Source organism: Magnolia sinica, chromosome 18 (assembly GCF_029962835.1).
Source record: "Magnolia sinica isolate HGM2019 chromosome 18, MsV1, whole genome shotgun sequence".
In the NCBI taxonomy this organism is placed as follows: Eukaryota; Viridiplantae; Streptophyta; class Magnoliopsida; order Magnoliales; family Magnoliaceae; genus Magnolia; species Magnolia sinica.
The window spans coordinates 48,160,886-48,232,974 of record NC_080590.1 but is presented as its reverse complement, the minus strand read 5'-3'; the positions used below and the strand labels follow the sequence as shown (position 1 = coordinate 48,232,974).

At 40.8% G+C, this 72,089-nt stretch overlaps 1 protein-coding gene and 2 non-coding genes across 10 annotated transcripts; 1 reads left to right on the top strand and 2 right to left on the bottom strand.

The window, feature by feature from the left end:
• Positions 1-18,890: 18,890 nt before the first annotated feature.
• Positions 18,891-34,758, bottom strand: LOC131233523 (uncharacterized). 8 transcript variants are annotated; one of them, XR_009165268.1, is made up of 4 exons: positions 34,114-34,758; positions 27,600-27,647; positions 27,025-27,098; positions 26,743-26,945 (listed from the first exon to the last, which is right to left on the bottom strand). XR_009165268.1 is itself a non-coding variant. In XM_058230269.1 (4 exons), exons 1-4 carry the CDS (start codon positions 34,319-34,321, stop codon positions 27,095-27,097), a joined length of 288 nt encoding a protein of 95 aa, XP_058086252.1. In that variant the 5' UTR covers positions 34,322-34,758; the 3' UTR covers positions 26,743-27,094. The 8 variants fall into 8 exon arrangements, 3 of the variants coding, with proteins under 3 accessions (XP_058086250.1, XP_058086252.1, XP_058086251.1); XR_009165270.1 differs by adding an exon at positions 27,292-27,319 and having other exon boundaries at positions 26,743-27,098; positions 34,254-34,276; XM_058230269.1 differs by adding an exon at positions 27,292-27,319 and having other exon boundaries at positions 26,743-27,098.
• An 11,770-nt stretch (positions 34,759-46,528) lies between these two features.
• On the bottom strand, positions 46,529-46,635 carry LOC131234088 (small nucleolar RNA R71). The gene has a single exon (XR_009165501.1). It is a non-coding gene; the product is annotated as a small nucleolar RNA R71 (small nucleolar RNA).
• Positions 46,636-58,744: 12,109 nt separating this feature from the next.
• On the top strand, positions 58,745-58,850 carry LOC131234109 (small nucleolar RNA R71). The gene has a single exon (XR_009165520.1). It is a non-coding gene; the product is annotated as a small nucleolar RNA R71 (small nucleolar RNA).
• Positions 58,851-72,089: the final 13,239 nt, after the last annotated feature.

Genomic DNA, 72,089 nt, shown 5'->3' with positions numbered 1-72,089 from the left:
ACACCATCTAAATGTGCGGGACTTTGCTGGACTGCTTGGACAGGTGCTGCCATGCCCTGCCCTGACATGTGTTTCGTCAAATACCGTCCATCCATCAAGCTCTGTGGGTCCCACTATATGACATCAGCATGTTACGAGGGGCTTACATATGAGGTATGTGTTGTATCCTCAACGTCCAACTGTTTGGGGACGTAAACCCCACTTTGATGCATTTATTCTATATCCACTCTATGCATCTGTCCAGGGTAGTGTGGGGCCTACGTCGATGTATGTATTGTATGTCCACACCACCCATTTGCCAAGCCACAATATGATGTATGTGTTTTATCTATACTGTCTGTAGGACAGTGGGCCCTACCGTGGTGTATGTATTTTATCAGCACCGCCCAGTTGGGACGGGACCCACTTGAAGTATGTTTTGTATGCACGCTGCCTATGGGTTGCGTTTCGCTATGGTATATATGTTTTGTTCTTGTCATCCATTAGTTTTTGGGCCCACAGGACATGACCCATTGCGATGTTTTGAGGCGCATGTGATGGGGCCCACCTTATGTGTATTTGGCCCATGTGTATGAGGCCCATTAGTGCGGCCCATTCATGCAGCCCACTTGATGTGTATGAGGCCCATTAGTGCGGCCCATTGATGCAACCCACCTATTGTGTATCCGAGGCCCATGGGTTGTGGCCCATTGTGATGTATTTGAGGCTCATGGGCGAGGCCTGATGTGATGTATGTGCGGCCGTTACGTTGTGTATGAATCCCTTATGTGGGTCACTCTTTGGGAGTAATTTTGGTTAGATGTCCATGTTGATAGGCAATGATGATTAGATGTCCTCATTGTGACCTTCACTTATGCCTTGTTAAGCTTATTCTTACCGATTCCGATTGTCGTAACCGATTACCAATTCCGATTGACATGGCCAATTAACCGATTCTGATTATTGATTGATTTCAATTTTCATAACCAATTGACGTGACCGATTTACCGATTCTGATTTTCGATCGATTTCGATTCTCATGATCGATTACCGATTCCGATTGACGTGACCGATTAACCGGTTCTGATTATCGATCGATTCCAATTGTCATGACCGATTGCTGATTCTAATTGACGTGACCGATTTGTCGATTTTGATTATCGATCGATTCTGATTGTCATGACCGATTGTCGATTCTGATTGACGTGACCGTTTTGTCGATTCTGAATATCGATTGATTCATATTGTTGTGACCGATTGCCGATTCCGATTGACATGACCGATTTGCTGATTCTAAATATCGATTGATTCCTATTGTTGTGACCGATTTGCTGATTCTGATTATCGATTGATTCCGATTGTTCTAACTGATTGTCGATTTCGATTGACGTGACCGATTTACCGATTCTGATTATTAATTAATTTCGATCGTCGTGACCGATTGCCGATTCTGATTGACGTAACCGATTTGTCAATTCCGATTATCGATCGATTCTAATTGTCATAACCAATTGTCGATTCTGGTTGACTTGACCGATTTGCCTATTCTGATTATCGATCATGGCCAATTCTGATTGTCAAGACCAATTTCGATTGTCGATACAGATTCCGATTATCAAGGCTGAGTATCGGGGCCAATTCCGATTGTCGAGACTAAGTATCGAGGCCTATTCTAATTTGTCGATACCAAGTGTCGAGGTTGATTCCTAGTGTCGATTCCGATTGTTGAGACCGATTTCCTTTGTCGATGCCGATTTTGATTGTCGAGGCCTATGTAATGAAGCCCATTGTGATGCATTTGAGAGCCAGGAGATGGAGCCCATTGAGATGTATGTTAGGCCCATTGTGATGTGTATTAAGCTCTTGAGTGAGGCCCATGGTGTTGCATATTAGGCCCTTTTGTGAGGCCATGGGTCCACTATATGTTAAGCTCTATGTGAGCCACCCCTTGGGGGCAATGTTGGTTAAAGATCCACATTGTCGAGGCCGAATGTCGATGTCGATTATTGAGGCCAGTTATTGATACCGATTATGAGTATGTGACGGCATAACATCATAATATATGCCCATACGCATCATCTACATGTTTGTTATGAGATGTGATTGACCATTACATATATCATGGGGCAGGTTGTTTATGTGCCTCCCTGATAGGCAGAGTTACCCCACATGAGCGCACGGTATGCGCAGGATTGATGCATGATTGGACTGTGTGACTCATGCATCTCGTATTTGTATGACATGACTACCGTACGCCCTAGTGACATAAGGGTCGTAGCCTCCATATGTATTTCATGGATGGGCAGATGGGACACCGAAAATCTGTTTTACATGGGATGCTATAGATATCCCTGGGTGAAAGTCCATAAACCCTCTTAGTTCCAGAGGTTGCCCCAACATCTAAACCGAGTGAATGCATGAGCATATGAGGGTCGTATACCGTTAGGCCGCATCTCTCACTGTATCGTGGTCGGTTGGAATGGGGTACGGCCTTACCTGCCCGAGATGAGGGGGCAATGCTAGGCTGAGTCTGACCAGCTCGAGGAATGGGTCGAGTATCGATGAGCCGGTCCCGATATTGGCAGGTGGATAGTGAGGTCTCTTCTACTCACCTTGTTGCGCATGATGGGGCGGCAATTTGGTTTGGAGTATAATAGACCCCGGTGATTTTCCAGAGAGGAACACTGATATGTAGACTTATTGAGCAAGAGTTGCACTCATTCATTCATTCATTCACTATCCACTCGGGCTGATAATGTACAACTATTTGTTACGTGTACCTTCATAGGGCCAGGATTTCAATTGGGCGCGCGACTAACCTGAGATCAGGAGTCTACTACATTGAGTCTGACTATCCAAATTTAGGTATGGGACTGGTTTGAATAGAAATCCCTTGTGATGGACCCCATAGCCTACGATACTATGTACTATCATCCCGACTTCACTCCAGCTTGGTCATTTAATTCGCACCGCATATTACATTGCATCCACAGTACCTAGCATTTTGGGTTGTCATATTTCTTTATTGATATGGCCATTAGCATTCATGCCTTGCATCGCATAGCCTTGGTACGTTGATGGCACTCATAGACTTATCAGTATATTTCCGCTTATTTCGATATTGTATGATTCATGACATTGTATCTTCGGTATCTAATATTTAGCTCTCTTTGACTCCTCATTTTCATAGCCGATTTGCATTACATACCCTGATATTATATGACTCATGAACTTGTCAATACTTCTACTTACTCTAATTACTCTGATATTGCTTACTTGGTACTTAGCCTGTGCACACACTTTCACCACCCACTAAGCTTTCTATAAGCTTATGCACGATAGATGCATGTAGGTGGCATTAGGTTGCAGCAACATTGAGCTTGGAGGGTGCAGCGGACTTATGGAGCTTTGATTTTTGACATATATATTTCCCTTTCAGCACTGTATTCAATTGTTTATAATAGTGGATATGTGATGATGATGTTGCCTTTATGATTTGGGTATACTTGTGGTTATGCTTATTACGAGATAAATGTATAAAAAAAAATCTTCCTTGTAGGATCCCAAGATTGGAATCGGGCGTATAGGTGTTGGGAGTCGAGAATGGGGTACTACGGAGGCTGTCGGCATCGGATTCGGTGATTGGAAATTTTTTGAGCCCGATTTCTGAGTTTGGGGCGTGACAGAAGTTGGTATCAGAGCATAACTTGGGAATACCTACGGATAACATCACATATCTGCCGATAGCTTCCCTGCACTCTATGATTGTTGAGAACTTAGAATGGCTAGATCCCCAATTTCGAATAACTTATAGATTTTTTGACATAGCTCCCTACCGTTGAGATTATGAGGCTGCATAGTGTTTCAGTTTCGATCATTTCCGAATCCAGGACCCAAGGTTCAATGGGATTATTATAGTATTGATGAGGCGTCTCGAGAGTAAGAAGCTGAGATTCGTGGTTGTTATCCCCATCCCTTGAGTGTTTCATTATGTTGGTATAGAGTGTTCTGATAGGATTTTCCTCCCTTGATGAGCTCTATATTGGTTGTATTGTGATTTAAATTTTGAGGACGAAATTTTTATTAGGTGGAGAGAGCTGTAAGACCCGTATCCTAGCTCGTACCGTTGCGTGGACTTCCGCCGTCCTCCCGATCGAATTCTGACAACTTGCAATATATAATCGACAGTTGCGCGCAACCCTGAGTCATATCCTGTATTCCAGAGTCGGCTCGACCCGAGAGTTATACCCTAGTGACTGCGCCATCGCTGCGTTTCGAACGCCGCATATTACGTGCTGAGGCAATACCCAGGCCAGGAGATGTGGGCCCACGTTCAGTTCGAGAAAACGCCGCGCATTTGCAATCCCAAGAGAATCTCTAAAATATATCCCATCAATCAAGTACACATCAATCACTTTATATGTCAAGTACATATCCTATCACTTCCTTACCAAAACAACCAAAGTCAAAGCAACCACATCTCTTACATGTCAAGTACCCTCACCCATCACTCACACCCATCCCTCTCTCTCTCTCTCTCTCTCTCTCTCTCTCTCTCTCTTTACATCCCATCCTCTCTCTCTCTTTCTCTCATTTCTCCATTTTCAAGCAAGCTCCCAAGAGCAACCGTCCATGGTTTTGTAAGGTGAGGAAGAAGTTATGTGTGGCCCACCTCTCTACCACCCAATCCAACCATCCGATCTCCATCATTCTCCATCAAAGTCGAAGCCAAGGAGCTTAGCTTGCCATTGATCTAAGAAGAAGCGGAAAAGGTGGGTGATTTTTATTGTTTGATTTTATGATTAAAGGGCCCACATATGTGGGACCCATCTTGATGTATGATTTGTACGAGGGGCCCATAGTGGAGGGGTCCCTCCTCTACTCTGATCTTTGTCTCTCTATCGCTCTCTCTCTCTCTCTATATTTTTATTTTATTTTCCTTGCGTGATGGTCCACCTTGATGGACGGTGCTGTGGACCCCACCATGATGTATTTATTATATTTTCATCGTCCAGCAGATCTAGATGGTAGCCACACTAAGATGCATTTGTTTTATATACTTTGTCCATCTGTTGGACAAGCAGCACCTAGCTGCTGTTGTGCAGGCGTAAGTAAGTTGGGTGGGTCCACCAGCATGATGTATATGCTTCACCAGGACCGTCCATCACGTGGGACCCACCTGAAGTGGCAGCAGATCGTCCAAATTAGGCCCCCACAATGATGTATATTTTTTTATTTCCACAACGTCCAGATGCTGGACGTGTAGGGACCACTGGATTTTTATAAAGAAAAAGTAAATAAATTATTATTATAATAATATTATATATATATATATATATATATAAGTATATGTATTACATACGTGGTGGCCCCATGTGGGACCCACGTTGATGTTGATGTATATGTATAGTGTATATATGTGGTGGGCCCCACGTGGGAACCCACCTTGCTGTATGCAACCCATATCCTCACCGTCCATCTATTCTGGATGGTGGGACCTGGAAGTGTGAAATCCAAACCCTCCGTCTATTTGGGACCCACATGCCACACGAGTGGCAACCACACCGTCCATCAGTTGCTGCCCATCAGCAATAGCTGTTGTTTTGATGCAGCTGCTGTACTGACGCAGCAGGTCCTATACGACCACCTCGATGTATGTGTTATCCTTGTCCATTATAGCACGTGGTACCCAGCCCACACATGCTGCACATGTGGGTTGGACCCACCTTGATTGTGTTTCATCCTAGCCGTCCGGTCTATGTGGGACCCACCTTGATGTATGCGTCCCTTATCCACATCGTCTGTGCATGTACGGTGCTGGTGCTGGACGCTGACGGTGATAATAATAATAATATATTATAATAATATATTACTTATGATGGTGGGCCCCACGTGGGACCCACTTAAATTGGACGTGGGTTGGCTGGTCCACCGCACACCAGCTATATAGCTGGTGAGGTTAACGTCAGCCAGTTATGTGGGGTCATCTCAATGTATGTATTTCATGCATACCATCCATCCATTTTAATCTTGGGCGTGGGACCCACCCACACGTGCCGTACATGTGGGGTGGGGCCCTAGCTCGATGTATGTACTTTATGCCATGTGGGCCACACTGTGATATATTTGTTCCATCCACACCATCCAGATGTGCGGGACTTTGCTGGACTGCTTGGACAGGTGCTACCATGCCCCGCCCTGACTTGTGTTTTATCAAACATCGTCCATCCATCAAGCTCTGTGGGTCCCACTGTATGACGTCAGCATGCCTACAAGGGGCTCACATATAAGGTATGTGTTGTATCCTCAGCATCCATCCATTTGGGGACGTGGACCCGACTTTGATGTATTTATTCTATATCTACCCTATCCATCTGTCTAGGGTAGTGTGGGGCCCACGTAGATGTATGTATTGTATGTCCATGCCACCAATTTGCCAAGCCACAATATGATGTCTGTGTTTTATCTATACCGTCTGTAGGATGGTGGGCCCTACCGTGGTGTATGTATTTTATCAGCACCGCCCAATTGGGACGGGACCCACTTGAAGTATGTTTTGTATACATGCTATCCATGGGCTGCGATTCGCTATGGTATATATGTTTTATCCTTGCCATATATTAGTTTTCAAGCCCATGGGACATGACCCATTGTGATGTTTTGAGGCCCATGTGATGGGGCCCACCTGATGTGTATTTGGCCCATGTGTATGAGGCCCATTAGTGCCGCCCATTCATGCAGCCCACTTGATGTGTATGAGGCCCATTAGTGCGGCCCATTGATGCAACCCACCTATTGTGTATTCGAGGCCCGTGGGTTGTAGCCCATTGTGATGTATTTGAGGCTCATGGGCAAGGCCCGATGTGATGTATGTGTGGCCGTTACGGTGCGTATGAATCCCTTATGTGGGCCACTCTTTGGGAGCAATGTTGGTTAAATGTCCACATTGATAGGCGATGATGGTTAGATGTCCTCATTGTGACCTTCTCTTAGGCCTTGTTAAGCCTATTCTTACCGATTCTGATTGTCATAACCGATTATCGATTCCAATTGACGTAACCGATTAACCGATTCTAATTATCGATCGATTCCGATTGTCATGACCGACTACCGATTCTGATTGAAGTGACCGATTTCCCGATTCTGATTATCGATCGATTCTGATTCTCTTAATCGATTGTCGATTCCGATTGATGTGATCGATTTACCGATTCTCATTATCGATCGATTCCGATTGTCATGACCGATTGCCGATTCTGATTGACGTGACCGATTTGTCGATTCTGATTATCGATCGATTCCATTTGTCATGACCGATTGTCGATTCCAATTGAAGTGATCAATTTACTGATTCTGAATATCGATTGATTCCTATTGTTGTGACCGATTGCCGATTCTGATTGATGTGACCGATTTGCCAATTATGATTATCGATCAATTCCAATTGTCCTACCGATTGACGTGACCGATTTACTGATTCTGATTATCGATTGATTTTGATTATCGTGACCGATTGCCGATTCCGATTATAAATTGATTCCGATTGTCATGACCGATTGCCGATTCCGGTTAACTTGACCGATTTGCCTATTCTAATTATCGATCGATTCCAATAATCGAGGCCAATTCTGATTGTCGAGATCGATTTTGATTGTTAATACAGATTCCGATTGTTAAGGCTAAGTATTGGGGCCGATTCCGATTGTCGGGGCTGATTATACAGGCCGATTCCGATTATCGAGGCTGAGTATCGAGGCCGATTCTAATTTGTCGAAGTCGATTGTCAAGACCGAGTGTCAAGGCTGATTCTGAGTATCAATTTCGATTGTCGAGGCTGATTTTGTTTGTCAAGGCCAATTTTGATTATCGAGGCCAATTGTCGAGGCCTATGTAATGAGGCCCATTGTGATGCATTTGAGATCCAGGCGATTGAGCTCATTGTGAGGTATGTTAGGCCCATTGTGATGTGTATTAAGCTCTTGAGTGAGGCCTATGGTGTTGCATATCAGGCCCTTTTGTGAGGCCATAGGTCCAGTATATGTAAGGCTATATGTGGGCCACCCCTTGGGAGCAATGTTGGTTAAAGGTCCACATTGTCGAGGCCGAATGTTGATGCCGATTATTGAGGCCAGTTATTGATACCGATTATGAGTATGTGACAACATAGCATCATAATATATGCCCATATGCATCATCTGCATGTTTGTTATGAGATGTGATTGACCCTTGCATATGTCATAGGGCAGGTTGTTCATGTGGCTCCTTGATAGGCGGAGTTACCCCACATGAGCGCACGGTATGCGCAGGACTGATGCATGATTGGACTGTGTGACTCATGCATCTCTCATTTGTTTGGCATGACCACCGTAAGCCCTAGCGACATCAGGGCCGTAGCCTCCACATATATTTCGTGGATGGCCAGATGGGACACCGAAAATCTGTTCTACAGGGGGTGCTATAGATATCACTGAGTGAAAGTCCCTAAACCCTCTTGGTTCCAAAGGTTGCTCCAACGTCTAGACCGAGTGGATACATAAGCACATGAGGGCTGTATACTGTTAGGCCGCGTCTCCCACTGTGCCGTGGTCGGTTGGAAGGGGGTACGGCCTTACCTGCCCGAGAGGAGGGGGCAATGCTAGGCTGAGTCTGACCAGCTCGAGGAATGTATCCGCTATCGACGAGTCGGACCCGATATTGGCAGGCAAATAGTGAGGTCTCTTCTACTCACCTTGTTGCGCGCGATGGGGCGGCAATCTAGTTTGGAGTATAATAGACCCCAGTGATTTCCCAGAGAGGAACTGTACTATTATGTGGACTTATTGAGTAGGAATTGCATTCTCATTCATTCATTCATTCACTATCCACTCGGGCTGGTGGTGCATAACTATTTGTTACGTGTACCTTCACAGGGCCAGGATTTCAGTTGGCGCGCGACTAACCTGAAATTCGGAGTCTACTACATTGAGTCTGACTATCCAAATTTATGTATGGGACTGGTTTGGATAGAAGTCCCTTGTGATGGACCCCATAACTTGTGATACTACGTACAATCATCCCGACTTCACTCCAGCTTAGTCATTTCATTCGCACTACATATTACATTACATCCGCAGTACTTAGCATTTTGGGTTGCCATGTTTCTATATTGATATGGCCGTTAACATTCATACCTTACATCGCATAGCCTTGGTATGGCTGATGACACTTATAGACTTATCAGTATATTTCTGCTTATTTCGATATTGTATGATTCATAGCATTGTATCCTCGACATCTAACATTTGGCTCCTTTTGACTCCTCATTTGCATAGCTGATTTGCATTACATACCCTGATATTGTATGACTCATGGACTTGTCAGTACTTCTGTTTACTCTGATTACTCAGATATTGCTTACTTGGCACTGACCTTTTGCACACACTTTCACCACCCACTAAGATTTCTATAAGCTTATGCACGATAGATGCGGCAGGTGGCGTTAGGTTGCAACAGCATTGAGCTTAGAGGGTGCAGCGGACTTATAGAGTTTTAATTTTTGACATATGTATTTCCCTTTCAGCATTGTATTCAACTGTTTATAATAGTGGATATGTGATGATGATGTTGCCTTTATGATTTGGGTATACTTGTGGTTATGCTTATTACGAGATGAATGTACAAAAAAAATCCTCCTTGTAGGATCCCAGGATCGGAATCTGCCGTATAGGCGCTGGGAGCCGAGAATGGGGTACTACGGAGGCTGTCGGGACCGGATTCAGCGATCAAAAATTTTGTGAGCCCAGTTTTCAAGTTTGGGGCATGACATCCTGCACGCATCAATCGTATATAAGCTTATTGAAGCTTAGGGGATGGTGAAAGTGTGTGTCAATGGTGCACAAAAGAATAGCAGGAGGTACAATGAGAGAAACGTACTCAATGACAATATCACAAGCCTTACAAAGGCTTATCATGAATATGATACAATGAGTACTGGGCATCATACCAAAGCAATGCACGAAGGGGCTTATGCAGCCAATCCTAATGCGATACAAGTAAGGCTAGTGCTCATATCCAAACCACATGTCAAGTATATTTCCAATCATAAGGAAATCACCGGGGTCCATTACACTGCTGAATGACTACCGCTCTACAGACCCCGCACAGTCAAACGAGTGTAAGAGACCTCACTACTTGCCTGTGGATAGCCAATCACTAATAGAGCTCGATGGCAGCGGACCTATTTCACGAGCTGGTTGGACTTAGCCTAATAATGCCCTCCCTCACAGGTGGATAAGGCCACATCCCCACCCAACCGACTATACGACAGTGAGAGTCACAACCTACCGGTATAAGGCCCTCGTGCGCTCATAGCTTCCACTCGGTCACAGCGTTAGGGCAGTCCTTTGGTACCATGGAAGTTTTGAGAATTTCACCTATAGGCATCCTATGCACTCGATATGCTTAAGTACCATTTCCGGTGTTTACACATACGACCATCCACGAATATCCCTGTGGAGGCAAGGCCCTGATAAAGCAAGGGCGATATCATTAAGAAATGAAATGCTAATGCATGAGTCACACATACAGATCATGCACCAGCTTTAAACACTCAATGTGCATGAGGGGAGAAACTTCATCCCTCAATGACCACCACACAATGCAATCAATTCATACAAATGATGCATATGGGTCATAATGATGTAAGTGCGCTACCTGTAGGATATATTCCTCCTTCCCAAGGAGGGACAAGGTTTAGGTACATAGACAGGTACTCTAAGGAGAAGCGAAGTCCTCTAGCGGGGGTCCAATACTTTGGGGTGACCACAAGCTAAGAGAGTCATAATCCCAAGGAGGGAACGGTCCTAGCCAGGCCCAAGGTGGACTTCAACTACCTATAAGAGCCTTATAGGCCTACCTTAGGGCCACCAAGGAGGACATCCAACCTCAATCGAGTGCCAAAAAGGTAGCCCGCTATGCATATAAAGTAGGGTCTAAGGCCCAAGCAATGCATGACATAATGGGTTATATATAAGCCTAACTCATAAGTAATATGGTGGGACCTCAAGCAAGGTTTGGTCCCAACCACAAGGGTCATAAATCCATATATTGTGGTGGACTTCATGGGCAGCCCAGTAGTTTATCCATATGGGCAAATTTCACATTTAACACAAGTGAGTTGGGCCTTACTTTTTTGCCCACGTACAGTGTCAATTTAGTGGGCAGTCAAGGGCCCAACTACTTGCATATTATAGCCCCTAACCCATCACAATAGGTAGGAGAGTATAGGCCTAAAGGTCATTGGTCATACTTAGAAGGTTCTGGTCCAAAAAGGACTAAGGAACTAGTCAATTAACCATATACATCATTCCAATAAAAACCCAACTTGAGTGGGCCTCAGATGGGCCTTAATTAAACCCAAAAATACTGAAGGGAAAATAACAAAATAACAGATTAATCCATCCTCAAATCTGGTGGGCCATGCTGCTCCAGAATAACTCTTATGGATAGCAGTATTGGGCCCATTGCCAAATTCTAGCCCACCCATTTTCTAAGTTGGTTGGAACCGAACAATAAAATTATTTTATAGTATATTTAATACTTGATGGCCCACACACATCATTGTGGGTCCCACCAGATGAGAAGGGGATATACAACACTCACTTCAACTGGGTCATGTCGTTGAAATGCAGGCTCAGTAGCAACCCAAGACAGGGATATCCCATATGTAGCCAGCTCTACGGGCCCGGGTATTTGGCCCAAAAACTCATCCCATGGGACCCAATTAGAGGCTACCAAAGGGGAGGATGGTCAAGTCCCCTGAGGACCCCACATGGATGAATGGTGGGATATACAAAACATTTAGGTGGGCCCACAAAGTTGGCTGGAGGGCTATCTAAGGCTGGACGCCCCAGCCTGGGCGTCCCTGCCTCATAGGCTACTCCAGGCCGCACCACGGGCAGTACAAGGGCCCAATAGCTCCAAAATTTTACAAGGTGATACTTCCATGGGTGGGCCACACCTCCACAAAATTTCAGAATTTTTGGACAACTGAAAATATTTTAATTTATTTTAAGAAAACAATCTATCCTGAGATACTGCCTAATCTGAACATCCCATTGTGAAGGGCCGGTCCAGCCCTTGCCACGGTGTGTATATGTATTCATTAGCACCAAAATTTTGTAGGTGGGTCCTACCATGGGTGGGCCACCTCTCTACAAAACTTTAGAATTTTTGGAGTGGCAAAAATATTTTATTTAATTCATACAATTTGTGGACAACAAGGTTTCAGAAAATACAGGTTGCTGTCCCCATTTTGGATCACCCATGGAGTGGGCCCATGCCATAGAAATCAAGGGAAGTGGTTGGGAGAGGTGCCTCTGCTGCTTTACATCAAGGTGGGGTCCATATCAGTGGCCCACCATCCCGAAACATGGCCCACAAAGGGGCTTTCCAAGCCCATATACATGGCTGGACGGTCCCACATGTTGGACCGTCCAGGCCCTTGGGCCCAGCCCATGGGCGTCCTAAAGAGGGGTTGCTAGGGGTGTTTTTTAGCATACATTAGGGTGGGGTCTACATGCCAACGACCCACGCTTAAATCCTTCAAAAACAATTCAAACATAAAGGACCAAACACTTCCCAAAATTAGCAACATAGGCCTGTAAAAAAAAAAAAAAAAAATTTAGACAGCAGGGTATATTGCTGCCTAGTGCAGTCCGCAAATAAAAGTCCACCAAGAAAATCCTCACACACATTAAGGTGGGGCCACCTAGATGGGCCATACACATCCAGAACGTACTTCCAATCGACTCAGACCTTACACGTGAGAATGGACAGTAAGGTGGATCTCCACATGTCCAACAAATGGGACATGGGGACGTCCCATCAAGGGTGGACGGTTGGATGTGTCTTGCACATCAGGTGGCCCACCTTGATCAACAATATTTGGGAGAAAGAAATAGATAAATAGATGAAACAAGAGAGAGAGATCAGTCATATAAGAGGGATTTCGCCACTATAAATCCCTTATGCATAAGAAAGAACCAACATACATTACTCATCTTATGGATCTAATAAGGATCTGAGGTGAGGATGTCATCCCCACCATAAAAAAAAAGGTTTAGATGATCTTGGAAGGGCTAAAATTATGAAATACATCATGATGGGGTCCATGGAGGATGGCCCCATCATGGAATGACACATGCATGAAGGATGGCCAATGGCCACATCCAAGGGGTTAGATGGGATCCCCACCATGGATTGGTGGGTCCCACTTGTCCTATACATGAAGAAACAAAAGAAATAAGAGAGAAGAGAAATCGGCACTAGTAGAAGCACCCACCTCGGATTTTCAAGCTTCCACCATCACTAGATATCTCAAGCTCCAAGGTTTAAGATTCAATGGTCAAGATGGGACTATGGTGGCTAGATGATGGAGGAAAAGAGGGAGAAAAATGCTAAAAAAAAATGGGAGAAGGAGGGGTGGACGTTGGAGAGGAAGAAGGAAAGAAGAGAAATGAGAAGGAAGAGAGAGAGTGAAGTAGTAGGGAGGTGGTAATGATGGATTTATAAGAAGGGTAATCATAGCTATGGGAGGAGATTACTATGCTCATAGGGTTTAGGTTAGGCTTGGGTAGTGTCTAAGGTGAGTAGTGTTTATTCTATAGAATTGTAGTGTTTGTGGGTGGTGTGCATGGAAAATTGTGTCATAGAAGTGGCCCACTTGCATTGCACAAAAAGTGTGCCTCATCATGAAATGCTCATAACTTTTGATCCATAAATCGGATGGACACACAAGATGCGTCGTTGGAACTGTAACGATGATACGAACAAGATGGCATAGGTCTAGGGTTGATCCAAGTCGGGTCTACGTGACCAGACTCAAGGATGACCGTAAACATAATCCGAGGGTCGCGGGTCGTCGGACTTTAACCGGTAGGACCGCGAGACCAAAATGAATGAGATGTATACTCACACACACTCATGCACACATGCGAATTCGGGTTGGGTCTTACACATTCCGAATGGATTCATTTTTTTCTTATGATAATAGACGTGAGTCTACAAACTTAAGGACTTTTTCTTTCAATAGTACTTTCAACTCAATATTTCTCAAACGAATAAGAATGTACAAATAAATAAAAGAAGGATATACAATATCAATTTTATTAATATTTGAATGTATGGCCCATTATAATCGACGAAGTATTAAATAACCAAATAAATAAATGAAAAGGAAAGATAAATACTTGATTCATCTATCAGAATAGACGATTGCGACGAGTAGTCAGAAAGATGTGACTGGATGGGTATGATCATCTAAATCAGAACTTAATTGATCATGATCTTACAACTTAAGGTTATAGATATTTTATCTACTCTTAAAGTATTGTAGCAAAAGCCGCTAAACAGTAGCAATCTATGATAGAACTACGCTAGGTCATGCTAAGATAAATGGGAATGATAAATGTAAACTAGATAAATGTATTTGGCATAGGGCACCGAGCTCTTCTTTGTGTGCTCCTTTTATAGCTTATTTAGGCGGAAAAACCCATCATTGCGTTTCCTTGTTAATCCTGAATCTTCGATGCTTTGTAGATAGGTGAATCTCCTAAACAAATTTGGACCTCTTAGTTCCTCAAATCTTCTTCTCGTAGTTGATCCTGCTATGGAGATCTTTGTGGCCCATTAAAGATTAGGCATGGAAACGTCAAGATCCCTATAATGAAGACAACCAGACCAAGTTCAAGAAACCTAAAGGGCTGATCCCGGACCTAAACTCGATCATGGCTACTCATTTGATGGCCCACCTCCTACTCTTTTGCTTTGAGGTATTAGATGGTCCTGATGGTTTCGGATGCCTAAGAGATTTGATACCTGATATTGATCCGATTGGACTACAACCACAGGATTAGTTCCTCAAACTCTCTCATTCTTTTTATTCTGATCAATGTATGACTAAGGAACTGATTTATCTGATGTTTTTGTCTCTCCTGAATTAAATCTGTATCAAAGCTGAATTTGCTTGGATATCAATTTGATCTCCCGATATTCAAAACCGTCTCAAATGGTACAGAGTCACCAAATGTCTATAAGAAGATCTCCCATTTTGAAAGGACTCTCAAAGATAACTTCACCAAGGATATCATAAACGGATATGCGATAAGATCTATTCTCTCAGCGGGTTTCTTATAGATGTGTTAGGCACGCTGCTTCATTAATTGATACAATAAATATGGATATGTGGCATCTATCAATTCGTTCTCATACTAACGAGTGTAAGAGTCTGTGCCTCTACGATTTATAACAAAATGTGTAACACCAAAAGACGATCAAACAAAAATACTCTCAAAAATGGATTTCAACCCATACTAGTCACATGGTGTCAACACGTGGCAGCCTTTCATTAGTCCACATCAGTACTAAAAATGGTGTAAACAATTTGGACCTGCCTAATTTTGGCTTATGCCTTAAAATGAGCCGGAAAAATGGATAGACGGCATGGATAAAACACATATAGACGGGGCTCGGAGAGCATTTCCAGCACCAACTTCGGTACGTAGGAGTGTCTACAGGCTCGGGCCAATTTTGAATAAAGCCGGCCTGACAGCCCAGCCCAAAACAGTTCAAAATCCTGGCCGAGACCTACCCATGCTCAGCCCGTTGACAACCCTACCGGTACCAGAGAGGTCACTACTGAATCCGAGTCCCCGTAGATGCATTCGCAGCCAACGGCCTCCATTTCGAAAGGTTAAAGAAGGCAGATTGCAGAAATTTTAGATACACTTTCTTCTTGGGAAGTTCCAGGCAGTATCATACAGCACAACTGCCAACATGGCACATGTTTGTGAGATCTTGGCCATTGGTGTAGACCGCCATCAACTTGCGTGGGCCCAAGAATCAGGTTACCCCACTTGTCCCACGAACTACACGTGTAAATCAAACATTTGATGCTGACCTTCTTTTCCTGAACATCTACTTTTCTCAAGCATGTAAGGCCCACCAGAGCCCTAATTTTTGGATCAAGACAGGTTCATGGTGGCCTTAACGTGATGAATGGCCAGAATCTTTTACTAGCTGCCAAGTTCAATGAATGAGAGAGATGTGCTGATGATACCATGAACTTTGGTTTAGCTTGACCTGATGGTCCCCACAAATTCGCCGATCCAACGATCCTACACCACCACGGCATCGGGATGGATGATTGTGCAAGAAAAGCCAACGGTCCAAATTCATCATCGATAAAGGACAGATTGGATAGCTAAAATCTCTGGTGGACGCTCATTGGCCCAAAGACTGCCGAGTCCACTAGTCTTGGTCTTATGCGTGCATGAAAAGAAAGGATAAACCAACCGACCGTGACGTATTCAACGAACATTCATGAACATCTCAAGACAAATTGACTCGAGTATCTACCTGATGAATGTCCCAAATCTTGCACCAAGTTCTGTGGGCCCCACCATGATTTATGTGTTATATTCAGCCGTTCATACATTTCCGGCCTATTTGTTTGAAATGTTGTATTTCATATGAATTGTGATGTGTTTAACAATTTATTTTTTTTACATTAATTACTTATCACTAAGTTCTGTGGCCCCACCATGATTTAACTTTTTTTTTTTTTTTTTTTTTACATTAATTGCATTCAACGGATGAAAGGTACTTGACGGTAACAACACCTTTTTTTAGTATCTCATGACTGAAAAATCACGATAGACTTTGTGGGCCCCAAAATAGCATATATATTTTATCCAACCATTTAGGCTTTTTATATATATATATATATATATATATATATATATATATATATATATATATATATATATATATATATATATTCTAAGCACAAACCTAAAAATCAGGTAGATCCAAAGCACAGGTGTACCACAATACAACATAAAATTTTCAATAATTATCTTTTAATCTCTACTCTTTTTTTCTTTTCTTTTTTTAATGTGGTCCACTTGAGTTTTAGATTCGCTTCAGTTTTGGGTATGCCCTAAAATGATCCAAAATAATGAATGGATGGCATGGATGTAATACATGGATCGTGGTGGAACCAAAGTTTTGGGCTTGAAATGGTTGTAATCGAGGTGAAATTATTTCCATTTAATCACAGGTAAAAACAGTATAATTACCCTTTTACCCCAAATATTAAAGAAGCCACATGAGCTCAAAAACTAGGCATTATCCAAATCTCAAGTTGTGGACAGAAAGCAGTGGGACAATCACGCCACCCTTGAAACATTCTTAGGGCCGAACATGATGTTTATTTGCCATCCAGGCTGGTCATTGAGTCATACAAACCAGGATCAAGGGAAAACGTAACTACCAGTCACATTCGAAACTTCCGTGGCCTGGACAATGGCTGGAATTCAATCCCTACTGCCTTTTGTTGTGTGGTCGACTTGACCATTGGATCTGGATTATGTTTGGGCTCATGAACTAAAATAATATCACAAAATGAATAGCCGATGTGGTTATAACGCGTACATTATAGTGGGTCCACAGAACTTGTTGATGTCAACACATTACCGAAGTCCGCAGTATCCAATGACTGTCACACCCCGCAACTTAGATACTGAGTGTGCACCCTTAGAACCAAATTACGGTCCATGCACTACAAGAAAAAGGACTTTTACCCGTTGTCAAAAGCGCCGGTAAAAGCTCCAAAAAACGCCAGCTTTTCTTTTCCAAGCGCTAGGCAAGTGCTAGTAAATATTGGTGTCGACAAAAGTTTTGTCGGCGCTAGTACACTTTTATCGGCGCTTGTCTGAGCTTCGGCAATTGTGTATCCTTTTTTGACGCTCATACTGACTTTACCGACGCTTTTGGTGGCTGCTGGTATTTCTGAAGAAGTGCCAACAAAAGTTAAAAAAGCACCAGCAAAAGCCTATCCAAGCGCCAGTAAAAGTATTCCAAAGCAACACTTTTAATCATGGAAAAGCACCAATAAAAATCTATACAAGCGTCGGTAAAAGTCTTCGGAATAGCTGTATAGATTTGAGAGGCCCCAGCGCAGGCCAGTAAATTATTTTATATATATAATTCAATTGAAACATGTATTTTTTTTTATAAAAAATGTTGCAATACAATTTAAACTAAATATTAAACAAAATCTATATTACTTCACAATATATATATATATATATATATATATATATATATATATATATATATATATATATATATATATATATATATATATATATTACAATAAATTGAAAATGGTCTTAAATAAAAAAAATTTTAAAATTCCTCTATATGGTACTCCCAGCCCGAGTGGCATCAAAAGGCTAAAGTGTTAGTTTGTAGGTCTAAATTTAGGCACAATTGATTAAAATCCTGCACACAAGGAAAAAATAAATAAATCAAAAAGTAGCATTCAACAAATTGATGCATGGAAAACAATCAATCCTTTGATCCTGTCCTTAAAAAGTCAAAAACTAACAAGGCAACAGATGTTGTAACTTGAATTCTATTACATCTATTGGCCTCATATTGATGCATGTGTTTTATCCATGCCCGTCCATCCATATGCACCCTTCACATGTGACATTCAAGTGTACAAGTGACCAATATCAGTTGTGTATCTGGTTCATTAATTACAATTCTATGATCTACCAAATACCGGTTTTACTTAATTCAATATTTTTTCATATGAAGAATATGAGCTACATAAAGATTAGATGGTCAAAATACCATAATATTTCCAGACATGCAATTATTATGCGATAAGAAAAGAAAGAAAGAAAGAAAGAATTAAAACCACCCGTTTCCAGATACGCTTGAAACTGGATACATCGGCAGATCTGTACAATCTGCTTGGAGTCCACCTAAGTAAGGTCTCAATAGCATTCCGGTGAGTCCCATTGCACAAGTGAACCAATTGATTATCATTAGCAACATCTGGCATAGTGGGACAGTTCACTTGATCATACCAATTGGAGCAACTATTGGTGCAAAAATCACGCTTGATCGGATGATCTTAACCATCTAATCAATTTTATTTCTTTATATCTTTTGCAGATTTTTTTTTTCAATTTATTTCTTTATATCAAAAGCATTCTAATTACATACCAAAGTATCTTTCCTAACATAAGAACAATAAAAAACAGGAAACTAGAATCAATTAAAATAGGATATTGGCAATAATCCTGTCATCCTCCGTATCTTGTAGGTTGCTATTCATGCTCAAGCTAGAACTTGCTCCAGTATTGTCATTTTGTTCAGACATGCTAATACAAGAAGAGCATCTCGTCATAATCACTACAAGTCAAGCAAATACAGAACTCAATAGGCCATCCATTAGGTAGATGAATAGTTTGAACTACATACATTGGATTACAGGAGCATGCAAATATACAGTATTGAACTCTTGCAAAAGCCCTGTTTGGTGGATGCCTTTTTTCTTAAAACAAAAAAGGTTTTTCCATTCCAAAAAGAAGCCATGTACATTCGGGCCACCCTTTACATAAAATAGGGGGCCTATCGTAGGAAACAGGAAAAACTGCACAATTGCACCAAAAAGGACTAACATGATCCTTATTGATCCCAATCTGACTTTATCTAGAAAAATAATTCCTCTAACCTGTTTTGGAAGCTCAGAATGGTTACCAAACCATGAGTTCGCCTGAGACGCACTACCAAGCCTCGCCATGAAATCTGCACCATCGTTTCCTTCCCTCAGGACATGCTCAAACTGAATTAAACCTTTCCTCTTTAGTTGATTAATCCAAGCCTTCCATTTCCACCCAGGCTTTACAACCCCCTTTATCATGTCTCCCATCAACCTTGAATCAGATTCTATTATGATTCTCGTGATACTCCTTTGAAGGCCAAAAAGAAGCCCTTCATGTACTGCCCTAAGTTCTGCAACGGTGTTAGAACCGACACCATAACTAGCGGCAAAAGCGAAGATGAACTCCCCCTTCTCACCTCTACAAACACCACCCCCACCTGCTCTCCCTAGGTTTCCTTTGGCCGAACCATCCACATTAATTTTAACCCAACCTGCTGCTGGCCTCTCCCATCGAATTACAAAGGCTCAACCAGAATCTCTTCTATTTGGATTGAAGCACCCACCCTAGTCTGTCCACCCGACCATACCTCATCCAAAGAGCCATTGATCTGAGCCACCCACCACCCGATCCTAGTAGTTATTCTAGATCTGGATATGGGCTTACCTTCAAAATTTACTGTATTACGAGCTCTCCAAATTTCCCATATAATAATACATGGAGTAATCATATGTTTCACTAAATTCCCGTGCTTAGCACTTACCGCTGCCCACCACTAATTTAATCTGGCCTCTACTGACAGTGCCGCCATAACATTTATCTCACACCATCTACCAACTACACACCACACCTGCTGCGCTAACCTGCTAGCCACAAGCAAATGATACAACATTTCTTGGGCATAAACCTAAGAATCCCGAAGAACACAACAAACACATCTTGACACTAAGTGAACTCCCCGGGCTTGAACTGCACTATCCACTGGAACAACATTATGTAAGACTTTCCCCAAAAAGAGAGATTTTGGGTGGGAGTTTAGCATGCCATACCCATCTGGACCAACTTCTACTTTGGTTTGAGACCCTACATAGCTTCCAGGCCGACTTAACTGAGAACTCCCCAGATGGTGTATGTGGCCAAAAAGGGGCATCCACCTCCTCACCTATAAAATACCCATCTTGAAACACATGATCAATCGCAGACTGCGGCAGGGAACTCCACACTGAGGAGGGGGGAAGGGTACCCAGCGGACCAAGAACTTGGTGCACCTGCATTTCCTTCAAAATCTCTAGCACCTCAATTTCCACCAGGTGGATTAGAGGACCTAACCCTGTCCAATTATCATTCCAGAAGCTACACTTTCCCGATCCAACCTGCCATTGAGCACCCGATTCCACCATAGGAATGAGGGCCCTAATTTGCTTCCAAATTGGAGATGAGAGCCCTCTCGATTTGGCCCCCACCCTTGGAAGAAAGTCATAATTATACTTAGCCCTCATGTACGATCTCCAAACATTACCCTCCTTCCCAAACTTAATCATCCATGCCATCTTAAGCCGAAAGGCTTTCATTATGTCTACAAGCTTTCTTACTCCTACACCTCCCTCATCTTTTGGCAACACAATGACACTCCACTTCTTCCAATGACATTTCTGATTCCCGTCATACCAACCCCAGAAAAAATTAGCCATTTGCTTCTCCACTAACTTCAACACCTACACAGGAAGATGGACCGCCGCCATTATATGGACTGGGTTGCTTGACAACACATTCTTCACCAGAACTACTCGCCCTACCTGTGATAAAATACGGGCCTTCCACCCATTGATGCACCCCATGACTCTATCCATCAGAGGATTAAAAGGGCTGGCTTTAAGTCTACCTTCCGCCAAAGGAACACCCAAGTATGTTAATGGATCCGAAGACTTCCCAAAACCAAGAATAGTCTCCATTGCCCTTACTCTCGCTCTTTGCACCTTCGTAGCATAGAAAAAGGAGCATTTTCTCAGATTTATACATTGCCCAGATATAGCTTGGTAAGAGTCCAGAAATTTTTTCATTGCTTTAAGGGATATTTTGCTACCATTCGTAAAGATTAAGGTGTCATCTGCATATAGCAAGTGCGGAATATGTGGACATCCCCTAGGGACTGCAAATGGCCTACAAACCTGAAGATTGATCATGTTTCTTAATCCCTTGCTAATAACTTCAGCTGAAAGAATAAATAGACTAGGAGAAATTGGGTCCCCTTGCCTCAAACCCTTTGAGGACTTAAAAAAACCAGCCATCTCTCCATTTACCAATACTGAAAACCAACTATTATCCCAACACTTCTCTACCAACTGAATCCACTCCCTGTTAAAACCAAACCGAGCTAGCACCTGAATAAGATAGTCCCAATTGACCCTATCATAAGCTTTATCCATGTCTAACTTCAAAACAATATTCCCACCATGAACCGACCTCTTCAATTCCCTGAAAAGCTCCTAAGACTATGGCAATATTCTCAGCTATTGCTCGGCCCTGAACAAATGCGCCTTGTTCTGGCGATATCAACCCGAAGAGAATCTGGCTAAGCCTTACAACCACAATCTTCGAGAAAATCTTATAGAAACAATTACATAAACTTATAGGATGAAAATCTGAAAACTTCTTTGGAGATGCAGATTTTGGGATTAAGCAAATAATGGATGCAGTTACTGACTTGGGGATCTTCCCTCCTTGGAAGAAGAAGGAGACAATGTTTAGAATGTCAAGGCAAACCACATCCTAGCATGGTTGGAAAAAACTGGCTGAAAAGCCATCTGGCCCAGCCGTACTATCAGACGAAATGGATTGGACCGCCAAGTGAATCTCCATTAACTTCTCATTCTAGACCTGAGTGACAGTTGGGTGGATAGATTGTAGCAACTCTAGATCAGCATGACACGGAACTATACTGAAAATATGTTTAAAATGAGCCACAACAGTATCTTTCAGATCCTCCTGACCATCCACAATTACCCCTGACTCAAGCTCCACAAGACGAATGGTAGCCCTCCTTTGCCTCTCTATAGCCATAGCAAGAAAAAACTTCGTATTTTTGTCCCCTTCCATCAGCCAATCAACCCTCGACTTCTGCTTCTAGAAAATTTCCTACATTAGCTTTAGAGACTCTAACCTGCTGGAAGTATTGTTGATTTACTTTTGCAAAAGCCCAAACCGCTCAACCGAATATGAATTATCCTGCATTTGATCCTCCAGATCTGCCATAAGACTCTCCACCATCTTGATCTTCTCAAAAATATTCCCAAACACATCCCTATTCCAAATTTTCAGATCCTGCTTGACTTGCTTGAGTTTGGCCAGCACATTATATACCGGGTGAGAGGATTCCACCTTATTCCAAGCTTCCTTTACCACACCTAAGAAGGTATCATGTTTAGTCCACATTTGTTGAAAACGAAAAGGTTTCGGCCCACCATACAACTGATCTTGAGAGTTGAGAAGAAGCGGATGCGCGGCAAGTGGATGACACTAAACCGCAAGAACCTTGACGCCCAGCTAGCATTGATAAGAACCCGATCAAGCCTTGCCCCTACTTTAGAAGACCCACCTGATTATTGCTCCAAGTAAACCTGTTCCTAGAAAAACCTGCATCTTGGAGGCCCTCCAAATTAATAGCATCCACAAATTCGATAAACAAAGCCCTATCTCCCACCCTTCTACTCCTCTCTGATTCGTCAACAATTGCATTGAAATCCCCACATACAACCCAAGGGCCATTCATCGAAGCTGATAGAAAAGCCAAGTCCTCCAATAACACTCTCCTCAAAGCCCTAGCACACCTAACGTAAACAAAAGTCATATGGATTGGGGACGAGCTGCTCTGCACGATTGCCTCGATCGATAAACATTGGTCAGTTTTAAACACCATGGTACAAGAGGTAAAAGCCTTGTAGAAGACCCAGATTTTGCATCCCTCATCACAATTTGAATAGGATGCATGAAAACCCATCGATAGCCCAGTACTAACTCTCTTTTCATCACCAATCATTGGTTCAAGCAATGCTACTATTGAAGGATCATACCTCCTGATAATCCTTTTTGCTATCCTAAGCCAATTCCACGGACATTCCACACTATGACCTTATATATCCGTTACACATCCGGTATTCACAGCCCTTTTCTTTAACCTTCGAAGTCTTGATCCCCAGTCCCCTTTGGCATATAGAATTCTTTGTCTTCTTATATACTTCGCTGCTCTCTTTTTTCTATCATAATCAGCCCTTCCTTAGTCCCTTGTATAGTCTTGTCCTGATTCCGTTTGCTCCACTATGAACCTTCACCCTGAACATCATCCTGGCTCTAATCATGATCTTCTCCCTGGTTAGCTATCGGGTTGTCATCATCACTGTCCAGATTATCCTCAGTGTCATATTCCTTTCTGCTGACTGATGTAAAGTAAGGTGAGAGATCGACCTCCAGGTTTGTTCTCTCCATCCCACAGAATCCACCGTCAGCTAACATACTCTGGGCTAAGTTCATTCCACACCTACGCTCTACACTTATATCATCCTTGCAAAACAGCTGAGTTCTGGAAATGCTGAACACATCAACATCAACCAGATTGGTTTCCTCTCTGTTTCCATCCTCCCCAAACACATCAGATCTTCTATTTCCATTCCCAGTATCTACTTCCTAACAATGATCATTTCTATGGACATCAGTCCTATTTTGAACAGAACCGGACCAGAATGCAGGGTATCGATTCTCTTTCCTTGTAATATCCCTCAGTTCCTTGCGAAATACACGGCTAAACCTCTCCTTCCTAGATCCCATCTGCTCGTTTCCAAGAGAAACAGATCGCACGCTACGCACCTGCTGACGGGTCGTTCCTTAAGAGTTAGTTTCCTCAAAGTAAGTGTGAAACATATCTCCTTGAATCTCCTTTAACTACATATTCTGATAGGACTGGGTGTATGGCAGCATCCCATCTAACAGCTCTGCCTCAGCATTGTTCAGACCCAGTTGACCTGTACTCAACATAACTTGAAGAGGCTGCACACTAGCTGTGTACAAACAGTTCATGTTAGGACTTAGAACTTCACCTCGCATCTGCTGACTACTCCACATCTAATCCTCACATTGGTCCTCAGAGACCTGTCTGTTTTCCTGGGGGATCGGCATAAACACCCCTAATTGCGTCTAACCTTGAACACCTCCTAAAGAACTATCACCTAAGGATGCCAATATAAGCTGATCTGCTGCCCTCTCCACCTCAAATCTATGAATTGCATTCGGGCATTGAGCATCCCCAGCTACCCTATTCTCCCTTTTGCCTTGACTGCCCCCATCCACAATACATTGCTGATCCCCACATCTGATTGCCCCCATTTCTTCTTTAACACTATCCCTATCCTTATCCCCCAAAGAATCATTGCGAATATCTGCCACTCCTTCAGAGACTTTACCACAAGCATCTACCGGGACCCCTAAAGGGCCATGAAAATGCCTGATAACCCACTCCCTAGTGCTCTTTTTAGTAGACTTAGAAATGGATGGAGAGCATCCATAGTTGAGTAAAGGTTCCAACTCTGCAATTATAGGATAACTCTTCCCTAAAACTGACAATCCCAACACTTGGCTGAAGCTAACACCCTGACGAGGAAGGACCTTTATTCTTACAAAAGTCTAGAAATATCCAAATCTAAAATTAGAATCAATCTGAATAATCTTACCAAAAAAGCTGGCTAGATTAATAAGGACCGATTCAATCCAGGCCTGCGCCGAAATCCTGAATAGTTGTATCCAAACTCCATCTCCCCCAATAACCTCTTCTTTCGTCCACTGCTCCACCGACTGCAGCCCCATCTCCCTGTGCAAATCACCATTACCATGAAAATTCTCCATTTCCCCTTTACTCTTAAATGTCAACAAAAATTTCATAGAAGACATCCTCACAACCTCCATTGCTGCTACTCTAAATGAAGACGACCTCAATCCATCTGGACATCTTAGTCCGCTGCCATCCCCACCAAGGCAAACCTCAGCAATCGCAATCTATTTTTAACAGCCCTTGGGTCTGCGATGGTGAACTCCCTAAAGCTTCCAAACATAGCAGGGCTAGGCCCCTTCAATGGCTTAGAAATCACCTCCGCATATGCATGATCTGGAGCCCCCTCCTCTGCTTAATTCTGAGGAGGATGGGATGCCTCAGCTTCTTTCATCCCAGATTGCTTTCTCACCCAATCTATGTGCACCGAAGGAGGATGGGATGCCTCATTCATCCCAGATTTCTTTCTCGCCCAATCTATGTGCACCAAAGGAGGATGGGATGCCTCATTCATCCCAGATTGCTTTCTCGCCCAATCTATGTGCACCACCCTTCCATCTATTCTTCTCTCATGAAGACAGTGAATAACATTCAAGGCGTCATATTCATAGCAAAATCGTATGAATACAAAGCCACGAGATCGATTGAGGGTTCAATTCCATGGGATAAACACATAAGCAAGCTTACCAAAATGCCCAAATATACGATGAAGATTGTCTAATGTTGTGTCGAAAGTTAGGTTAGCTGCAAAGACAGACAACTTGGATCTGGAAGAACGCGATTTCATGGGAGACACCCTCTCCCACCGACTCTTCCTTTCCCTTTCCTCCATTCAGCTAGTAGTGAGAAGATCACTCGCTTACTTAGCCACTTGCAAAATCTTATAACGATCAAATGTGTTTGGTGGATACCTAAAAACAAGTTCGTCCCATTTTAGTTAACAATGATTATTTATGAGAGATCTTGATGTCTAATAATCATCAATTTTCCTGCTCTGTATCCAAGGTGATTGTGCAACATAAGTTAAGAAACTGTCGAAGTTATGGTGTACATTTGTGGACAATAGCAGCCTCATCTCTATTAGAAACTGAAAGTTGCTGATGCAAGCATATAACAAAATTATAAGGTACTTGATAAAAAATAAAAGTATATATAAGGACGCACTGTCAGCAATTATGTGTCAGGGGATCATTTCAAAAGTTCTGACTGGGAATCTTTCCGAGGCAAATTTTCAGTGGAGTTTCACCGGTCTATTATGTGTTAGGGGATCATTTCAAAGCATGTGATAGCAACTTGCTAATTGAAACAGCCTATTTTGACGACCAGTGAGATGTATGCCACATTCTCATGTGTTAGGATCATTTCTTAATAGATAAACCCATTTCTATTATTTGGAAATATAACCACTACATTACTCAAAGTGTAAAGGGTGGGGAAGTATAGAAAGCATAGTTTAAAAGCTTAAAAAGCCATCTTTGGCTATTTATTAGAGCTGATAGAGATAGTGTCATGTGTATAAGTGATTCAGAATTCGATCCTGATTGTCTTACCTTATAAAACTTACTCCCTTTGAAGCACTCAAAGCTAAAGAAAAAAGTAAATAAATAGAAACGTTGAAAAGCTACATGGTTTCAGATTTCATCGGGACTAATCTGCATAAAAACTTGATTTGATCACAACTCAGTCAAGATGGTGGAAAAACTCTGAAAAACTAAATGAAGGCTCCCAAACCTTTGAATTGAAGAGCTTTAACTTCAGCTCCAAGTCACAGTATCACCAGCAAGCTTGCAAGGAACTATGGCTAGCTGCACAAAGATGAACTCAATTAAGAGCTAAAGCTTTTCAACCTCTCATTGTGCGGGTATCGTCATGTGAGATTAGATGAACTCAATTAAGAGCCCAACTCCACTGTACCCAACTAGTTGTAGAGGGTATCTTTGTCATTTGATACAAATTCTTCTAATGCCTAAGAAAGGTCTAAAAGAAAGATTGACTAACCAGAATTCATGTAGGGTCCATGCAAACTCTTCCAATTCCCATCACGAGCAACACATCAGTGTTGAAATTTCAGTTCGTAGGTAGATACATCAAGAGAAAAGTACAATAACAATCAAATAGATCTTTGATTTGTAGCGTGGTGTCCCACAACTGTGCATGGGTGCATGTGGAGAGTTCATGCAGGCTGAACATAGTTCAGCATATAAAACAACAATAAAACTGCCCCATGTAAAACTAGCATTGATCATAAGAACTATAAGCCCAAAATTGTCAGGGTAAGAACATATAAGTACAGGTCCAAAATTTACCTTTCTCCATGGGCTTGATTTTGATGAAGTTTGAATCAGAATCCCCATCTGCATTCACAACAACATGAGATTAATTATGAAAGGAATGCACCTAAAATTCACATAGGTAAAATAGGAGATCAACACATGCACACCTGTCAAGCTTTTGGCATAATCAATTCCACCACAAAAATAGAAAGCGACACTAATGCTAATGCCATCATTAGGCTAATGCTAATGCTGTTAGAATCAATAACACATTTGACACTTGCAGAAAGGAGTTGCAGAAGGCAATGGCAGTCCAGGATTGGAATAGAGCACATTGCAAAAAGAGACTCACCTCAAGACTGCATTTTCAAAACCCTCCAAAATGGGGGTTTATATTATATTAAAATCCAAATACACCAAATTCCAACTGCCAAATGCACCTTCAAACTGAAATCCCTTCAAATACACCAAATGCCAAACTACCAAACACACCCTAATAAAACATTTGTATACACCTGACCATGAAATACTTTCTATCTTATCATCCTTCATCTCCATGAAAACAGGCTTACATTTAAAATGTCTAGAAAATATTACAAATTACCCATGGTAGATTGAAGACACCCAAAGTTTAAATGCTACACATTATGAACCCCACACAGGTGGCACGACCCACTTGTAATTCATATCAAACAAAAAATTTTCAGTCCACAAAACAAACAGCCGATATAATAAATAATTGTAATATTCTTTTCCTAATAGCTGAGTCAACATGTACCCTGAAACTAGTGTCCATGCACTGTTGACAATTGACGCGATTCTAGAATCATCTCCAAATTGGTGTACTACCATATATAGACTGATTTGATTATGTAAATAACTGATTTGATTTTGTAAATATTTTTTCCTGATTAGAGATATACTTTCCTAGTTTAGAGATACTCGGCCCTAACTTTAAGATCTAAACTTTGTATAGCGGCTATTTATGCCCGTCATCTTGTAGAGGAAATATATGATTGTGATACTTTTTTAAACTTGGTATCAAAGCCTCCCGTATTGTCCAAACCACCACCATCGAAGAACCCATATGGCTCACGACAAACCCGAATCCTCTACTCCTGAATTATCTACCCCAGTTATCCATATCCAATCTGAAAACTCTGGATTCCATGCTAGGGTTGTCCTCACTTAAGTTAACTATGACGTATGGTCCTAAATATTGGAGATGCAGATCGCTGGATGTGAGAAGCTTGAATATATTATGGGCCATACTGACCCCCCAAAGGAAGCCGACACCACCTATGCAAAGTGGTGTGGTAAAAATCAAAAGGTCAAAGGCTAGTTGCTGACATCTATGTCACCAGAAATAATGAAGCATTACTTACAACTGCGTACCATACGGGAGATCTGGAGTGCTCTTGCCAAAGCATTCTATGATGGATCGGATGAGACACAACTCTTTACCATGAATCAGCGTGCCTTCTCTACCAAATAAGTTGGTCACCCCCTATCAACCTATTACGGTGAGCTCATTGAAAATTTTTCAAGAATTAGATTATCATGATAAAATCATCATGAAGGATCCCGATAATATTATCACCTATAAGAAATCCGTTAAACATTTGCATGTGCACATCTTCCTTAGTGGACTTGATGCGGAGTTTGAACAGATCTGGGATGAAGTTCTTCGAAAGGACCCCCCGGTGGATCTCGAAGACACCTACACCTATGTACGTCGAGATGTTGTACGCCGAGCTACCTTGAATGTTGAACCTGACAACCCTGAGTCTACCGCTCTGATGGTTCACCGAGCCAAGCCTCAGCCTTGATAACCTACTTCAAAATCCGAATCTGACCAAACACGATCTCAGAAGGGCAGTTACAAAGTAGGTGCTACCAAACCCGAACGCCTGTGTACTCACTACGGTGAAACGGGTCATACAAAATCACAGTGTTATGACCTGATTGGCTATCCAGATTGGTGGGACCTAGCGAAGGCACCGTGCAAACGCAATTCAAAACTAAATCACTAGGCCTCTGTTGCCGCGGCCAAACCTCCTAGTGACACTCCTGTAGAAGCTTTCTCTTTGATTGTTACTTCAAGTAACACTGGTAAGGTTCTATATATTTCTGCACCTAGTAGTAGTAGTATATGGATAATTGATTCTGGAGCTATAGATCACATGACCTTTGACAATCACCATATTCAATCTATGAAACCATCCACAGAACATATAGTTTCTACAGCCAATGGCACTCTCTCACCTGTGATTGGAGAATGTTCAATTACTCTTCCAAACAATTTAAATCTTGATTCTGTTTTAGTTGTACCTTCCCTCAACCACAACTTATTGTCTATTGCTTAAATAACCTGTGCTTTGCATTGTATTGTGATTTTCTGGCCTAACCTTTATGTTTTTAAGGGCATCCGAACTCGGAAGACAATTGGTTGTGATACTAGAAGGAGGAAGCTATTCTACCTTGATCCAAAGCTTGCTAGCTCAAATCAGTTGGCTCAAGTTTTCTCAGCCAATAAGTCTGACATAACCTCCAAAATTTGGTTGTGGCATAGGCGCTTAGGTCATGCGTCTTATGGATATTTGAAAAAATTGTTTACAAAGTTATTTTCCCAGTTAACTACTTCAGATTTCAAGTGTGACATTTGTGAACTGGCAAAAAGTCACCGTGTGTCTTTCCATTGAGTATGAATAAAAGTCCCGTACCTTTTATGTTGATTCACTCTAATGTATGGGGGCTGGCCAATACCCCTTCTTTGAATGTTTTCGTTAGTTTATTTCCTTTATTGATAATCACACTCATATGACTTGGGTTTGCTTGATGAAGTCAAAGAATGAAGTTAGTTCCTTGTTTAAGAAATTTCATAAGATGATCGCCACTAAATATCAATCTCACTTACAGGTTCTCCGCACTGATAATGGTGGAGAATTTGTTAATCAAGACTTGACTCAGTATTTGCAGTTACATGGCATTTCTCATCAGACGACTTGTCCTTATTCTCCTCAGCAAAATGGGGTTGTAGATCGCACGAATTGTCACTTGCTTGAAGTTGTCTGTGCCTCTTTGTTTGGGACCCACATGCCCACCAGTTACTAGGGTGAAGCCCTCAGTGTTACGGCCTACCTCATTAACCGTGTACCCTCCAGTTCCTTACAATTTCAAATTCCCTTTAACGCTCTTCATTTGACTATAAGTGCTCCTACTGTCCCAAATTTATAACCTAAAATTTTTGGATGTGTAGCCTTTATGCATCTCCCTAAACCCTTGAGAGGTAAGTTGGAACCTCGAGCTCTCCGATGTGTCTTTGTTGGCTATGCTTCGCTTTAGAAGGGTTATCGATGCTATCCCCCCCCCCCCCCCACTTCTTGAAAGATGTATATTACTCTTAACGTCGTATTTTACAAAAATGACATGTACTATTCTATTCCCGAGTCTCCACTTTAGGGGGAGAATAGATATGAATTGCAAACTCTGAATCCTTCTTTGGACAGCTTGGACATTACAAGTGGTGAAACTTTGGATAATAGTGGTGAACGTCCATAGTAGGTAAATGAGAAGAATAAGTAGCCCTTAGAAGAAGATGGAAATAGTCAGAATCAGATGGAAGTGGCTTCACCAGTATCTCAGTCACCGGTATCTCAGTTGCCACAAGCACCAGCTTCCACCCTTCACGAGGTACCATTTAACCAATTGCTCTCTGAAGCCGATTCCTTTCCCGAACCCCAGGTAAATTCTGAACCTCTTCTAAAAGTGCTACCTAATTGAGCTACTGGAGGTATACCTAGAGTAAACTATGAACCTGTTCTTAGTTCTAACCCTAAGTATCCCATGAGCAACCATGTATCTTATCATAGACTGTCGAAGAAAAGTGAGTCATTTGTGAATCAATTATCTACTGTATCTATTCTTACTAATGTGCAGGAAGCCCTGAGAGATCCTAGGTGGAAGGAAGCAATGAATGAAGAGATTAAGTCCCATCAAAAGAACTCAACTTAGGAAGTTGTTGAGTTGCCTGAAGGGAAGAAACCTGTTGGATGTAGGTGCATCTTCACAGTTAAATACAAGGCAGATGGAACCATTGAACGATTTAAAGCCAGACTAGTCGCCAAGGGGTACACTCAAACTTATGGAATTGACTATATGGAGACATTCGCACTAGTAGCAAAAATTAATACTGTTCGTATTTTGATATCCCTAGTGGTGAATCTTGATTGGCCGTTACACCAGTTTGATGTGAAGAATGCATTTTTGCATGGAGACCTTCAAGAAGAAGTGTACATGGAGCTGCCCCCCGGATGTAATATGTAGTCAAAAGATGGCAAACATGTCTTTAGATTGAAAAAAGCCCTGTATGGTCTAAAACAATCTCCTAGGGCATGGTTTGGAAGGTTTATGAAGTGTATGAAGATTTTTGGATACAAGCAGAGTAACTCAGATCATACCCTCTTCTTGAAGCATAATAAATGAAAGATTACTTGTCTTATTGTGTATGTTGATAATATGATAGTAACAGGAAATAATCCAGAAGAAAGGAAGGCATTGCAGAATCACCTTGCCCGGGAATTTAAAATGAAGGATCTTGGTCTATTGAAATATTTCCTTGGAATTGAAGTGTCAAGGTCAAAGGAAGGTATTTTTCTTTCTCAACGAAAATATGCCTTAGATCTGTTAAGTGAAACTAGTATAATAGCGTGTAGTCCAGTTAGCACTCCTATGGAAGAAAATGTGAAACTAGGCATATATCCGGATCAAGTTCTGACAAATAAGGAGCGATATCAGAGACTAGTTGGGAGATTGATGTATCTTGCGCATACTCGACCTGACCCGGCGTACGCGCTAAGTGCTGTCAGCCAATTCATGCACTCCCCGAGCAAAGAACATATGGATGCAGTTACACGTATTTTACAGTATTTGAAGTCATCTCCAGGAAAAGGGATTATGTTTACACAAGGAGATAACCTGGATGTCAAAGGATATACCGATGCAGATTAGGCTGGAGCAATCAAAGATAGGTAATCTAAGTCGGGATATTTCACTTTTGTAAGTGGAAATCTAGTTACTTGGCGAAGCAAGAAACATGCTGTAGTTGCTCTATCCAGTGCTGAATCTGAGTTCAGGGGAATGGCTAAGGCAGTATGCGAATTATTATGGATCAGGAATTTATTGAAAGAACTGCGTATTAAGCACGCCAGTCCAATGAAGCTATATTGTGATAGCAAGGCAGCTTGTGATATTGCTCATAACCCAATTCAACATGATCGAACTAAACATGTTGAAGTTTATATACATTTCCTCAAGGAGAAACTAGAAGCAAAGATTATTGAAATGACTCATGTTCCATCTCAAGACCAACTCGCTGACCTACTCACCAAGGTCGTGTCAAGTCGAGCATTTAATGACGGTCTTGACAAGTTGGGAATAAGCGACATCTATGCACCAACTTGAGGGGGAGTGTTGACAATTGACGCAATTCTAGAATCATCTCCAAGTTGGTGTACTACCATATATAGACTGATTTGATTATGTAAATAACCGATTTGATTCTGTAAATATTTTTTTTCAGATTAAAGATATACTTTCCTAGCTTAGAGATACTCGGTCCTAACTTTAGGATCTGAACTTTGTATAGTGGCTATTTATGCCCGTCATCTTATAGAGGAAATATATGATTGTGATACCTTTTTTAACTTTTAAGGGGGGGGGGTGTTGAAGTCATGAAATCCCTTGATACACATTGATACACCACACTCTTACAGCTTAAGTTTTTGGAGTAAATGGTTGTTGACATGGTATCAGAGAGGAAGGTCCTATGTTCGAGTCTCGAGAGCAGCAAATATGCCTTGCTAATATATTATACTTCCACAGGGGACTAGGAAAATCAGGTCCGGCTTAGGGACCGGGAAATCAAGCCCGGCCTATTTATGGTGTGAGTGTCCCTCCACCCTTGTCAGTATGTTCCTGTGCGGAGTTCCCACCCTGCACATGTAGGGGGGTGTTGAAGTCATGAAATCCCTTGATATACATTAATACACCACACTTTGACAGCTTACGCTTTTGGAGTAAATGGTTGTTTGACATGCACCACTAGTATCAGACATGTCGACATAGGGAAGAGTAAGTGTCCTCGTTACATAGAACTTTACACTTGTCAACTGTACCATAGTCAACACAGTTATCAACTCGCAGATTACTGAACGGAAAACATGGATATAAATTCTATAAAAAAAAAAAAAAAATCTGGAAGTCGATGTTTAACTTGATATAAATCGATATATGGATATAAATTGATCGAGTTGAACATCGACTTGACTCAAGCAACACAAAACATGGATAGAAATTCCAATAAAATCAAAGAAACTGTAAGCATTTTTCATTTCAATAATAGAAATTTCATAGAAAAATAATAATAATAGAACGTTGTAATATATCATCATCTAAGCCTTATCCCAACTAATTGGGGTCAGCTACACAAATCTTACTCTGCCATTCAATTCTAGCAGATTAATTAGAGTATACCGTTAGCTACTACCAGATGCATTTGTTTCCATTTCTTTCCTTTCAATAAAGGGTTCTGATAAAATAGGTAAAACATTGTGTGAGCACAGGATGCAGTGGGAGTTGGCTGGACATATCTCCCACCATCCAATAATGGTGTGTGGGATTCTTAACTTGCATCTCAAAAGAGGCAAACACCATGGATCAGACGACAGATAGTGGATCCGCATCTCCATCATCATCCAATGGCTTCTTATCACTGTCAAATCGGCAGGGTTGCTGAGGCCGATCGAATGAGGGTTTGGCAGTAAGGGACTGGAGTTTTAGATCGCGGTGAGGGGTGAAAGGTCGGTTTTTGAAGGCATTTATAAGATTAGGGTTAGGGTTAGGGTTTGGAGTGTAGGATCAGCTGTTGAAGGAAGAGATGAGCTGGAGGGAGAGATTGAGGGAAGAGATGAGGTTGGGGACGAGGGATTGGAGGGAGGAGATGAGGTGGTGCTGGTGGAGCCATCAATTTTCAAACCGACCCTGGATCTGCTGACCCGTGTCCTTGAGGGAGAGGAGATCGTCCTGAAGCTGCTGCCGCCAGCTTCAGAGTCTTTCCCATCTGGCTGAAATGACCCCACCGCGTCATGTAGTTACAGAGAGAGAGAGAGAGAGAGAGAGAGAGAGATAGAGAGGGAGGGAGAGTCAGAACGGGGAGAAGGAGAGATTTGGGGCTGGGATCGTAATGGGTAGGGTTTTTTTGTATTTATATATCCGTTTTACCAGCGACCAGTTTTCTTTAACGCTGGTAAAAGACCACTCCAAAATTACTAACCCCATTTTGTTCTAGTGATGACTCGTACATTCAATGTACTTAAATTAGTGAGTTACATCATTTTAATATAGGCATAATATAATTTGAATTATATGTCCTCATTAACATCTATCAATACACTCATATCAACTAATAATCCAATCACAGATTTGAATTATATAATAATCGAGAATACTAACTAAAATATTTTTATCTACCCGTTTGAGACTTTTATTAAGTCATTGTTCAAAATTATCAAGGTATTCAAAACTTATATAATCTAAATAAGAAGCCATTTTAAAATATAAATGAGAATAATAATCGGAAACACGTCCCATTTAATCATTTTACTGATCCAGCACAGTAAGTTCGTCTTCGTTTAAATATGGCCACTGTTAATGTGGATCATCCACTAGTTTGGCCTCATATTATTGCTCTTGAGTTGTTGTATATGCTTCAATTCCATATGTACCGTTTTTCCATCTATAAATCGTTTGCTGGTCAAGCCCAGTGAGTGAACCCATCATGTTCATGCATAATACAATTAAAATAATTTACACAAGTAAAGCATAACAATTGATCATAAAAAATAAAAATATGACACAAATGATGTAACTAATGTGAATGTTGTGAATGATATTGAAAGAGGTGAGCTTACAATCCTTGGGGGGGAGGGGGGGGAGGTGAATAGGACTTATGCCAACACTACCAAAAAACAGGGCAAAGGCTACGGATAAAAACCGTAGCTAAAGGCCTATGGCTACGGTTAAAGTCCGTAGCACGACCGTAGCCATCAATACCATAGCCATAGGTCTAAAAGTTATGGCTACGGATTTTAACCGTAGCCATCGAAACAATGAGTACGGATCAAATCCGTAGTTGTAGCTTTCGTAGCCCTAAGGTATTTATAGCTACGGATTATATCTGTAGCAAAAGGTAGAGCAATAACCATAGCAATAGGCTTAATCAACAACAACTACGGTTTTTATATAAAAAGCTACGGTTAATAGTCGTAGCTTTTGAAACAATAGGTACGGATTAAATCCATAGCAATATTTTCCGTAGTTTTAAATTATATACAGCTACGGATTATATCTATAGTTAAAAGTAGAATCAGAACCATAGCAATAGGCTGAAATTAGCAAGAGCTACGGTTAATTGCCGCAGCTAATGCCTATGTTTTTATTAAAAAAATTAAATAATAATGGTAGCTCTTACCATTGTAGTACACCCTGATAACTCATATAAGCTAATATAGATAAATACTTCGTGGCTAAATCATTCATTCATTCGATCAAACACAATCATTCATTCATTCAATCATATACAATCATTCATTTCCATTGACAAAAGTACAATGCCAACATAATAGTTACATGCCTCTACTGTTTATCAATTTACCATAAACTAACACCCTATTCTCAGCTTCGCTTTGATCGAAAGCTTACTGCACATGGCTGAAAATCAATTTCATCAAATCAATTTCATCATACAAAATGGAAGAAATTGCATGTTATGACATTATGCATGAGAGGTTGAAAATGTTTTTGTGGGTGTTTTGAAGATTGAGCTGAAAATGCAATGGTCCCACTTGAACAATGGACACTCTGAGGATTGTGCCTCTGAGACCAACCCCAACAAATGCGATCGCCATGATAGCCGAGCCAGCGAGGAACCTCGCAACCATTCTGTATGCAGCGAGTTTAGTCCCACAGGCTATGACTCTTGGCTGTAAGGGCCATGAACAATCCTGAAAATTCAAAAAATTCAAAGGCAGTTCAAGTCAATTCAAAACACTTGAAAAACAAGGACTAAGAATCATGATGAGCATATCAATGATCTTACCGAGACTGAACATGGCCATCCCAAGACCTGCATTCGACAAGATCGTGACAGAATTTTCCATGATTTGAGGCTTCTTACAATGAGCATATCTATGATTTTTACTCTTTGTGACTTGTGTGTGACCAATATAACAAAAAACAGTAGCTACATACAAGGCAGTCAACCTGCAAAACATGAGAAATTAGTGAGCAATATGTATATATGAGATGCCAATGTAAGAAGAGTGAGACTAAACCACTGCATGACCTCCACACTTGTTGGATGGCAGTTACTCATCCACCATACACGTGGGACATGGCATATATGTATTTCAATGCCAACCACCAAAATAGTCAGCCCCACTGTGGGTGCAGCACAGCCCAAAAATCACTCTGACTGATCTTAACCACACATCCTATTAATTTGGACATTTGACCATTTTCCTCTTAGGTGTGTGTTGGCTGCAAATTGGATGGCTACATACATCCAATAAGTGCAATTTCAGGACACAATACATCCTCATTAGAACCGAGTGACCATGTATGCCACATGTACAGTGGATGAGGCACCACCATCAAGAAATCACAGAGAAACCATATAGAAGTCTAGCCCAAGAATATGAAGAAACTGCAAATTCCAGAGAAAGAATGGAAAAATGAAAGATTAGAAAGAGATAAAAGCAAAAACATGGTCATTGGCACAACCTTATTCGAACTGTGTTGAGCACCAACAAGCATTTGGTCCCTAAAAACCAACTCACCCTCTTTGAATTCCAAGCTTGCATAGACAGCTGCAGTTGCCAATCCAAATTGAAGATATCACAATTCATGAGAAGTACAATAAAAGTGAATAGACAGTGCAAATAGATTTTTCTAAGGGAGTGTTTGGGTTGAGGGTATACTACAGAAAGCAAATAATTTTCCTTTGATTTGACATTTCCTTTTTTTTCTCTCTTTTTCATTTTTCCTTTGGAAAGGCTTTCATTTGACATTTTTCTCTGTTTGATAAACATAAAAGGAGAAGGAAATCAATTTCCTTTGCTAAGCAAGGGAGTAAAACTTTTTTTTCAAAATATCAATTGATGGGAAAAGAGGTTTCTGTATGATGTGACGCTTTTAGTGCAAAATTGGAAGGAAAAATGTTTCCCTTTGAAAATTGAAATTCAAACCAGACAGTTTCTATAGTAAAACGAACAGGTGCAAAGGTTTTCCTTCCCCCAACGTCAATCTCACTTTACCATCCGCTTATGTCACACTTGTACTTTCCCTTGCTTTCCCTAGTTTACCGTCAATCTAAACACACCCTAATATATCACAAAATGTAAAAGATAATCCTCAACATTGAAAAGGCAAAGTATGATCTACGAATTGTTTCTAGCATCATTCGTAATGCCTTTTATAACTTTTCCAATTTATCCTGTTTTCTCACACATTAGTAATTGAGCACAAAACTCTTTAGACCCAGTCTGCAAAAAACCATAATCTTCAGCAAAGCATTGGAATGCAGCTGCAATACACTATAACAGAACTTTACTATATAGTACATACTGTACTGAAGCGAGTTGGATGTCATAAAAATTATTGGGTGTACACCAAAAAAAAAAGAAAAAAAAGTGGGGATACTATCATCGAACAGATTCTAGGCAATACACTAAGATCATATGCATATGCATCATTTCTTACATTTGCATTTTCAAGCATGAGAATATTATCCACGTATGGAAATGTTATGAATTAGTTTATAGTCTGGCAAAGCATGACCATCCATAAGCATGCACATAGCTATTGTACACTTAGCATATACATGCATGCTGTAATTCAGTCCAAATCGCACCCAACTATAGATAGGACATGCCTCAAAATGGACACATGGACACATACTGTTGAACTAGACACCTAGCTATTTTACATTTTAACCGTACACTTGATGGCCGCTGACTGGATATTTCAGATCATACGTTCGATGTGATCTTTGGCTTAAGAGACCCATCTACAGTTTGGTGCCAATTTCAACATCCTGAGCTGATGAATCATATGATACACAGCCTATGTGTTTGCTCAATATACACATATTTTCAGTTTTGAAAACTGGGACCCACAGTTCAGCAGTCCAAACAATTGGTATATTGCCTCGCACTGCTAGAGGACTACTCCCCAAAAATTTCCTAGATCGGTATATCCCAGCAACCAATCTTGGAAGTTTTGATCAGTTGAATGTAGACCATTGCTGCATTTCTCTTCTTAACTATCCGTTTGTGTTCACTCCCCAAGTATAGGGTTGTGATATAGTAATAAACTCGGTGAGACCGAGGTCGAATCCACAGGGACTGAAAATTGTACGTGATCTGGAACTAACTAGATCTAGAACTAGCAAAATATGTAATCTAAATCAAATATAAAGTGATGAATAATGGTGAGAGATTAATCTAAAACTTAAGAGAAATCAGAGATAGGAAACTAGGGATTCAGAGGATCCACTTGTAGAGATCAGGGAGATCTTATGCCTACATCAGGAATCATGGAAATTAAACTGAACGTCCTCTGATATAATTTTAAAGAGATGAAAGGTATATGAATTAGAATGGAGTCCATCACCAAACCATGCCCAGGAGACAAAGTAAACAACAGAATAAAACTAATTACCAACCAACCAACAATGTATGAAGATCAGGAAGGGTACTGTCATCCTACCATGCCCATGGAACAATGATGAACAACAGGGCTTCCTGACTTCATAACATAAAAAAGGGAAAGAAATACTCAAAGTCATTGCAAACCCATTGTAATTTCAGTCACAACAGACCATTAAAGACTAAGAAAAATATTCCTTTAATAATCAACTAAAATCACAGTCAGTTTATGAATTTTAAATTATAGGCACAAAATATAATCTCCAATCTCGCTACAGGCTTCACCTCTTAGCCCTAGCTAAGAGGTTCAGCCACACACAGGCATGATGCAGCTGGATCCCTTAAACAAAGTAAAATAAAATAAAAAGAAAAAGAAATAAATAGAAAAAATACCAAACTCCACTACTTTTTCTCTTGTGCAATCGTCCAAGCCAAACCGTTGCTCACGTGCCACCCTTCTTTTTTCTTTCTTTCCTTTTCTTATAGGTAAAGCAGGCCCTGGAGAGGTGTGCTGCCGTCCGTAATTGAGTTGGAGTTGGTTTCGCTTGAGTTTACGCAGCTGAGTTCGTATGCGCAGAAAAAGCGCAAAACGACTTGTGTTTGGAGTGTATTTGCGGCATGATATCGACCTACCTATCAATTCTGAAATCTTGGCTAGGGTATTGGCCTCCCTGTGTCTCTTCTGGACGGTCCGGATCACATATCCAACCATGAGCAAGATCGCACAACGGCCCAACAGCGGTCGGTTTTCTCGGACGCAGCCCTGCGAATTTTCTTACGCTGTGAAGTGCAGTGGGCCCATGATTGGTGTCGAAGGAGAAATCTACGTCGTCCATTGATTTCTCCTCGAAAAACCGGTTAGGAATGGTCAGTTTTGGATTGATTTCGGTGTGGCCCACAGAATTTTCTCCCTACCGTCCGTCCTGCGTTTGGACTGTTAAAACCCGATCCACGCTTTTTCCAGGAAAAACTCCACCTAGGGGAGGGTGACGCCCTCCCTCTGGACTCAATGGTCAGTTCAGATGGACGATCTGGATGAAAGGTGGGCCCCACTACGTGAGATCAACGGACGCTAGTGCGTCCGCAGGTTGTCCGTGCTCGAGAAGGAGAAGGAGACGGGTCTCCGTTGTTGACCGGGAGACCCTGGTCCAGTGCACAGCGGGCGTACGCCTGCTGTGTGCACAGGCCATGTAAAGTGGGCCCCACCTTGATGTTTTACAGAAATCCGCTCCGTCCATTTGACTTCTCATCTACTTTAAGGAGATGAGACCAAAATCAAGGTATATCCAGAGATCAGGTGAGCCCCAAATCGCTGTTCTATGGGCTGATCTAACTATTGGGCCACTTCTATAGTGATCTGAGGGCTGAAATTCAACGTGTACGACTAAATTGTGGTTCTTAGGCCATTTATGAAGTTTCAAGCCCAACGGATGGTGGGAACCCTGTGATCTAGCATTCTGGACCAATTTCGGGCCACTTGAGCTTCAGTTTCTCGATTTTCTCAGGTCTCTGGCGTGTAAATTCTTCGATCTCAGTCCCTTGGAGTCCGTCCCTTGCCTTGGTGGATTCTGAACATTAATTCCATGCTTTTAGCATCCCGATCCAGTCCCAGCTCGCAATTCCACCTTGCAACAGAAACACGATTAAAATGAGCTATTAAACGGTACCATGTTCATAAATCTAGGCAACAACTGGGTCTGATATGCAATATTTGACCCTCAATACAACCCCCAACCAGCATTTTGCTAGTCCCGAGCAAAATATGCGAAAAGTAAGTTGAGAATTACAGAACAATTTATAAACTCGAGTGATTTTTGCAGAATAATCCAGATATGAGAATTTTCAGATTCATGAATGTTGGGTATTACTTTCTCCTAGACTCATGCGCACGACAAACTTCATAATCAAGTTCAAAGTATTATTCCAGGAATTAGAAAAATTCTAAACATTGAATTCCATGGATGTACAGTCTAATCTCGACTTATCAACATTAAGATTCACCTCTCTATTTAAAGATATTATCGGTAACTAATAAGAGAATTCACGGTAACCCAACTTTGCCTTACACATTATCTTTTTATTCTTTTAATTTTTTTGATTGATTTCTTTTTTTCTTTTTCTTTTTTTCATTAAAAGTAATGCCAAGAAGGGGAATCGAGTCCTCATTTATAGGGAGCAAACCTATGGTAAAAACTTCACACCCACTCTTGTTTCAACTATCATCCATGGGGGATCGAATCCTCACCTATAGGGAGAAAACCTATGGTAAAGACTATTTGCCCAATCCATTCAATTTCCCAAGTTCGTTCCTTTCATGTTTAGAGATTACCAAGTTAGTCCTGCAATATTGAACTGAAACCTCAATGTCTAAGCGAGATGTGACATGTAAAATTATGATTTAGTCAATGTTTAAAACTTCTAATCATGGATTGATAAGTCACTCTCAACTATGAAATTTATTAGACAACTAAATCCAAGAGACAAAAATTACCAACATCATGTATCTTGTCAGTCCAAATTCAAGGCGGCCATCAAAATCACTTCGCATTCACAAGAAGTTCCAGAAAAATTTTAAAATTTTCACAATTTTTGTTCAAGACCAAGAAAATGCTGAGTAGGTCACCTAATCTCCCACCCCCAACATAAAATCAACATTGTCCTCAATGTAAAAGATATGAGCATGCAATGCACTTGGGACAACGGAAAGTAAATATGAAGTGATGGGAAGATAGTACCTGGATGATGAGTCGAGAGACACTTTCCAAGAGATCGCAGCATGAGCGTCGGTCAGCACGAGAGAGAAGGCAACACAAAAATAACAAAAATAAAATCCTACCTATACCACTTTCGTAGGTGCTCTCGATTGCATTTAGCGTATGCAACAAGCCTTTAAACCCCTAGGTTGCCCCTAGTGGACGAGTTGTAGTCTTGTGAGGGTTTGTAGTAATGTTACCCACAAACATTGAATTAACTAATGATAAAAACAAAATGAAATGGCGAGCTGGGTTGCCTCCCAGGAGCACTAAGTTTACCGTCTTCAGCCAGACAAATAAAGCAACAACTCTAGTCCTATGAAAGCGATAAACCTACCTATACCTCCATCAGACTAGGAGATCAATCCTGGTAAACAGGATCAGCAGAGGTATGGACATGTCCTCTGAATCAAATTTCTCGACAAATGGTTTCAATCGATGTCCATTGACTTTAAACTCCTTGTCATTGTCGGGATCTCTACTTTCAACGGCCCCATGAGGAAAAACAATAACAACAATGTAAGGGCCGGTCCAACGAGATCGAAGCTTACCCGGAAAGAGATGTAATCGAGAATTGTACAAAAGGACCTTCTGACCAGCCGTGAATGATTTTCACAAAATGTGTTGGTCATGAAATGCTTTCATCTTATCCTTGTAAATTCTCGAATTATCATACGCATCATTCCGGATTTCCTCCAGTTCATTCAATTGCAGTTTGCGTAGTGAGCCAGTGTTGTCCATGTTGAAATTAAGATTTTTGATCTCCTAGTACGCTTTATGTTCCAGCTCCACAGGCAAGTGACAAGCTTTCCCATAGACAAGTCTAAAGGGAGACATTCCAATAGGGGTTTTAAAGGCAGTACGGTATGCCCATAAGGCATCGGTCAATCGGATTGACCAATCCTTACGATCAGGGTTAACTATTTTCTCCAAAATATGTTTAATTTCCTTATTAGAAATCTCAGCTTGCCCACTTGTCTGTGGGTGGTACGGGGTGCTCACCTTGTGAGAGATACCGTATTTTTCATTAAGCTCTCAAATAGTTTATTACAAAAGTGTGAGCCCCCATCACTAATGATGGCTGTTGAGAGTCAAATATTGCATATCAGACCCAGTTATTGCCTGGATTTATGAACATGGTACCGTTGAATAGCCCATTTTAATCATGTTTGTGTTGCAAGGTGGAATTGCGAGCTGAGACTGGATCGGGATGCTAAAAGCACGGATTTAACGTTCAGAATGCACCAAGGCAAGGGACGGACTCCAGGGGACCAAGATCGACGGAATTACACACCAGGGATCCGCGAAAATTGAGAAACTGAAGCTCAAGCGGCCTGAAAGTCAGCCAGAATGCAAGATCACTGGGTTTCCATCATCTGTTTGGCTCGAAACTTTATACATGGCTCGAGGACCAAAAACTAACCGTACACATCAAATTTCAGCCATTGGATCCTCGTGAAAGTGGCTGAACTAACAGATCAGTCCATAAAACCCTGATTTGGGGCCCACCCGCTGTCCAGATACGCTTTAACTTCGGCCCCCACGGCTCAAATGAAATGGGGAACAAGATGGATGGTGTGGATTTCTCATAATCATCATACAGTATACATAGTACACTTTTTGCACTAAGACGTGCATGGCAACACAGGGACCGTCTCCTCTTCAAAAACAGAATTCTGTTTCTGGTATGAAACATAGACTGCGGATGATCTCAGTAGGCCATCATCATGGACAAAAAGATCAATCCGAGCAGTCAATCATGCATAGGGGTGCGATATGGTCAGAACCATGTTGATATTTACACCCATGCACCCATACATGCTAGTTTCAACGGTCACAAACGGACAGCCCTGCACTGATTGCAGCGTGATTACCACCTTTGGCCGCATCCATAACATTCCAAAGCCGGACACATCCAGCTGAAAGTTTGTTGTAAAGACAATTGACGGAGTGGATTTACTGCATAGGATTAATCATGGGCCCCACAGCACTCACCGCAACTTGTTTTACGCAGGGAGTGCGCGTCTGGAAATCCTGCTGCGTAAAGTCCTGCTGTGGGCCTCTGTTTTGATGTTTGAGAAGAATCAGCACCGTCCATATTGTAGGGATGAAAAATCTGATCAAGAAGTGGCAGTTATTTCGCTGATCGGCAAGGAAAATAGGGAGTTGGGCGTGCCGGCTTTTTGACTGCGTAAACTAACTCACGCAAGGAGAGCTACGCACACCTCCAGCAGGACTCTCTCCAACCGACTCCGAGTCCTGATAAAAGGAGAGAAGAGAGAGAGGCCATGGGGGGGTGGAGAGGATTGAAGGAGGAGTCGTGGCTGGAAAGAGAGGTGAGCTCGGCTTGGTTGGAACGAGAAGACAGGAGGCAGAGGCTGGGCTTGAACGTGGAGACAGGGAGGAGAACAGAAAGTTTTTCTTTTCTATTTCCTTGGCTATTGTTTTTTCCTTGCTTTCTTTCCCTTATGACTCTTAAGGTCATTAGCCTAATCATGGTTGGCTAAACCTCTTAGCTAGGGCTAAGAGGTGAAGCCTGTAGCGAGATGGGAGATACTATTTCCTATTTTTTTATGAATTGAATTTGATTTTAGTTGATTATGGAAGGAATGTTTTTAGTCTTTAATGGTTTATTGTGACTGAAATTACAATGGATCTGCAATGGCCTTGAATATCACCTTTTCCCTTTTGATGTATATGACGTCAGGAAGCCCTGTTGTTCACCATCGTCTCCCGGGCATGGTAGGATGATGGTACCCTTTCTAACTTGCATGCACTATGATTGGTTGGTAATTAGTTTAATCCTGTTGTTTGCTTTGTCTCCTGGGCATGGTTAGATGATGGAATCCATTCTAATTCATATACCTTTCATCTTGTGAAGACTAGATCAAGTAGGTTCAGTTTGATTTCCGTGATTCTTAATGCAGGCAAAAGATCTCACTGATCCCTACAAGTGGATCCTCTGAATCCCTAGTTTCCTTCCTCTGAATTACTTAAGTTTTAGATAATTATTCCATAATTATTCCTTAAATTTTATTTAGGTCAGATCACATCTTAGTCTAGTTCTAGATCTAGTTATTTTCAGATAACGTACAGGTTTTAGTCCCTGTGAATTCGACCTCGGTCTTACCGAGTTTATTACTACATCACAACCCTGCACTTGGGGTGTGAACAAGTTTTTGGCGCCGTTGCCGGGGACTGACGATTGAAATTTTCTGAAATTAATTAGGTTTAGAATTAATTTAAGATTAAGAATTTGACTAACTTTAGTTGTAGACTTTTATTTGATTTCTAGAACTAACTTGTTTTTCTATTTTATAGGATCCTGACATAAGTTTCTAAATTGGTAATTCCTTCCTAATCTCTCTACTTTTTCTACTTTATAGAATTAGGGTTGAAATTTTTAATTTTAGTATTTTTCTATTTTTAGGAAGTAGTTTTTAGAAACTTTCCTCTTTTGTTACTTTCTAATTTTAACTCTTTTAGAATCTAATTTTGTTTCCTAATTTATTTTTAGAATTTTTTTAGAAACTAACCTTCGTATTTTGTAGGCCTTTAAGATAGAAATTTCTAATTCGGTAAGCTCTTTCTCTACTTTCTATTCTTCAGTTTTCTTTTAGTAATTTACGTTCTAGTTTAGAACCTTCCTAATTTATTCCACTTTCTTTTAGGAATTCCTTCTTTTAGAAATCAGTTTACTGCTATTTTTCTTTTAAAGGATTGCTCTTCTCTTTTTTAGAATCTAACTTATTTTTGTTTTATTTTGCAGGTTTTGAACTTAGGACTCCAATTTGGTAATTTCTTTCCAACTCTCTCTTTCTTCCTAGATTTTCTTTTCCCTTCTTAGGATTAGGCTTTGAATTTAGTTGAGGGCTGTGAGTGTTTCATGCCCAAGTGGGCCCATGACAACACTCGACGTCTCTTGACCGAAGGAGGATTGGTTGAGGAGTTGACTATCCATCGCAGGACTAGACACCGCTCGAAATCCCCTGAGTTAACTAAAGTTATGGCTAAAGACCAACCTCCTCTACTTCCACCCAGGGTGGAGGATACCCAAGATGAAAATGAGGTGCATCAGGCACCCCCGCCTCGTACTTTACGTGATTATCTACAACCGGTGGGAGTGAGTATGCCCTCATATATGATTTTTTCTGAAAACACAGGACAAATGGACATCAAGCCAGGAGTTATCCAACTCCTTCCCAAATTCCATGGACTTGAATCAGAAAGTCCATATTTACATTTGAAAGAGTTCGATGAAATTATAGCTACATTATGTTTTCCTAATGTATCTGAGGATACAATTAGACTAAAACTCTTTCCTTTTTCCTTAAAAGAGAAAGCTAAGATGTGGTTACATTCACTGCGTCCTAGGTCCATTGGCACATGGAACGACATGCAGAGGGAATTCATAAAAAAATTCTTCCCACATCATAAAACGATTACCCTCAGAAAAGCAATCATGAACTTTGCCCAAAAGGAAGATGAAACATTCTTCCAATGTTGGGAAAGGTTCAAAGATTTGGTCAGTTCATGCCCACAACACAGATTTGAAACGTGGCGCATTACAAATTTTTTCTATGATGGACTGACATCTTCCATGCGCCAAATGGTCGAGACAATGTGTAATGGAGAGTTCATTAATAAAGATGTTGATGAGGTATGGGATTACCTCGATAGTCTCGCTAAAAAAACACAATCATGGGACTATTACCTAAAGTCGAACACCACGTCGAGGCCGACTCAATTAAAGGAGAAAGGTGGATTATATCTCCTATAAGAAGAGGATGATCTCAAGTTTAAAGTGACTACGCTCATAAGAAAAGTTGAGGCCATGGAAGGAAAGAAGGATAAGGTTAATGAAATTGTTTGCGGCATCTGTGATTGCAACATTCATACAACTGAAAATTGTCCTACAATACCCGCCTTTCGAGGAGTGTTGAATGAACAAGCCAATGCCGTAAACAACTATCAAAGACCTTTTACTGGACCTAACTCCAATACGTACAATCCTGGTTGGAAAAATCATCCAAACTTTAGTTGGAGGAATGGACAAACGGCTACTCCTCCAGGTTTCTTCAATCAAAATCCAAATCAAGTGAAACCTTAAGATGAACCGGTTCAAAATTCCATACAAGAGCTGGTTCAAGCAATGCGGGGAATTACAGATTTTATGCAAAAGATAGATTCTCGTATGACGGTTATAAAAAAGGGGATGCTTCCTGCACAACCTCTCCCCAATCCTAAACCGCAGTACGAGATTAATGATCCCAGCTCTTCAAATCAGATGGGGCACGCTAAATCCATCACCACTCCTAAGAGTGGAAAGATCATTGATAAAACTCTTCAGGTTAGGCCCGAAAAGCCTCAAGAACCAGAAAAGGATAACAATGATGGATCGAGTGATGCCCCACAAAAATTAGAACCGGAACTTCTAGAAAAGCCTGTTGCTCCGTTCCCCCAACGGTTGGTTTCACCAAAACCTCTCTCCAACTCTCAGGATATTTTAGAGGTGTTGAAATAAGTGAAAGTCAACATTCCTCTACTTGATGTCGTGAAACAGATTCCTTTATATGCCAAATTTCTGAAAGACTTATGCACGACCAAAAGACGGCAAAGTATTCAAAAGAAAATTTTCTTGACTGAGAAAGTGAGTATTATCCTAAAGCAAGACGTGCCACAGAAATTCAAAGATCCTGGTAGCCCAACCATATCATGTGTAATCGGGAACCATCAAATTGATCACGCACTTCTTGACTTAGGAGCGAGCGTCAATCTGATTCCCTACTCGATATACAAACAGTTAGGTTTAGGTGAATTAAAACCCACCCTAACCACACTACAACTTGCTGATCGCTCTGTTCGTATACCAAGAGGGATAATCGAGGATGTGTTGGTCCAAGTTGATAGATTTTACTACCCTGTAGATTTTATCATCCTGGACACCGAACCCATCAATAACATAAGCACTCAGATCCCCATCATTCTTGGCCGCCCATTCCTTGCCACTTCAAATGCAATTATCAATTGCAAGAATGGTGTCATAACTATGTCTTTTGGGAATATGACATTGGAGTCAAACATCTTTTTCAATAACGGCAGAAACTTAGAGGAGGATGACGATTTCCACGACATTAACATGATTGACTCTTTCGTGGAAGATACGACACCTCTAACCTTACCCTCCGACCATCTAGAGACGTGTCTGGCCCACTCCCATGACTTTGATGATGACATGATTAGGGAGACGTGCGCCTTGCTTGATACTGCACCGGTACTTGAAGTTAACCGGTGGAGGCCACAATTTGAAGAATTGCCACAAACCGATGTAGTGCCTCTACCGTCTAACCTCAAGCCGCCGAAGCTTGACCTAAAACCTTTGCCCTCTGATTTGAAATATGCCTATTTAGGTCAAGATGAGACATACCCGGTGGTGATCTCTGCCCACCTAGAGAAAGAACAGGAGAGTATGCTCATATCTACTCTCATTGAACATAAAGGAGCCCTGGGATGGACGATAGCGGACCTCAAGGGAATCGATCCCTCGATTTGTACTCACCGCATATATCTTGAGGATAATGCAAAAACCGCTCGGCAACCACAACGTAGACTAAATCCAAACATGAAGGAAGTGGTTAAGGCCGAGGTTCTTAAATTATTGGACGTGGGTATCATATACCCTATATCTGATAGTCAATGGATGAGTCCAACTCAAGTGGTCCCTAAGAAGTCCGGAATCACCATCGTAGCCAATGCCAATAATAAACTCGTGCCAACTAGAGTCACTACTGGTTGGAGAATGTGCATTGACTACAGGAAGTTGAATACCGTCACGAGAAAAGACCACTTTCCTTTGCCATTCATTGATCAGATCTTGGAAAGGTTAGCTGGTCATTCCTATTACAGTTTCCTTGACGGGTATTCGGGCTACAACCAGATAGAGATAGCCCCTGAAGACTAGGAAAAGATCACATTTACATGTCCCTACGACACCTTTGCCTACCGAAAGATGTCATTCAGATTATGTAATGCCCCTGCCACCTTTCAGCGATGTATGCTTAGTATCTTTTCTGATATGGTGGGGCAATATCTAGAGGTCTTCATGGATGATTTCTCTGTTTACGGTCCATCTTTCAGCAAGTGCTTGGAAAGTCTTAAATGTGTGCTGAAAAGATGTGAAGAAAAAAACTTGGTACTTAATTGGGAGAAGTGTCATTTCATGGTTCAGAAGGGAATTGTCCTTGGGCATATCAACTCGTCCAAGGGAATCGAGGTAGATAAGGCAAAAATCGATCTTATCTCTAACCTACCTCCACCTAAGAACATCAGAGAAGTGCGATCCTTCTTAGGACACGCAGGATTTTACAGGCGATTCATAAAGGACTTTAGTCTCCTCTCTCGTCCTTTATGCACTCTTCTTCAAAAGGATGCTCCGTACGAGTGGACTGAGCAATGCCAGGAAGCTTTCACCAAGCTTAAGGGCACGTTAACCACTGCACCTATCATGCAGCCACCCGACTGGAGCCTTCCTTTTAAGCTTATATGCGACGCTTCTGATTATGCTCTTGGGGCGGTCCTAGGCCAGAGAAAAGATAAGAGGCCCTACGTCATTCATTACGCAAGTAGAACTTTAAGTTCTGCCCAGATGAACTACTCGACTACAGAAAAGGAACTCTTAGCTGTAGTGTTCGCCTTGGACAAATTTAAGTCCTACTTGATCGGATCCAAGATCATTATCTACACAGATCAAGCGGCACTTAAGTATCTTCTTTCTAAGAATAATTCTAAGCCCCGTTTGATACGATGGATCCTTCTACTCCAAGATTTTGATTTGGAAATTAAAGATAAAAAGAGAGTAGAGAATATAGTGGCCGATCACCTTTCTCGCCTTAATACCTCTGATTCCCTTGAGGCGACTCATTTCAATGATATGTTCCCTGATGAATAACTGTTCAGAGTCTCCCATTCACCTTGGTTCGTTGATATTGCTAATTATCTTGCTACAGGTGCCATACCGACACAGTGGACCGCGCAAGATAAGAAGAAATTCTTCATCGAGGTGCGCAACTTCTTCTGGGATGATCCTTATTTATTTAAATATTACCCAAACCAAACCTAAGGAGATGTGTACCAGACGATGAGCATTAAAGCGTCATCTCCTTCTGTCATTCACAGGCCTGTGTGGTCACTTTTCTGCTAAAAAGACCACGGCCAAGATTCTGCAGTGTGGCTTTTACTAGCCTACTATGTTTAGGGACACTCATGAGTTTTGCAAAGCTTGTGAGCGTTGTCAGAAATTGGGAGCATTGTCCCGTCGGAATATGATGTCGTTGAATCCCATCCTTATCATTGAAGATTTGATTGCTGGGGCATCGATTTCATGGGACCATTCCCCCAATCATTTAGAAATCTGTATATTTTGCTCGCTATGGATTATGTCACTAAATGGGTCAAAGCAATTCCGTGTCGAACTAATGACCATCGCACGGTCATTAAATTCCTAAAAGAAAACATCCTTTCTCGATTCGGAACGCCTTGAGCCATCATTAGTGATGGGGGCTCACACTTTTGTAATAAACCATTTGAGAGCTTAATGAAGAAATACGGTATTTCTCATAAGGTGAGCACCCCGTACCACCTACAGACAAGTGGGCAAGCTGAGATTTCTAATAGGGAAATCAAACACATTTTGGAAAAAACGGTTAACCCTGATCGTAAGGATTGGTCAATTGGATTGACCAATGCCTTATGGGCATACCGTACTGCCTTTAAAACCCCTATTGGAATGTCTCCCTTTAGACTTGTCTATGGGAAAGCTTGTCACTTGCCTGTGGAGCTAGAACATAAAGTGTACTGGGCGATCAAAAATCTTAATTTCAATCTGGACAACGCTGGCTCGCTACGCAAACTTCAATTGAATGAACTGGAGGAAATCCGAAATGATGCGTACGATAATTCGAGAATTTACAAGGACAAGATGAAAGCATTTCATGACCAATACATTTTGCGAAAATCATTCACGCCTGGTCAGAAGGTCCTTTGGTACAATTCTTGATTACATCTCTTTCCGGGTAAGCTTCGATCTCGTTGGACCGGCCCTTACATTGTTGTTACTGTTTTTCCTCATGGGGCCGTTGAGATAAGAGATCCCGACAATGGCAAGGAGTTTAAAGTCAATGGACATCGATTGAAACCATTTGTCGAGAAATTTGATTCAGAGGACATGTCCATGCTCCTGACTGCTCCTGTTTACCAGGATTGATCTCCTAGTCTGATGGAGGTACAGGTAGGTTTATCGGTTTCATAGGACTAGGGTAGTTGCTTTATTTGTTTGGGTGAAGACGGTAAACTTAGCGCTCCTGGGAGACAACCCAACTCTTCATTTCATTTCTATCATTAGTCAGTTCAATGTTTATGGGTAACATTGCTGCAAACCCTCACGAGACTACAACTCGTCCACTAGGGGCAACCTAGGGGTTTAAAGGCTTGTTGCATACGCTAAATGCAATCGAGAGCACCTACGAAAGTGGTATAGGTAGGATTTTATTTTTGTTATTTTTGTGTTGCCTTCTCTCTCGTGCTGACCGACGCCCATGCTGCGATATCTTTGGAAAGCCTCTTGATTCTTTCATCTAGGTACTATCTTTCCATCACTCCTCTTATATTTTCGTTGTCCCATGTGCATTGCATGCTTATTTCTTTTACATTGAGGACAATGTAGATTTTAGGTTGGGGGTGGGAGATTAGGTTTCCTAATCTGTGTTTTCTTGGTCTTGAGCGAAAATTGTGAAAATTTTAAATTTTTTTTGGAATTTCGTATGAATTCAAAGTGATTTTGATGGCCATCTGGGACACTTGGAATTACAAAATACATGATGTTGGTAATTTATGACTCTTGGATTCAGAGTTTGAACTATTAATTCATGATTAGAAGTTTTAAACATTGATTGAATCATAATTTTACATGTCACATCTCACTTACACATTAAGGTTTCATTCGATATTGAAAGATTAATTTGGTGATCACTAAGCTTGAAAGGATTGAGTGAATGGTTTTCACCATAGGTTTGCTCCCTACAGGTGAAGGTTTGATTCCCCAAGGTTGACATTCAGAAACTTTTTTGGCGACTGGTCTTTATCATAGGTTTGCTCCCTATAGGTGTAGATTCGATTCTCCTCCTTGGATTTTCTTTAAAAAAAAAAAAAAGTTGACATAGTGTGAAAATCATCAAAAGCTGGAAGAATGAAACAAGTTTTGGTTTAGGTGTTGGTTATCATAAATTCTATTGTGGTTACCAATGATACCCTGAAATAGAGAAGTGAATTTTAATAGTGTTAAGCTAAGATTACACTATACACTCATGGAACTCAATATTTAGAATCGTTCTAATTAATGGATTAATATTTTAGCTTGATTTCAGGATAAAGTAATGCCAACATTCATGAATCTGAGAATTCTCATATCTGGATTATTCTGCAAAAATCACTCGAGTTTCTGAAAATTGTTCTGTAATTCTCAACTTACTTTTCGCATATTTTGCTCGGGACTAGCAAAATGCTGGTTGGGGGTTGTGTTGAGGGTCAAATATTGCATATCAGACCCAGTTATTGCCTAGATTTATGAACATGGTACCGTTGAATAGCCCATTTTAATCATGTTTGTGTTGCAAGGTGGAATTGCGAGCTGAGACTGGATCGGGATGCTAAAAGCACGGATTTAACGTTCAGAATGCACCAAGGCAAGGGACGGACTCCAGGGGACCAAGATCGATGGAATTACACACCAGGGATCCGCGAAAATTGAGAAACTGAAGCTCAAGCGGCCTGAAAGTCAGCCAGAATGCAAGATCACTGGGTTTCCATCATATGTTTGGCTCGAAACTTTATACATGGCTCGAGGACCAAAAACTAACCGTACACATCAAATTTCAGCCATTGGATCCTCATGAAAGTGGCTGAACTAACAGATTAGTCCATAAAACCCTGATTTGGGGCCCACCCGCTGTCCAGATACGCTTTAACTTCGGCCCCCACGGCTCAAATGAAATGGGGAACAAGATGGATGGTGTGGATTTCTCATAATCATCATACAGTGTACATAGTACACTTTTTACACTAAGACGTGCATGGCAACACAGGGACCATCTCCTCTTCAAAAACAGAACTTTGTTTCTGGTATGAAACATAGACTGCGGATGATCTCAATGGGCCATCATCATGGACAAAAAGATCAATCCGAGCCGTCAATCATGCATAGGGGCGCGATATGGTCAGAACCATGTTGATATTTATACCCATGCACCCATACATGCTAGTTTCAACGATCACAAACGGACAGCCCTGCACTGATTGCAGCGTGATTACCACCTTTGGCCTCATCCATAACATTCCAAAGCCGGACACATCCAACTGAAATTTCGTTGTAAAGACAATTGACGGAGTGGATTTACTGCATAAGATTGATCATGGGCCCCACAGCACTCACCGCAACTTGTTTTACGCAGGGAGTGCGCGTCTGGAAATCCTGCTGCGTAAAGTCCTGCTGTGGGCCTCTGTTTTGATGTTTGAGAAGAATCAGCACCGTCCATATTGTAGGGATGAAAAATCTGATCAAGAAGTGGCAGTTATTTCGCTGATCGGCAAGAAAAATAGGGAGTTGGGCGTGCCGGCTTTTTGACTGCGTAAACTAACTCACGCAAGGAGAGCTACGCACACCTCCAGCAGGACTCTCTCCAACCGACTCCGAGTCCTGATAAAAGGAGAGAAGAGAGAGAGGCCATGGGGGGGTGGAGAGGATTGAAGGAGGAGCCGTGGCTGGAAAGAGAGGTGAGCTCGGCTTGGTTGGAACGAGAAGACAGGAGGCAGAGGCTGGGCTTGAACGTGGAGACAGGGAGGAGAACAGAAAGTTTTTCTTTTCTATTTCCTTGGCTATTGTTTTTTCCTTGCTTTCTTTCCCTTATGACTCTTAAGGTCATTAGCCTAATCATGGTTGGCTAAACCTCTTAGCTAGGGCTAAGAGGTGAAGCCTGTAGCGAGATGGGAGATACTATTTCATGCTTTTAAATTTCTGAACTGAATTTAATTTTAGTTGATTATGGAAGGAATGTTTTTAGTCTTTAATGGTCTGTTGTGACTGAAATTACAATGGATCTGTAATGGCCTTGAATATCTCCTTTTCCCTTTTGATGTATATGACGTCAGGAAGGCCTGTTGTTCACCATCGTCTCCCGGGCATGGTAGGATGATGGTACCCTTTCTAACTTGCATGCACTGTGATTGGTTGGTAATTAGTTTAATCCTGTTGTTTGCTTTGTCTCCTGGGCATGGTTAGATGATGGAATCCATTCTAATTCATATACCTTTCATCTTGTGAAGACTATATCAAGTAGGTTCAGTTTGATTTCCGTGATTCTTGATGTAGGCAAAAGATCTCCCTGATCCCTACAAGTGGATCCTCTGAATCCCTAGTTTCCTTCCTCTGAATTACTTAAGTTTTAGATAATTATTCCACAATTATTCCTTAAATTTTATTTGGGTCAGATCACATCTTAGTCTAGTTCTAGATCTGGTTATTTTCAGATAACGTACAGGTTTCAGTCCCTATGGATTTGACCTCGGTCTTACCGAGTTTATTACTACATCACAACCCTGCACTTGGGGTGTGAACAATGGCTCGAGGCGTTCCAAATCGAGAAATGATGTTTTCTTTTAGGAATTTAATGACCGTGCGATGATCATTAGTTCGACACGGAATCGCTTCGACCCATTTAGTGACATAATCCACGGCGAGCAAAATATACAGATTTCTAAACGATTGGAGGAATGGTCCCATGAAATCGATGCCTCAGCAATCAAATGCTTCAATGATAAGGATGGGATTCAAAGGCATCATATTTTGACGGGACAATGCTCCCAATTTCTAACAACGCTCACAAGCTTTGCAAAACTCATGAGTGTCCCTAAACATAGTGGGCCAGTAAAAACCACACTGCAGAATCTTGGTCGTGGTCTTTTTAGCAGAAAAGTGACCACCACAGGCCTGTGAGTGACAGAAGGAGATGACGCTCTGATGCTCATCGTCTGGTACACATCTCCTTAGGATTTGGTCTGGGCAATATTTAAATAAATAAGGATCATCCCAGAAAAAGTTACGCACCTCGGTGAAGAATTTCTTCTTATCTTGCGCAGTCCACTGTGTCGGTATGGCACCTGTAGCAAGATAATTAGCAATATCAGCGAACCAAGGTGAATGGGAGACTCTGAACAGTTGTTCATCAGGGAACATGTCGTTGATATGGGTCGTCTCAAGGGAATCAGATGTATTAAGGCAAGAAAGGTGATCGGCCATAACGTTTTCTACTCCCTTTTTATCTTTAATTTCCAAATCAAATTCTTGGAGTAGAAGGATCCATCGTATCAGGCGGGGCTTAGAATCATTCTTAGAAAGAAGATACTTCACTGCCGCATGATCTGTATAGATAATGATCTTGGATCCGATCAGGTAGGACCTAAATTTGTCCAAGGCGAACACTACGGCTAAGAGTTCTTTTTCCGTAATTGAGTAGTTCACTTGGGCCGAATTTAAAGTCCTACTCGCGTAATGGATGACATAGGGTCTCTTATCGTTTCTCTGGCCTAAAACCGCTCCAAGAGCATAATCAGAAGCGTCGCACATAAGCTCAAAAGGAAGGCTCCAGTTGGTGGCTGCATGATAGGTGCAGTGGTTAACGTGCCCTTAAGCTTGGTAAAAGCTTCCTGGCATTGCTCAGTCCACTCGTACGGAGCATCCTTTTGAAGAAGATTACATAAAGGACGAGAGAGGAGACTAAAGTCCTTTATGAATCACCTGTAAAATCCTATGTGTCTTAAGAAGGATCGCACGTCTTTGATGTTCTTGGGTGGAGGTAGGTTAGAGATGAGATCGATTTTTGCCTTATCTACCTCGATTCCCTTGGACGAGATGATATGCCCAAGGATAATTCCCTTTTGAACCATGAAATGACACTTCTCCCAATTAAGTACCAAGTTCTTTTCTTCACATCTTTTCAGCACACATTTAAGACTTTCTAAGCACTTGCTGAAAGATGGACCGTAAACAGAGAAGTCGTCCATGAAGACCTCTAGATATTGCCCCACCATATCAGAAAAGATACTAAGCATACATCGCTGAAAGGTGGCAGGGGCATTACATAATCTGAATGACATCTTTCGGTAGGCAAAGGTGTCGTAGGGACATGTAAATGTGATCTTTTCCTAGTCTTCAGGGGCTATCTCTATCTGGTTGTAGCCCGAATACCCGTCAAGGAAACTGTAATAGGAATGACCAGCTAACCTTTCCAGGATCTGATCAATGAATGGTAAAGGAAAGTGGTCTTTCCTCGTGACGGTATTCAACTTCCTGTAGTCAATGCACATTCTCTAACCAGTAGTGACTCTAGTTGGCACGAGTTCATTATTAGCATTGGCTACGATGGTGATTCCGGACTTCTTAGGGACCACTTGAGTTGGACTCACCCATTGACTATCAGATATAGGGTATATGATACCCACGTCCAATAGTTTAAGAACCTCGGCCTTAACCACTTCCTTCATGTTTAGATTTAGTCTACGTTGTGGTTGCCGAGCGATTTTTACATTATCCTCAAGATATATGCGGTGAGTACAAATCGAGGGATCGATTCCCTTGAGGTCCGCTATCTTCCATCCCAAGGCTCTTTTATGCTCAATGAGAGTAGATATGAGCATACTCTCCTGTTCTTTCTCTAGGTGGGCAGAGATCACCACCGGGTATGTCTCATCTTGACCTAAATAGGCATATTTCAAATCAGAGGGCAAAGGTTTTAGGTCAAGCTTCGGCGGCTTGAGGTTAGACGGTAGAGGCACTACATCGGTTTGTGGCAATTCTTCAAATTGTGGCCTCCACTGGTTTACTTCAAGTACCGGTGCAGTATCAAGCAAGGCACACGTCTCCCTAATCATGTCATCATCAAAATCATGGGAGTGGGCCAGACACGTCTCTAGAGAGTCAGAGGATAAGGTTAGAGGTGTCGTATCTTCCACTAAAGAGTCAATCATGTTAATGTCATGGAAATCGTCATCCTCCTCTAAGTTTCTGCCGTTATTGAAAAAGATGTTTGACTCCAATGTCATATTCCTAAAAGACATAGTCATGACACCATTCCTACAATTGATAATTGTATTTGAAGTGGCAAGGAATGGGCGGCCAAGAATGACGGGGATCTGAGTGCTTATGTTATTGATGGGTTCGGTGTCCAGGATGATAAAATCTACAGGGTAGTAAAATCTATCAACTTGGACTAACACATCCTCAATTATCCCTCTTGGTACACGAACAGAGCGATCAGGAAGTTGTAGTGTGGTTAGGGTGGGTTTTAATTCACCCAAACCTAATTGTTTGTATATCGCGTAGGGAATCAGATTGACGCTCGCTCCTAAGTCAAGAAGTGCCTGATCAATTCGATGGTCCCCGATTACACATGATATGGTTGGGCTACCGGGATCCTTGAATTTCTGTGGCACGTCTTGCTTTAGGATGGCACTCACTTTCTCGGTCAAGATCTTCTTTTGAATACTCTGCCGTCGTTTGGTCGTGCATAAGTCTTTTAGGAATTTGGCATATGAAGGTATCTGTTTCACGACATCGAGTAGAGGAATGTTGACTTTCACTTGTTTCAACACCTCTAGGATATCCTGAGAGTTAGAGAGCGGTTTTGGTGAAACCAACCGTCGGGGGAACGGAGCAACTGGCTTCTCTAAAAGTTTCGGTTCTAATTTTTGTGCGATATCACTAGATCCATCATTTTTGTTATCTTCTGGTTCTTGAGGCTTTTCGGGCCTAACCGGAAGAGTTTTATCAATGATCTTTCCACTCCTAAGAGTGGTGATGGATTTAGCATGCCCCATCTGATTTGAAGAGTTGAGATCATTAATCTCGTACTGCGGTTTAAGATTGGGGAGAGGTTGTGCAGGAAGCATCCCCTTTTCTATAACCGTCATACGAGAATCTATCTTTTGCATAAAATCTGTAATTCTCCGCATTGCTTAAGCCAGCTCTTGTATGGAATTTTGAACCGGTTCCTCTTGAGGTTTCACTTGGTTTGGATTTTGATTGAAGAAACCTTGAGGGGTAGCCGTTTGTCCATTCCTCCAACTAAAGTTTGGATGATTTTTCCAACCAGGATTGTACGTATTGGAGTTAGGTCCAGTAAAAGGTCTTTGATAGTTGTTTATGGCATTGGCTTGTTCATTTAACACTCCTCGAAAGGCGGGTATTGTAGGACAATTTTCAGTTGTATGAATGTTGCAATCACAGATGCCGCAAACAATTTCATTAACCTTATCCTTCTTTCCTTCCATGGCCTCAACTTTTCTTATGAGCGTAGTCACTTTACACTTAAGATCATCCTCTTCTTTCAAGAGATATAATCCACCTTTCTCCTTTAATTGAGTCGGCCTCGACGTGGTGTTCGACTTTGGGTAATAGTCCCATGATTGTATTTTTTCAGCAAGACTATCGAGGTAATCTCATACCTCGTCAACATCTTTATTAATGAACTCTCCATTACACATTGTCTCGACCATTTGGTGCATGGAAGATGTCAGTCCATCATAGAAAAAATTTGTAATGCGCCACATTTCAAATCCGTGTTGTGGGCATGAACTAACCAAATCTTTGAACCTTTCCCAACATTGGAAGAATGTTTCATCTTCCTTCGGGCAAAGTTTATGATCGCTTTTCTGAGGGTAATCGTTTTATGATGTGGGAAGAATTTTTTTATGAATTCCCTCTGCATGTCGTTCCATGTGCCAATGGATCTAGGACGCAGTGAATGTAACCACGTCTTAGCTTTCTCTTTTAAGGAAAAAGGAAAGAGTTTCAGCCTGATTGTATCCTCAGATACATTAGGAAAACATAATGTAGCTATAATCTCATCGAACTCTTTCAAATGTTAATATAGACTTTCTGATTCAAGTCCATGGAATTTGGGAAGGAGTTGGATAACTCCTGGCTTGATGTCCATTTTTCCTGTGTTTTCAGAAAAAATCATGCATGAGGGCGTACTCACTCCCGCCGGTTGTAGATAATCTCATAAAGTACGAGGCGGGGGTGCCTGATGCACCTCATTCTCATCTTGGGTATCCTCCACCCTGGGTGGAAGTAGAGGAGGTTGGTCTTCAGCCATAACTTCAGTTAACTCAGGGGATTTCGAGCGGTGTCTAGTCCTGCGATGGATAGTCAACCCCTCAACCAATCCTCCTTCAGTCAAGAGACGTCGAGTGTCGTCACGGGCCCACTTGGGCATGAAACACTCGCAGCCCTCAACCAAATTTGAAACCTAATCCTAAGAAAGAAAATCTAAAAAGAAAGAGAGGGTTGGAAAGAAGTTACCAAATTGGAGGCCCTAAGTTAAAGACCTACAAAAGAAAACAAACAAGTCAGTTTCGAAAGAGAAGGTTTAGAATGAAAATCCTTAAAAAGAAAGATAGAGGTAAATTAGTTTCTTAAAGAAGAAAAGTCTAACTAGAAAGTAAATTACTTTTTAAAAAAAAACTGAAAAAAATAGAAAGTAGAGAAAGAACTCACCGAATTAGAAGTTTCTATTTTAAAGGCCTACAGAATAGGAAAGTTAGTTTCTAAACAAAAAAAAAATTCTATATGTAGAAAATTAGGAAACAAAATTAGATTCTAAAAGAGTTAAAATTAGAAAGATACTAAAAATAAAAATAGAAAGTTAATTCCTAAAAAGGGAAATAACTAGCCTAGTTTCTAAATACAAAAGAGGAAAATTTCCAAAATTAAATTATTTCCTACAAATAGGAAAATACTAGAATTAGAAGATTTCTAAAATTTAAACCCTAATTTTAAAAGTGGAAGAAGTAGAGAAATTAGGAAGGATTTGCCAATTTAGGAACTTATGTCAGGATCCTACAAAACATGGAAACAAGTTAGTTCTAGAAATCAATTAAAAACCTAAAACTAAAGTTAGTCAAATTCTAATATTAAACTAATTCTAAACCAAATTAATTTCAGAGAATCACAACCGTCAGTCCCCGGCAACGGCGCCAAAAACTTGTTCACTCCCCAAGTATAGGGTTGTGATGTAGTAATAAACTCGGTGAAACCGAGGTCGAATCCACAAGGACTGAAAATTGTACGTGATCTGGAACTAACTAGATCTAGAACTAGCAAAAGATGTAATCTAAATCAAATATAAAGTGATGAATAATGGTGAGAGATTAATCTAAAACTTAAGAGAAATCAGAGATAGGAAACTAGGGATTCAGAGGATCCACTTGTAAAGATCAGGGAGATCTTATGCCTACATCAGGAATCATGGAAATTAAACTGAACGTTCTCTGATATAATTTTAAAGAGATGAAAGGTAAATGAATTAGAATGGAGTCCATCACCAAATCATGCCCAGGAGACAAAGTAAACAATAGAATAAAACTAATTACCAACTAACTAACAATGTATGAAGATCAGGAAGGGTACTGTCATCCTACCATGCCCATGGAACAATGATGAACAACAGGGCTTCCTGACTTCATAACATAAAAAAGGGAAAAGAAATACTCAAAGTCATTGCAAACCCATTGTAATTTCAGTCACAATAGACCATTAAAAACTAAGAAAAATATTCCTTTAATAATCAACTAAAATCACATTCAGTTTATGAATTTTAAATTATAGGCACAAAATATAATCTCCCATCACGCTACAGGCTTCACCTCTTAGCCCTAGCTAAGAGGTTCAGCCACACACAGGCATGATGCGGCTGGATCCCTTAAACAAAGTAAAATAAAATAAAAAGAAAAAGAAATAAATAGAAAAAATACCAAACTCCACTACTTTTTCTCTTGTTCAATCGTCCAAGCCAAACCGTTGCTCACGTGCCACCCTTCTTCTTTCTTTCTTTCCTTTTCTTATAGGTAAAGCAGGCCCTGGAGAGGTGTGCTGCCGTCCGTAATTGAGTTGGAGTTGGTTTCGCTTGAGTTTACGCAGCTAAGTTCATATGCGCAGAAAAAGCGCAAAACGACTTGTGTTTGGAGTGTATTTGCGGCATGATATCGACCTACCTATCAATTCTAAAATCTTGGCTAGGGTATTGGCCTCCCTGTGTCTCTTCTGGACGGTCTGGATCACATATCCAACCATGAGCAAGATTGCACAATGGCCCAACAGCGGCCGATTTTCTCGGACGCAGGCCTGCGAATTTTCTTGCGCCGTGAAGTGCAGTGGGCCCATAATCGGTGTCGGAGGATAAATCTACGCCGTCCATTGATTTCCCCTCAAAAAACCGGTTGGGAATGGTCAGTTTTGGACTGATTTCGGTGTGGCCCACAGAATTTTCTCCCTACCGTCCGTCTTGCGTTTAGACTATTAAAATCCGATCCACGCTTTTTCCAGGAAAAACTCCACCTAGGGGAGGGTGACGCCCTCCCTCTGGACTCAATGGTCGGTTCAGATGGACGATCTGGATGAAAGGTGGGCCCCACTACGTGAGATCAGCGGACGCTGGTGCGTCCGCTGGTTGTCCGTGCTCGAGAAGGAGAAGGAGACGGGTCTCCGTTGTTGACCGGGAGACCCTGGTCCAGTGCACAGCGGGTGTACGCCTGCTGTGTGCACAGGCCATGTAAAGTGGGCCCCACCTTGATGTTTTACAGAAATTCGCTCTGTCCATCTGACTTTTCATCTTCTTTAAGGAGATGAGACCAAAATCAAGGTATATCCAGAGATCAGGTGAGCCCCAAATCGATGTTCTATGGGCTGATCTAACTATTGGGCCACTTCCATAGTGATCTGAGGGCTGAAATTCAACGTGTACGGCTAATTTGTGGTTCTTAGGCCATTTATGAAGTTTCAAGCCCAACGGATGGTGGGAACCCTGTGATCTAGCATTCTGGACCAATTTCGGGCTACTTGAGCTTCAATTTCTCGATTTTCTCAGGTCTCTGACGTGTAAATTCATCGATCTTAGTCCCTTGGAGTCCGTCCCTTGCCTTGGTGCATTCTGAACGTTAATTCCATGCTTTTAGCATCCCGATCCAGTCCCAGCTCGCAATTCCACCTTGCAACAGAAACACGATTAAAATGAGCTATTAAACAGTACCATGTTCATAAATCTAGGCAACAACTGGGTCTGATATGCAATATTTAACCCTCAACAGTTTGTGGACCACGAGTCTTACTTTCAGAACCAAAAACACGCAGATAACATGCAAACAATTCCTCTTTCACAATATGTTCAGGGCCGCACATGTACCATTTCTGGGCCAATTAAAACAAATGATGTTCCTCTCGATCAAGCATTATATAATCACTCTTCGCAACATATTATCATGTGGAGTAAACATCGTCAGGCATGCAAAATTTATGGCAAAAAGAAGTGAATATGTGCACCAACTATTACTGCTAAACACACCCATCCTTTCTACTCTTGGTTATAAAACTGTATAAAATCTTTTCCATAGTATAACCAAAAATAGAAAAGATGGGTGTATTAAGCAAATGGTGGATAAAATGAGTAAAAAGAGAAGATACCCTTTCCATGTTCTTCACTCTGCTTAATATCAAGACCATGACATCGCCTTTCTGTAATAAGCTGGTCATAGTAGTCCTGTATCAAAAATAAGGGTGAGAATGTCAACTTATGTCACAGGCAGCAATTTCTACAAGTGAAAGCATATGGACCCAGAATGATGCCAGTTGCAACCATTGTCACATCCACAAGTTTTGGCGGAGACCTAATTTTTGGAAAGAAAATAATACAATAATAATTCATAAAAATAGATAACTGGACTAACTGAATTTTTTTATTTTTTTTATGACAACAAAACAATAAAAGGAATGTTGGGTCTTTGGCATTGTCGGAGCCGGTTGCTTCCTTGCAAACCCATGTTGCAATTCTGATTAAAGTTTAAGTAAAATACCGCCGAAGAAATGTTGTGGCCACAACAATCATGTACATAATTCTTCCACAAAATACAAATCATTGACAAGTAGAGGACTGATTTCCACAATCATCACCTGGTTTGCCAAAAGAATAAGAAAATTAAAATGAGTCCATGCAATCCATGATGGATGGAAAGAAATTTCAGCAAAAGTTGTTTGTGGAGTGTCTGTGTGCATTCAAAAATGAGAAGATGATGATGTATTATCCTTTCTTCTTTTTTGAAATATATTTTAGTGATTCATGAAATTTTTTTAAAAAAAAAAAAATCTACTTGAAGTGTCCCTCACACTAACAGCTAGATGAAAGCTTGTATTTTTGTAATTCTAATGTGTTATATATTTATGTATTTGATGCTCAACTCTATGTCATTTGCCCAAAAAAAATTTGATCGATTACTGCAGACTGAGGTTTTCTAATCCAACATTGATGGGCCCACCTTCTGCCCCCTATTCCCAAAAGCTGAGATTAGCATATTTGGGTCTTGGAATTAAGCAATGTTAAGATTGATGAGCCCACCTACTGCTCAATTCCCAAGAGTATAGATTGACAACTTTGAGATCTTCACTAATTTTAAGATTAATGGGACCCACTTGCTGCAACCAATTCTCAAAAACTGGCATGGACAGCTCTTATAAAAAAGGTCATATCCCACCCAAACGGGCGTGAAAGAATCCATGAAATGTTGGTATTGCAGTGTAAAAGCTAAAAGCTTAAAACTAGGGAATAAGAAAAAATTACCTTAGCAGTGGCGGTCATGTAATTGTTTGTTTCCCAAGATCAATCTACACAGAGATACTGACTTATGACAGATCTATACTTGAGCCCTCCAGTGCCTTGTTAAAATAGTCAATAACTTGCTCCAAAGCATGTAATTGGACTGTTAGTTTGAAGTTCAAATAAGATATCAAAGAAAGGCTCAAAAAGTGCCACTGATAAAAGAAAATTCAGAAACCAAATCATCCAAACGGTCACATTTTGACATAGAGCAGGATGATCAGATGGCAACATTCGCCAATAAACCATGGACAACTTGAAACAAATGCAAACATACACAAAGGCCATGAAATAGGCAGTAAATCCTGATAAAACAATCCTAGCTTCTAATCCATGGACACTTGTTTATGGCAATAGGACCATTGGGCATGAAAACATTTTTAATCATCCAATAAATGTTCACTATTTTTATAGTCAGACAATCAGATAGTGTAAATTTTGGTTCATGACATATCTAAACTGAGAACCATTATTTGAACAGTTTAATTTGACTTGTATGGCTTGCATGCAATTTATGTAATTTGTAAGTGCCTGCATATCATCTATTACACTCTGTTACAGCATCAAAAATGGGGTGCCCAAAAGCAAATCTAAAGAGATGCAGTTCAGGAATAGCTAAACAAATAGCTCATCATGCTCAATGGTTGTAGAACACACAAGCAATGTCAGGAGAAAAAGAAAAAAAAAAACAAATTTCTGCCCACTGTGAATTCATACATGCATATACATGTATGAAGTTATGAAGTACAAAACATTAGTGTTCTTTTTTCCTTAACGAAATCTCCTTTTTTCAATTAAATTTTAAAAAAAAAAATCAGAATTTTTGGTCCATTTTGGTGTTTCACTGTAGTGGATTTCCCAATCCTAAGTGGAACAACAAAACTTGAGTGCTTTTGGATGCTCAATCCAAATGAATTGCAATTCATTGAATGTGAACTGATCCAAGTTTCATGAAATATTATGATCAAACATTACAGAAGTCATATTGAAGTATAGAAGATTGGTAGGAAAAGATGTAGACATCATCATGCTATAATTTGAAAATATCATCCAAACATCTCATACCATTCATAAATGAACTTGCATTAGTGACCACTTACTATGTCACATCCATTTGCCTCACACATGCCAAGTAACTTCTACTACAAAAGAAAGACCGCAAATCAGATCTCTAGTTAAAACTTAAAAACAATGTTCTACTATTTATACTAAAACAAGTCATGAGCCTGTTACAATCCGGCCCGGCTGGTGATATTCTAGACTATAGCTATGATGGGTCTCAATTTGGACAGAGAATGTCCCCAGATTGGAAGTTCCTAATCCTTCGATCAATGGCCTATGAGTAAACAGTTAAGGAAAAAAATACAGTAACAAGCCTAGGAAAAAGGACAAAGATTGTATGGTTAGGAACTTTTTCTTGGATCTGATTGGGCCCTGATAGAACAAGAGCTTGTAACAATTAAGAACAATCACTAACGGAAAATTAATTTTCAGTGCAGATAGGTAATTACCATTCTCATTCAATATGGCTTGAAAGTATAGATCCACAAAGTTCAAACATCTTGACCCTTCTATGAGTTCTTTGGAAAGTATTATCATTTAAAATAAACTTTCAAGCTGTGCTACCTAACATATTAGCATGATGATCCGAGAAATGTAGGTCCTTTCCCATCATGGGCCTGCATTAGCCATTCATGGAATGTGCATCAACAACTGAAGGAACTCAAAACATTTTACATAAAAAATAATAATCAGTAATGGTTAACCAATGATTGCTTTGCATTCAAACTCAAGAACCTATGACATTGATAAGATTGAAGTTTAACATAGAACAGAGTCAATAGGATGATGAAACAGCCAGATATTTCATAAATAAGAACATATTGAATAGTATCCAAGTTTGCTTTGATTGATAATTGAATTTAAATTTGAATAGTATGTAGAATGATAATTGAATTTAAATCATAGGAATTAAAGCTTAACAGAGAGGAATTGGAAAAAAAAAAAAAAAAGGACCGAAACTGTAGATTCAAATGATTTTGAGTCTGAATTAAAATACATGATATGCAATGCCAACCTCATCAACAGCCTAGGATGTGTTGTTGTCTTCTATTCTACTTGAAAATCTCTGTTTTCTCATGGAAAATTGTTAATGCAGCAGTCCCTTTGGCCACTATTTAAATATATGGGACTGTTTAGCACCACAGCTGTACATTTGGCCATTGACTTACAAATCCACTCTTTACCAAGATGGACTGAGAACATTAAAATCATGGCTTACATGACACATCCATAGAATTGTATGTTCTCTCCTTATTGATCTGCAACTCCATTGAGTGCATAAAGTGCAGAACTAATAGAGAAGACTTCAATGTGAGTCCATTAGCATTCAAAGAAAGATAATGCCTTTTAAGGCTGTTCCACTTTGCCAAGATGGACTGAAGATATTTAAAAACATAGAATGCATCAACAATCAGTTTGATTGCAAAGAAAAATCTATGGTAAGATAAATCATCTTCAGATCTTGAAATGTGTTACCACAATCGACATGAAAGACGCTCACACTGGACATGAGAATAAATGCCATAGGTGGAATTTTCATATCATAAGTTGCTTTGAAAAAAGTACGATAGTAGGAAAACTTTAGAATCTTCTCATGATGCTGAAATGCTTACCTCCATAGTCCTTCTCAGCATCAACATAGGAATTTGGAAGCACAAATAGGATGCCAAGAAGACCTGTAGAGAGAGGGATAAAATCAGGGAAATATGTTTTTTAAGGTACAATCAGCAAAAATTTATTAGACAACAATTTCATCATAAATTTAAAACCACTTGATACCAAAATATCTCTCATTAGAAACATTATAGATCTTCATCTTTGCTTCTTCCTCACTGATAAATCATACATGTATGGGAATCATTACAAGAAAATGGAGTATATCCGCCAGTAAAAATAGGCGCCTAGAATCAAAGAGAAGAAAAAGTTAATGGGAGAGGACAGATAATTGGCCTGACCTCTAAAACATCATGTCATATGAAAGTACATAGATCAACTTCACTTACAACCAAACAGAGGGTGGGCCATGCCAACTATGTCAAGTGACCTGAAAATTAGTCAAGTGACTTGAAAATTAGTCAAGTGACCTAAAGATTAACGTTGTATGTAAAATAAAATGGAAGAAAATGACACAACTCACCTTGACCCCTTTTCCCTCCTCCTTTACCCGGGCTTGGGACCGGCAATGCTAGAAGTTGCATTGGCGGAGTTAAAAAAGGGCTTAAGCTCCATTTGGTTTGAGAAAAAATTATATTCATAAAGATTGATGTGATGACCAAATGGAGCCTAAGACTTATATACAAATTTACTAAAAGGTATGATAGGAACTCGTACATTACAAATATGATGACCAAGTGACCACATGTAAAAAGAAAAGAAACACGAGAGATTAAATTAAAGACATCCAAATGCAAAATTCAAATCACAAATCATAATCTTAGAAAACTAAGATTAAATTAAAGAGATTAGATGAGTTTAGATGTGCCCCCTATAATTAAACTAAGATAAAATAAACTGTTTAGATGCATCTAACTCAATCCAAATGTCTGAAACCACGTATCCCTACTACCCCCACTTACAAAAGATGTTCATAATTTGAAATACTTAATAAAAACTCCTCCCATGTAGTCATCATCCATTTTTGTCTACAACCTATAAAAAATAACAAAAATAAATCAATTACTATTCACGATCTCATACAATAAGTTCTATTGCTTTAAATAATTTTTTTTTTCAAAGGAAGAAATGAGATCCATAGCAAATGACTAATAGTATGCTTTTTTCCAAGAAGATTTTTTTTTTTTGTTTTTCAAATGAAATAAGTCCTACTTGCTCATGAATGTCACAAAGAAATCAATCTTGTATAGCAAAATTGCTATGTGCTTTACATTTTCAAGTCATGACGAGCATTAGTCGAACATATTTCAGCTCATGACAAAGCCTAACACAACTAGCTATGATAAAGGCTTAGATGATGATGATGACTTTTAAAAAAAAAAAAAATCAACAAGCAGTACATTCATCATTACATGGATGTAAGTAACAATTTCTAACACAACAAGGAATACCCATTTCCATAGCTAGTTGGAACAACAAAAAAAAAAACCTGGCCTTTGCCATTTTTATGTGGGGACTAGATGTTAACATCTAGATGATGGGATCAAGGGATAATATGCCCATCACTCCAATGGTTTAATCATTTTCAAACGGGTTCATCCAAACATGACATCAATATTCTATAGAAAAATCAAGCTACTTCCTATTATACATGCTAGGTCCATAGGTTTTTTTTTTTGTCTTGAGCATGATATAGAATTTTCATACACTCAGTACTACATGCAGAAAATGTCCATGCTTCAGTATGCTTTGTGATGGACAACAAACCACACACCAAAAACACCCACAACAATTAATAGGAAACTTCACATTCATCTATAAAAATATGAATCCACACAAGGCAAACAGAACAAAAAGGAAAAAGAAAATGTGAACTTGTGAAGATGTCAAGACATGATACAAACCTACAATCAAACAAGGAAAACCTACATGAAGCACTCCAATAGTGAAGAAATGGAAATGTATTCATGGAGTAATAACCAATTAGTTCCAATGTCCACTGCCATCCCCCCATCCATCCCAAAGAGTTGAACTAGTTCACGAGCAATGGATGGAAGATTCTTTTTTTTTCCCTCATAACAATCAGTTTGAATTCACAATATCTTGTAGCCACTATGGCTCAGTGATCCATACCATTGGTCTGATGGTTGCCATTGTAAATGGGAGATATCCCAAAGTTTTCCCTGACTGAACAATACTCTCTTTTTGAATAGATGAATGGTCTATATTCAAAATCAATGGGAAAACAAAGATCGGATGGTGAGCGTCCTATATGGGAGATTTTGGGTCACGGTCTATCACCCACTTGTCCCAACACAAGGCTCGAGCTTACTGAGCATATCCTCAACTTAGGAAGCATATAATTCTATCAGTTTAATTGATCTTTTAAAAAAAAAATCAAAATATAGGTGACAATATATATCTTATTCAAGTGCTTCATAAGGATATGAAACTTCCATTCATCAGTGCTGCAGCCACAACATGACAATAACAGCAAAATAGACCCAAAATCAATGCACAAATACAGGCCCAATAGCTGGCTGAACACATACAACTTGAAGAGTTCACCACTCCAAATTTCCATTAGATTACCTCAAGAATAACACTAATTGCTACCAGAACAGCCCCAATTGTACATGCAATCAATCCTGCTTTCTCCCTGCAGTCTACCACAACAAAGAGTAGGATGAAAGCACCAACATGCCATGGAACAACAGCAAAAAAAGAATCATGTTAGAAACAAGAACCACCCAATGCCAATACCACAACAAGGAAGCCGAGGCTCCCTCACCGGAATACCCTCCACAACTGCCCCGTAAGTTTAACACCCCACTGGGATTGCATGATAGGTTTGTGCATTCTGATAAAAGAATGGGGGTGGAGGTGTTGAAAGCCCATGTGGAGGAAAAATAGACGTTGATTGGATGGATGCGGAATGAGGATAGATTGGTAAAAAGGTGCCATAAAGAGGCTGATGGACCGGGATCTTCGTTGGATCTTCTTGTGGCATTTTTGGATTTTAATTTGGGAGAATCTCAGAGAGGCAGAGAGACCCAGATCCGAGCTATTGACCCTGGTCCCGGGTTTCTCTTGGCAGCGAAGAAAAGGAGAGTTTAATTGATCTCAAAAATCATTCATTTAGTTGAAGCATTTTCTTCACATGCAGTAAAACTCCCATGGCCATGGACAGAGCGATCGTCAGAGCCATTCTTAGTTGAAGCATTTCTTCAAACATGTAGGAGGCCATGGACAATGGCAGATATGGCTGCCACTGCCATGGTTGCTGCCCAATTTTTGGCCATTAAAAGAGGAAATGAGAGAGAAAGAGAGAGTACCTTTCACTTCATGTGCTTTGATTTCTTCTATTCTCGTCAGCTATTGGAGGGAGATCGATCAATGGCTGCTTTGAAGAGAACGAACTGGGAGAGACGTCAATGGAGAGGGAGGGAAATCAGGGAGATCGAGAGATAGAGGGAGAGGAAGGGAGAGAGATCGAGGAAGGCAAAGGGACAAGCGAGATGGGAGAGAGAGATCGAGGAAGGGAGAGGGCAGGGAGAAGTGCGCTGGACAAGAGAGAGAGGAGGGAGCGTGTGCGCGACAAGAGAGGGAAATGAAACAACGGAGAGAGAAAAGGGGCGTGGGAGACCTAGAAAGAGGGAGAGAGAGAGAGAGAGAGAGAGAGAGAGAGTGAATGGGGTTTTTTTCCAAGTGGAGGGAAATGAAACGTTTCGGAAGAGGGGGAAACGAAAAAGGCAGCGCGGATTCTGCATTTTAACCAGCTACGGTTCTGCTACGATTTTAGACCATAGCTAAAAACCCTTTGAACCGTAGCCATTGCACCGTCCTTTGTAGCCCCTTCTCGTTCTTATGTCTGACGGGGCTGGACGGACGGTCTTGTCGAGAGCTTTGTGGGGTCCATCGTGATGCATTTGATATATCCACTCTGTCCATTAATTTTGTAATTTTTTTATAGGGAATGACCCAAACATCTAGGCAAATTGAAGGTTCAATTGAACCACACCTCAATCAATGGTAGGTATTAATCTCCACTGTTTCCTACCGTGTGGTCCACTTGAGCATTCGATCTACTTCATTTTTTGGACTCTTGCCCTAAAATTCTCTTTCAAAACAGATAGACATATTAGATGGAGCGCACACATTTTAATGGGCCTCGTAGAGTCTCTTATGGGACTATCCTAGGCAAATTGAATGTTTTAAAGTGTTACTTTTTAGCTACGGTTTTAAGCCGTAGTAACTAAGCTACGGTCTATGTCCGTAGCTAAAAATCAATATAGTCCGTAACCTTTGGTCATTTTTTTGGTGGTGCAAATAAAAATTAAAGTACTGAAAGAATAAATAAATCAGAACTTAATCAGAGATCTCAATTGAAATAGTATTGAGAAATTGATTCAAACCATGTTTATAGGACAACCTTACACCAAAAACTAAGGTTTAAGGTAGGACAACCTTACATAAACTAGTAAGGATCAAGATCACAAACTAGAACAAGAGAATGTAAAAAAATGTAGCTATCTATTACAAGCATTCACCACATGTACATCTCAAGAATCATTCACCACATAAACACCAGGATTATAGTGGTTTGGTGTGTACACCAACTGTTCTCAAACAGCCACACCTACTCCACTCCCAATAATCACAACCCACGTGATATTGGTGTTCACTACAAAACAAGATTTTCTCACGTTCACCTTAAAGCCTATACAGATGTGATTTTAGGAGGGCTATCACAATCAAAACCCCACACACTGAGATTTTCTAGCTGATCTCAGTCACAACCAATACATGAGATTTTCCTAGCTAATTTCAAATAAAACCAAAAGCAGAAATTATATACTTATCTTATTTAGAAGACGTTGAATGATTTAGCCTGTAGAACTGCTTCGGTTGATGACGAATATTCAATGTTCAATGTCCAATGCCCAATAACCAAAATGAAGAGCTCTAGGTTCTAAATAGATTTTAATTTAATTCAAACCTGGGCTCCTTGTTTGAATTTCTATGTTCTCAAAATGAAGAATAAAAACTCCCTTTAAAATATATGATTCATAAAAAGAGATTTAGAAATTTCAAAACAGAAAAGCTATTAAAAAGAATTTAAAATATCATTCTATAGCTTGAAGAAGATGGGGGCTTTTCTCTCTCAAAGTGAAGGCTTTTGGTGGCTTGAATGATATAATTTAGAGTGAGAAAGATCTCTATTTATAGGCTAAAAATGTGTTGCTTCGATTGGTCTAAGGTCTCCTTCGACTAGTCTAAGAATCAACTTTCAAAATTCAGGCAGGATCGGATTAGAACTATCCTTCGACTGGTCGAGTGGCCTGCTCAACTGGTCGAGCAATGCCTTCGACTGGTCGAGGATGTCCAAAATACATTGTTGGACTTCAAGTTGAGCCACCTTCGACTGGTCGAGGGTGTACCCACAACTGGTCGAACCCTTTTCTGGACTAATCAAGAAATTAAAAAATTTTATCCAATTTTCAGTTGAGAGCTTAGATTGGTCAAAGTTTTTCCTAGACTGGTCGAACCAAAACCTAGACTAGTTAAACTAAGGTT

What these genes read in the sequence shown, in the direction of transcription:
- LOC131233523 (XM_058230267.1), bottom strand. Translation starts at nt 34,321, where the DNA reads ATGATGATGGAGATGCGGATCCACTATCTGTCGTCTGATCCATGGTGT. An exon ending in AATGGAAACAAATGCATCTG is followed by an intron (nt 27,648 to 34,113) that starts GTAGTAGCTAAC and finishes TTGTGAATGCAG; the next exon opens with ATGGGGATTCTGATTCAAAC. An exon ending in AATCAAGCCCATGGAGAAAG is followed by an intron (nt 19,228 to 27,599) that starts GTAAATTTTGGA and finishes CTTGACTTGTAG; the next exon opens with TGATTATGACGAGATGCTCT.